General features: G+C 44.4%; 1 protein-coding gene across 2 annotated transcripts; it reads left to right on the plus strand.

The window, feature by feature from the left end:
- Window positions 1–27,575: 27,575 nt before the first annotated feature.
- On the plus strand, window positions 27,576–59,373 carry RIPK2 (receptor interacting serine/threonine kinase 2). 2 transcript variants are annotated; one of them, XM_090040278.1, is made up of 11 exons: window positions 27,576–27,821; window positions 30,954–31,107; window positions 34,268–34,423; window positions 36,717–36,874; window positions 38,512–38,561; window positions 38,900–39,061; window positions 45,677–45,762; window positions 45,930–46,025; window positions 46,663–46,768; window positions 56,262–56,447; window positions 57,215–59,373. In XM_090040278.1, the coding sequence occupies exons 1-11, from the start codon at window positions 27,643–27,645 to the stop codon at window positions 57,565–57,567; spliced, it is 1,686 nt and encodes a 561-aa protein (XP_089896404.1). In that variant the 5' UTR covers window positions 27,576–27,642; the 3' UTR covers window positions 57,568–59,373. The 2 variants fall into 2 exon arrangements, with proteins under 2 accessions (XP_089896404.1, XP_089896405.1); XM_090040279.1 differs by lacking the exon at window positions 38,900–39,061.
- Window positions 59,374–60,948: the final 1,575 nt, after the last annotated feature.

Genomic DNA, 60,948 nt, shown 5'->3' on the forward strand with positions numbered 1-60,948 from the left:
AAGCGGGGCCCGAAGCATGCTGTGAGGTAGCATTTGACAGGGTGGATCATGGGTTTCTCCTGGTCCAGGGATAGGAGGGTGAAAGACAGGCCCTCCTGGTGCACTAGCAAACCAGGACATCCTTCTCCTGGTCCTGGGGCTCAGAGAGCTCCTTAGGCACCATCTGAACCCTCCAAGTCTGCTAAGACTCTGGTTGAGATTGGGAAAGCTCTGCAGCCCCTTGGGATAGGGGGTGGAGGTAAGGGTGGGGGTGAGACATGTGCAGGGTCCCCAACAAGATCAGCCTATTTATTAGGGGACCCACGACCCACTCTGTTGCAGAACTATGGAGCAGGCTAGAGGTGAGGTTTTTCTGAGAGGGGGAGGGAAGAGACCTGTCAGGCACTGGGGTGGCTTTGGCATCTGCCTTGGGGTCCTGAGAAAGGGGACCTCCTCCCTCAGGATGCACTGGAGTGAATCCCAGGGCCTCTGTAAATCACCCAGATCATCAGGGAAGAGGCTCCACTCCTGGGCCTTCCTTTGGGTAGGCCTCAGCCTCAGCACCCATGGTTTCAGAGGGTAGACCCTGGTCAGCAGAATGAGGGGCTTCCTCCATGGGCTTCTGTTCAAACCTGTCTAGCAGCCCTGAAACCTCCTCCACAGGGATCACCCATATGATCTTTCCCAACAGTGGGGTGTCAGGCACAGCTGGGGAGGCCTCTGGAGGCTGGGCCACTCCTTCCTGCCATGTGGTAGTTTTGGGAGGGGGAAAAAGGAGTCTTCTACATTAGAGGGCTACAGCTGTGCCCAGGCCTTCTTCTTGCCTTTATGCCCAGAGGGGACCTGCACCCACTCACCCATGGGGTGGTCCTCAGGTTCTGCACAGCCTCCAGTAGGAGAAGATGAGGGTTCAGGGGTGAGTCACGGCTAGGGGCAGGGGGGCCCTGCTCCCTTTTTCCCCCCTGGTTGCTGCTGCCCTCCCTGAAACTCCACCTAACTTGATTGGGGTTGGGGTCCCTTGAGCTCATGGGGGGCTCGTAGGTGTGGCTGCAGTGCCAGGGGACTTAAGGGGGGGGCACCAGTGGTAGGGGCACCCCTCTTGCAAGTGGGACCCATGGATGCCCTTCCTGCCTGGCCCATGGGGCACTTATGATGCAAATGCCCCAGAGCACAGCACCAGAAGCACTGCAGGTCCCCCAGTGTATAGAAAATCCTCACTAGGAACTGCCAGGCACCCGTCAGCCTCTAGCTGCACTCCTACCACCAGCTGGATCATGACCTGGTAACAGAAAGAGTGCACATGGCAGAGGCCAGGGTCTTGTCCCCCCAGTAAGAGAGAGAACTCTTCCCCAAGTTTGGAGCTGGGGGAGCAGGGCCCAACTGGGGATATAGGGAGGGACCAGAAGAGCCTGGTCCCCAACTCTTCTACAGGCCCTCCACCACAAGTCACTTTCTGCGGCAGCATCCAAGGCAAGGAAAAAGACCCCCTTGCTGTGAAAGTAGGAGGCAGCCACGATCTTGGGGGGGCCCCCCCTACCTGAGCCAGGCCTGCAACCCAAGTCTCAAAGTGCAGGTTCTCCCACTTGGGCAGATGGCACTTCACCCCATGCCTACAGGTAAGTGTTAGAAAGGGGGCCCCACTGCCCACGCTGGAAAAACCAGTGGTGGAGGGTCCAGGTCCCCTGGCTTCAGGTCTCCCCACAGCTGTGGTTCCCCTGCCCCCTCACTGCGCTACAGCCCCACAGGAAAAAAAAAACAGGAGGCCTATGCTTTGAGCTTGTGGGGGAGGGGGAACACACACACACACACACACAGAGGCTGGGGAAACTCAAGCTGGCTTACTCAACCACACAACACTAGGGCAAGGGGACTGGACCACAGAACTTACCATGCAAGGGAAGAACACACAGAGAAGGCTGCTGAGGCAGATGTAAAAGATGGCTGGAGCAGTGGAGGGGCTTTGTTTGTTGAAGATGTGTCCAGAACCCCCTCAGGCATCCAGCCAGGTGCTCAGCAGCAGAACAGTAGGCAGGAAGACAAAGCAGGATCAGATGCAGTGGGGGAAGGCAGGAGCAGTCAGTCAATTAAGAAGTAATCCAGTGCAGGTGTGATGTCAGGTGGTGCAGCAGGGAATCTTCCCCTCTCCTGAGAGGGGACAGCAGCAGAAACAGCAGCAGCAACAACAGCAGCAGCAGGGATGGGGGGAGCCAGTCAGTTCAGCCACTCTGGTGAAAGTGGAGGTGAAGGTCAGGGTGGCCTACCAAGGCAGCTGGCACAGGCAAGGCATCTTTAAGCTCCAGCAGTGATGGTGGGGGAGAAGAGGCCTACAGGCAGTGCAGGTTCCCTCCCCAGGCTGTCCCCCAACCACAGCTTGGTGGCAGGCTGAGCAGCAGGCCAGAACAGGGGTGCAGCAGCTGGGGTGTGGTGCTGAAGTGTGCTGCAGTGCATTGGACCCCTCCCCACAGGGAGGCAACAACATGTAGCAGAGACCCCCCCCATTGAGGGGGGGCAGAAATAGCAGCAGCAGCCCAAGGCAGGAAGGGGTGCAGCCAATTCACTCCCAAAAGCTCCGAAACCAAGCCAGCAGCTAGCAGTAGCCAGAAGCAGAAAAGGGCCTGGCTATCTTCTCCCCAGAAGCTCCTCAGACCAAGCTTGCAGCAACCACAGCCTGGGACAGGAAGGGGTGTGGCCAACTTCTTCCCAGCTCCTCTCCCCCAGAAGCTCCTGAGAGTGAGTAGCCCTAAGCTACTTGCCAGGGTAGCTTTTTGTACTGATGGGGCCAGGACAAGGCAGCTTTTTATACTGCTGGGGACAGCACAGGTGCTATCCCTGGGCTCTAGCTCCCCCTGGCTGCAGATCCAGGAAGAGACAGGCAAGGTTATTTTGTCCCAAGTGGCACAATTTGCCCCACACCAAAGTGCATGTCTGGGCATGTGCGCTGAGGCAAAAAGCCCCAGCTCAAATTTGCACCACTTCTATTTAAGCTGCTGCAAGCGTACATGCTTGCATATGTGAACGTGCCCTACAGACTGCCTGTAGATGTGTGGGGAGGCTGCTCTGATATACTGTAATTATGATTAAGTGAGTCTGCTGGAGCTTGCTAATTAGCACGCTCCAGCAGGTTCTGCATCTTATGTATCAGCATACCCATGCTTCAAAATGGTAGCAGGGGTGCTTTAATTAAAGCTCATTTGATGAGCTTTAGTTAAAGCACCCCTGCTACCATTTTGAAGCACGTATCTACATGAGACACGGTGGGCACTCTAATTAAAGTAACCCCATCCCCAGAACTCGTGTAAAAATGCCCTAAACTCTCAGAACAACTCACAAGATTTCAGTGCCATTGAACTTAAGCCTTTGGTTTGAATAAGCCTTAGAAGTGATCAATGGATTTAGTTCTGATCCAGCCCAAAAATGGTCTTGGCACACTCTCCAGGGCGTTTTGTTGATGTTTGTATTTAGGGATGGAAGAAGGATTTATACCCTGGATTTTATTGTGTTTTGCCTTTTTACTGCTACAGTGGGGAAAAAAGGAAAACAGATTGCAGGTCTACATGTAGACTAATTCTGATTTGATATGTGTAAAGTTTAAAGCAAATGTTAAGCCTGGGATCTGACCAAACTTCCATGCTTAATATTTCAGATGCCCCTGAAGATATTTTTAGTTGAGTATTTCTGGTTTACCAAATTGATCATCAGAATACACATCATTTTACATAATGACCACAAGGTGGCATTTGACACACATAAAATAAATACCAGAAGGCTATAACAGACACCATTATGAACTTCAACTAAAAGGTAGCCAGTAACTGGAAATTAAAGACAAGCTAACATTATGTACAGATGAAAAATTAATTACATATAGGAAGGACATATCAATATGGCAAATATACCATGCTAAACAGTACATCCTTGAAACATGCTATGCCACCCTATGTGAGCTGCCTCTCAGACTGGAAACAGCATAGCAGTGTCTAGACAGCACAATGAATGGATAAATTAGGTAATTTGAATTGGCATTAACCAGCTTCCCCTCATGGTATGTGAACATGGCCACTGTTTATAATTCAGAAGGGGGCTTGAGTGGAGAAATGCAGAATGTTTGTGTTCACTGATGCCAGGCATGGCAAGTTTGTGGTGCAGCCACAGCTGAAAAAAATATTCTATGTTTATCGTTCACCCCCAAATCAGCTTGTGATGCATCAAACCCTGGTATGTTGCCAGGAATTGAAGTAAATTGATGAATGGCTTGGGGAAAAGTGCTTGTCAAAGGCACAAATGTTTGGGCAGCCCCAGAACACCCATCACCCTGGGAATCCAGAATCAAGGGTCTAGGCAGCCCCCCTCAAACACACACATTCCTGGGCACACTCAGTCAAACAGGGTACCATCATACCAGTTTTGGTAAAATGTAGGAATGATCTGTATTGAACTCAATTGCTTTTTATTGAACTCAATGTTAGTGAGAAGGGAGATCAGAAAATTGCAATTATGGGCAACTGACGTCATCTTCTTGCTCTTCCTTCACATCCAGCCCATCAGGGTGTTCCTTCCCTTCCTGGGGAACAGTGGGGAAACTAGGCACTTACCACTGAGAGGCATGCTGGGCTGGGTATTAGATACCACCCACTGGTGGCAGTTTGACAGCACTGCAGGGCCTCAAAGGTGACCGTTTTCCTTGGAACGCTTGGCAGTGTGCATGCGGACATCCCTGAACTGGGCCAACGGTGAACCAGTTCCAAATCAGTGAGATTATAACAACAGTTCAAGTGTTATGTCTGGCTGTGCACTCCTACTGAAGCCTTACCCTGTCATCATAGTTCATGCTTCATTTAGATATAGTCCATATCTGACTTTAATTTTACAACATTTAGGCCTAAGAGTTTTGTTAATTAAACTCTAGACTCTGGTGACAAAATAAATTATAAGAATGAAGAAGAAATAGTTCCTGTTTGTCTTCAGCTCCCAAAGATGATAGTGATGCATCTACATGAGATGTTGACTGCACAGCAGCCCAATACTACTGCTCAGTAGCATCACATGGCAAAAACTATGTTGCAACAGTACTGTGCAGTAGCATCACAAAAAGGGCATTTGTCAGTGCTACAGCATAGTAACTCGGGTTACTATGCATATATTTAAAACTTGTATTTAGTACTGAGAGAGCATCTACTACTACTGTGCAGTGGTTACTGCACACGTATTTAGTGCTTGTATAAACAAGTACTTGTACAAACAAGCGCAGTAACGACCACACAGTAGTGTCTCGTGTAGATGCACCCAGTATAATGTAGACCGGTATATGCCTTAATTTTAAATAATTAAGTATACATGTAAAGTGCAGAAAGTAAATGGAAATGCTTAACATTTGCATCCTATGGAATAATAGGATCATATGGCTGGAAGGGACTTTTAGGTTCATCTAGTTCAGGGCTGTCCAACTTGTAAGCAACAGGAGCTGCATGCCACAGGGCCTCATTAGTGCATAACATGAATCCAGTCCATGTGCCCGATCAGGTTTCATAGTTTCATAGTTTGTAGCATCAGAAGGGACCTGAGCAGATCATCGAGTACGACCCCTTGCTACGGCAGCAAAGATTACTGGGGTCAAATGACCCCAGCAAGGTGTTCATCTAGCGTCCTCCTAAACACCCGCAGGGTAGAAGCCAGCACCACTTCTCTTGGAAGTTGGTTCCAGATCCTAGCCGCCCTGGCAGTGAAGTAGTGCCTCCTGATGTCTAATCTGAATTTACTCTCTGCCAGCTTGTGACCATTATTTCTGGTCACTCCTGGTAGTGCTCGGGGGAACAGGGACTCCCCCAATGCCTGCTGATCCCCCCTGACTAGTTTGTAACAGGCCACTAGATCCCCCCCCAACCTTCTCTTGTGGAGGCTGAACAGGTTCAGGTCCCTGAGCCTCTCCTCATAGGGCCTGCCCTGCTTCCCCCTGATCATGTGAGTGGCCCTCCTCTGGACCCTCTCCATGCTGTCCACATCCCTCTTGAAGTGTGGCGCCCAGAACTGGCCGCAGTACTCCAGCTGCAGCTAGACCAGTGCCACATAGAGAGGGAGGATCACCTCCTTGGACCTGCTTGAGATGCATCTGTGGATGCATGACAAGTTAGGTTGGCCTTCCTGAACACATCCCCACACTGTCAGCCTATATTCATCTTGGCATCAATGATGACTCCAAGATCCTTTTCTGCTTCTGTACTGATGAGAAGGGAGTTCCCCAACCTGTAGGTATGGTGCTGGTTCTCCCTCACCAGGTGCATCACCTTGCACTTGTCAGTGTTCAATCCCATCCTATTCTCATTCACCCACCCCTGTAACCTGTCTAGGTCTGATTGCAGCCTATTCCTCCCTTCTAGCATGCCCACTTCTCCCCACATCTTACTGTCATCAGTAAATTTGAACAGGGTGCTTTTTACCCCCTCATCCAAGTCACTGATGAAGATGTTGAACAGTGTGGGCCTGAGGGCCTATTCTAACCTGTATTCTAACCCAGAGCACTTCAGAGTGCCCCTCCTCTGATTCTTTGCTATTTGACAAGGATGTGTGTTCCTCCTTAATGTAGAGCACCACACCCCCACCTTTTCTCCCTGTCCTATCCCTCCTGTACAGCCGATAGCCCTTGATATTCACTGCCCAGTCATGTGTTAGGTACCACCACGTTTCAGTGAGCCCCACTATGTCTGGGTTGGTGTCAGCTAGCAGGAAGGTAAGTTCCTCTTGCTTGTTTCCCATACTACGAGCATTTGTGTAGAGGCATTTGAGGCCTCCTGAGGATGTGCGCACTGGCCCCCTAATCTCAGCATTGCCCTGGCCCCTGTTGCTTACCTGCGTATATGTTCCGCCCATTGATCTAGGCTGGGCTGTATTTGTGGGTGTTGCTTGGTTTGGCAGTCCAAGGCTTCCTCCGCCCTCATCTTCCCCTTTCCCCAGTGAGCCTAGTTTAAAGCCTGCTGGAGGAGATCCATCAACTAGAAGAAAACACACGCTTACCTTTAGGGGAAAGGTGGAGCCCATCCCATCTGAGCATGTCTCTTGTCATGATGTGCGGGTCGTTGTCAAGGAAGCCAAAGCCCGCCTCAAGACACCATTTCCAGGTTGTACAGGGCTTGCCTGGCCTGGGTCCAATTTGGCTACGTGAGCCAGTTGGCGACCCATTTGACTGTGTGGGTGTCGACACCACAGTCCCCCAGTTTCTTGATGAGAACGGGGTGAGAGACAGTGTCAAAAGCCTTCTGGAAGTCCAGGAAGACTATGTCCACTGCCACCCCTGCATCTAATGATTTGGTGATCTGATCATAAAAGGCCACCAGGTTGGTCTGACAGGACCTGCCACTGATGAACCTGTGTTGGTTGCCCCTAAGCATGCAGTCCCCAGCTGGCCCCTCGTGGATGTGTGCCAGAATAATTTTCTCAAACAGCTTGCCTAGGATTGAGGTAACACTAACTGGCCTATAATTTCCCGGGTCCTCCTTCTTCCCCTTTTTGAAGATGGGAACCACATTGGCCCTCTTCCAGTCCTCCAGCACCACACCAGAGCACCACGAGTGCTCGTAATGCTGTGCCAGGGGTCCTGCAATGACCTCGGCCAATTCCTTTAGAACTCTAGGGTGGAGATCATCTGGACCAGCTGACTTGAATATGTCCAGTCCCTCTAGAAGTTCCCTTACTAGTTCCTCACTAACCCTTGGCCCAGGTGTGCCTCCCCTGGGGCCCGAGGGGGGCCCAGCAGGGAGGTGACTGTTCTGGTCCCTACTTAGGAAGACGGAGGCAAAGAAATTGTTAAACATGTTAGCTTTGTCATCTGGTGTGACGACCAAATTTCCCAACGTGTCCTGCAGGGGCCCCACATTACCCAGAACCTTCTTTTTACCCCCTATGTATTTAAAGAAGGACTCCCTATTGTCCTTAATCTGGGAAGCTAGCCCTAGTTCCATCTCTGCCTTGGCCCTCCTGACTGCCCCCCTACATCCCGAACAACTGCAGTATAGTCATCCCTGGTGATGTTCCCTTCTTTCCATTGGGTGTGCGCCACCCTTTTAGCAAGGAGACATTCCCAGATGCTTTTAGTGAGCCATGGAGGCTTGTGTGCCCTCCTGCTCCCTTTGATCCTCATTGGGATTACCTTCCTTTGGGCTTGGAGGATTGTCTCCTTAAGGAGCGACCACTCTCCTTGGACATCTGGCTCCCCTCCCCTCTGGGACCTCAGCGCTTCCCCAACTATCCTCCTTAGCTCGTTGAGGTTTGCCCTCCTGAAATCTAGGGCTGCTGCCTTACTGCAGGCCTTTGCCACCTTGCACTGGATGGTGAATTCCAGCAGGCGATGATCACTGTCACCCATGTGGTCAAGTACCCGCAGCCTCCTTACCAGGTCATCACCCGTGGCCAGCACTAGGTCCAACAAGGCCTCTCCCCTCGTGGGGCTGTGCACCTCCTGGGTTAGACGGAGGTCCTGCACTCTGTCTAAGAACCTACGTGAGCGGTCAGACCTGGCTGACTGCTCTTCCCAGCAGATGTCCGGGAAGTTCAGGTCCCCCATGACTACCACATGTGGTATGTGTTTCTCCCTTTTGTTCCCAAAGACCAATGCCTTGGATTTAGCCACATTGATTTCCATGGTATTTGAGACACAATATTATTTAAATGTATCTAATAACCTTTGAAGGTCTAAATGGGACTGGGAAATTAATAGCAATAATAGTAATCACCTGATTACAAATTAAAATTATAGCACAGGTTCAACATTATCTGCCCCAGATTGAAAGCTGGAGGTTCAGGGAGCATTTGGGGGATATCTCTCTAATTCTTTCCATGGACGGGAATAGAAATTGACTCAGGCTGAAAAGATGGTGGCCTTGATCTCACACCTAGTATACTGTTGGGTATCCTCTGGAAACCAGGGTAGGGTGTATGGAAGCAATGTATTCTCAGATTCCCTGGCAGCATACCTCAAGAAGGTCTATACAAAAGATGTAACAGTGTATATATTTATTATCCATTCTAAGAAATGTATTTGGATGGAGGGGATTAATTTTCATTCCCTTTCTTACCTAATCCTCCATTCCTTCCCCCATGGCCAGTCCTTGCCTTCCATCGGTTTAATGGAAATCAGATGTGTGTGCTAGTGGTGAAAGTAGTGGACTGGCATGACACAGATGCTTGAATGTCTTCCTGGGCAAAAGGGGGGGAGATCCATGTGGAAACAGTTTGGACAATAACTATTAATGAGAAAAAAACATGGGGAGGATTTTTTAACCTGTCAAAGATAGAGATACGTTATTAACTATATCATCCCATGTCATCCTGATACTGTTTTGTGCATTGTCCCACTTTAACATCATTATATGCAAAACAATATAAAGACGCAAGACTGAGAACATTATGTGACTCACACTGGCAAATATGTTATCTCCTCCCTTTTCCTACCCTCCTTCTCTTCTCACTTAGTCACTCCTGGGAAGGATCCTAGCGAGTCTAGTCTGTTTATTCACTGCTCTCTGTAGTGTATGGCATGTTGCAATAGCTGGATACATGAATTTTGGCACACAACTTCCAACATAAAATTCCTAATGTAAACACCAGCATTTCAAACCACGTAGAAGCTTAAGATAACTCCTGAATTACTTTAGATCTTGAATCATTTACCTGTTCAGCCAGTTCAGTACCAGAATAGTCTAATTTCTGCTCATTAAAGAGCTAACAAGAAGGGCAACTTTAGATCTACAGGCTAACTAGGCAGCCACCCAGCAAACCCAGTTCCACAGAGCTCCATTGCTATAGATGGCAGCAGATCTGTGTGCATGCCTTTATACTGCTGCAGCACATCCAACCAGGAGGTAAGCCACAGAGAAGTCAAACTTTCTGGCATTTTCTCCATGAAAGAAACAGAACAGGAAGCCCTTTCCCTTTGCCATTAATCAGATGATATAAGGCACAACAAAAATTTTACAGCGACTATGACAAGAGTTGTATGTTCTTTGGCACTTACATAATGTTGCAGAAAAATACTATCTGGGATAATCCATCATAAACTGTTTTAGAATTCTCTACTCTAAATATTTTTATACCACAAACAGAAAAAATCTATAAGTGATATTAGTCCAATTTATATATTTTTTTCTATTTATTTATATTTTTATAAAAGTAAAAAGCAGCACCTATATATATATTAGATTATATGCATCCCCATCATAAATGACAACAGTTAAAATGAAACCAAATGGAATAGCCAGCAGAACAAACAATTTATTTCCTTGCAACTTTCTAACTTTCATCAGGAGTCTGTGTATAAACACATGCTCCTTGCTGTGTGTCTTGCAGGTCAACATGGCTATTCTGAAACAGTATAGGGTAGAGTCAGGAGCTTGTTCCAGAGCTGACTAATGGTATGTATACATTCAGGTGATGCATAATCATTTTACAAAGTTTCTTTCTTCCATTTAACAAAGAAATTAATCATATCCCTTAATGTCTACTCAGACTTTATAAATAAACCTAGATAGCTTGTTGATATGATTATAAGCTTCTCTGTCATTGAGAACATGAGAACATCCAAGAAAGTATTCCACTGTTTACATTTCACTAAATCAGTTTGGCTATTTTATCTCATCTGAAGTTTCCACAAATCTAAAACATGCTGAAAGATGTCATCCAAGAACTCCAGTCCCCACCACTACCAGTATGCAAACTAGAGGGCATACAAGAATATACAAAGCTCCCTCTAGTCTCTCACTTTCTCTATCCCTCTAACTCTAATCTATGCAAAACAGTATCGAAGGCCTTCTTAAAGTCCAGGTAGATGACATCTGCCACAGCTCCCGTGTCAAGGCAGTGTGTTATCTGGTCGTAAAAGGCTATAAGGTTTGTCAGGCAGGATCTACCTGTGATGAACCCGTGCTGGTTTCCTTTCAGCATCATTTCCCCTGCTGGGCCTTCACAAATGTGCTCTTCAATGATTTTTTTCCAGTGTTTTCCCAAGGACAGAGGTAAGACTGACTGGCCTAAAGTTACCTGACTCATCTCTTCTCCTCTTCTTAAAAATGGGCACCATGTTGCTCAGGGACCTGGCCAGAGCACCATGAGTGCTCAAACAGCCATGCCAGCAGCTCAGCTATGACACTGGCCAATTCTTTCAGACCCGTGGATGGAGGTCATCCGGGCTTGCTGATTTGTACCCATCCAGCCACTCCAAGTGCTCCTTAACTAAGTCAGCACTAACCATTGGTGGTCTAATGCCTTCTGGACATCTATGTTCAAATTGAGAAAATTGCCTTGGCCAGTACTTAGGAACACTAAAGCAAAGAACTCATTGAAGAGCTCCGCCTTTTTCCCTGTGTTGGCTACCAACTGTCTTGATTTGTCCTGCAGGAGCCCTATGTTACTCTGCACCTTCCTTTTGCTTGCTATGCATCTGTAGAAGAACTTTTTATTGTCCTTGATTGTTGTAGCCAGCCTAAGCTCCAGTCCTGCTTTGGCCTGACTAACTGATTCCCTGCAATAGCATGCCAGAGAGGTGTATTCCTCCTTGGTGACTGCCCCCCCCCCACTTCCACTGTCCATACATCTCTTTCTTTGACCTCAGTCTTTTCTGGAGTTCCCTGTTCAACCAAGGGGGCTTTTTAGTCCCCTTGCCCCCTTTCCAGTGTAATGAAATAGCCTCCTTTTGTTCCCCAAAGATCACTCCCTTGACAAACTGCCATCCCTCCTGGACCCCCATATCCTCGATGCTCTTGAGTTCAGCCACCTCACTAACTAGCCTTCTAAGTTTACTAAAATTGGCCTTTCTGAAGTCTAACACTTTAGCATTGCTGGTTATTTTTCCCACCCTTCTTTGGATTGTAAATTTGACCAAATGATGGTCACTATCTCCCAGGCTACTGTGCACTTGCAGGTTACCCACAAGCTCATCCCCTGTGGCTAAGACCAGGTGAACAAGGTGTTACCCCCGGTGGGACTGGATGCCTCCTGGGTTAGGTGGAGGTCTTACATGCAGTTTAAAAACCTAAGTGAGCAGTTTATTTTGGCCATCTGTTCCTCCCAGCAGATGTCCAGGTAATTTAGGTCCTGTATCCTGACCCATAATGGTCACAAAAGCTTACACAGTCAGGTCACAAAAGCATTGGATGCAGGTGTCACCGTGGATGTAGTCTTTCTGGACTTCAGCAAGGCCTTCGACACCATCTTCCACCCCATCACCATTAAAAATTGGGTGATTGTGGCATTGATGCCTACACAGTCAGATGGATTGCAGATTGGCTGAAGGGTCGTACTCAGAGGTGGTGGTGGACGAGTCATATTCAACCTGGGGAGAAGTGGGCAGTGGAATCCCCCAGGGCTCAGTCCTTGGGCCCGCGCTGTTCAATTTCTTGAGAGCACAGAGGCAGAAAGGGATTTTGGAGTCATTAGTGACTCCAAGATGAACATGGGCCGACAATGCGAGGTCACGGTTGGCAGGGCTAACCGGACCTTGTCGTGCATCCACAGGTGCATCTCTAACAGGGACAAGGAGATGATCCTCCCCCTCTGTGCAACACTGGTCAGGCCACAGCTGGAGTGCTGTGTCCAGTTCTGTGCACCCCACTTCAGGAGGGATGTGGACAACATTGAGAGGGTCCAGAGGAGGGCCACCCGCATGATCCGGGGACAAAAGGGCAGACCCTACAATGAGAGACTGCGGGACCTGAATCTGTTCAGCCTTCACAAGAGAAGGCTGACGGGGGACCTGGTGACCGTCTATAAACTCACCTGGGGGGACCAGAAGGGTTTGGGAGAGACCTTGTTTCCCCTAGCGCCCCCTGGCATAAGAAGGAATAACGGCCACAAGTTGTTGGAGAGTAGATTTAGATTAGTCATCCGTAAGAACTACTTCACAGTTAGGGTGGCTAGGATCTGGAACCAACTTCCAAAGGAAGTGGTGCTGGCTCCTACCCTGGGGGTCTTTAAGAGGAGGCTTGATGCCTACCTAGCTAGGATCATTTGAGCCCAGTCTTTTCTCCTGCCCAGGCAGGACGTCGGACTTTAAGATCTACAAGGTCCCTTCCGACCCTACTTCTATGAGTCTATGATAATGCCTCAGTACTCCCCTCCTCTACCCCCACTCTGATGATGGTAGATGTGTACTGCTCCCTAACATAGAGAGCTACACCCCTGCCTTTTTCCCCCTACTCTGTCTCACCTATACAACCTGTGCCCCTCAATGCCTACCACCCAGTTGTGAGTAGAATCCCACCATGTTTCTGTTAAGCTGACCAGGTCATACTGGGTGCTAGCAAGTAAGCGTGTGAGCTCCTCCTGCTTATTCCCCATACTCCTGGCATTTGTGTAAAGACACATGAGCCCCACAATGGGTGCTCTTGGTCCCCCTTTGCCTTGATGTCTAGTGTGCCCCTTAGTGCCTCACTGGAATGTTCTGGTGCCTTGTTTATGGCTCGCTAACCCTGGGTTCTCATCGACCACCAGTTCCCCATCCCCTGTCAAACCTAGTTTAAAGCTCTACAGAGGAGATCAGCCAACCTCTGGGAGAACAGGCACTTTCCTCTAGGAGAGAGATGAAGATCATCTCATCCCAGGAAGCCTCCTCCCTGGAAGTGCTGATCACGGCTTTAGAATCCAAAGCCCTCCCAAAGACACTATCTCTGTAGCTGCTGGTTGACTACCCTGATGCCGTTATCCTGGTGCTGCTGGTTGTTCCCAACTGGAAGTATGGAAGAGAATACCACCTGTGAAAGAGGACTGTAGTTGGAACGCTCAGCAGGCTTCAGTACTGCCTTATGTGCTCCTGTAAATAGTCTTATCTAAGTGATATAGGTTAAGTTTATATAAGATTAACATTTTTATATTCCTATATTAGTCAGAAGCTGTAAATCATGATAATGGTTACTAGAGGTTAAATGCTGATATAAAGTCCTTCTTGTGATACTGAACAATATTAAGGCATAAGGCAAAATATAATCACTTTTACTTGACTGTAATGACCTTAAACCATAAACTTTCAGATTCACCTGCAAAAATATACCAGTTTAATTAACAATCTACTACTGAATGCTGAACATTAGCAAACATTTTAATTTTGTTGTGCTACCCTGCCAAAATCCAACACAAAATCCAACACTTAGAAAATCTAAATAAAAGCTGAGAGACTAATTTCATGCCCCCACATGACCTTAAGATAATTACTTAGTCTCCAAAAAACCCTAGGCCCTGCTGTAAGTGTACAGATATGGGCCCCATAGAGGAAGTGTGCATGCCATACTCTGACAGCTACATGTAATATCTAGTTCCTCTAATATCATTGAGCCAACAATATGCTGACAAGATGGACATTGAAGGAATGAATCCCACCTTATGAGTGTCATTATTTTTACATGACCTTCTTAAGTATATAGACACTCAGACTTGGTTATGAGGGGAATTCAGGGTTAGAGTTACCATACGTCCAGGTTTTCTCAGACGTCCACTTTTTTGGGTCCTTCAATCTCCATCCAAGTGGCTTTTTGAAACAGGAACAAATATCAAGGATTTTCCTGGTAGAACTGCATTTCCCAACTTGTCCTAGCAGTGTGCATGTTTACCAGGGATCTGGGTTTTCCTATGGAAAAACATGGATTTTCCTCTTCTTTTTCTTCAGAGGAAAGTGCAGGTTTTCTCTTCCAGACTGGAAGCCTTCCACCCTGCAAATTGCTGCTTGGAGTGATTGGACACCATGTGCATCTGTGCACTCACACTCATGTAGCCAGCATACAGCCAGACAGGGTGGTGGGAGCAGCCACAGCAGCTGGATGCAGGTAAGTCTATGGGGTGTAAGGGTTGGAGGGCCAGGGCTTCAGGGACTGTCCAGGGAGTTGTGTGTATGGCAGGGGTGTGTGGAGGGGATGGTGTGTGAGAGGAGGTGGGTGCCTGCCCCTCCAGTGGGGGAAGGGGGTGGGGAGCCCTTTGGGGGTAACAGGGAGCTGCGTGGCTGGGTCAGTGGCACTGAGGCTGGTGCCTGTGCTGGCAGGGTCAGGGTGCCTGGGAGATTCTGCCTGGGGTGGGCTGTGGCCAGGCCACCTGACACAGCATGGGAGCCCCAACCCAGAGCAGGGGGTGCCATAGGTCTCCCCACTCTCCTTCTCCCTCCAGCCCGTGGCAAGGCTGGACTTGCTCCACCACTGTCTGCATGAGCCAGAGCTGCTGCAGCCACTGCACTCCAGCCCAATTGGGACAGGGGCAGCTGGGCCCCACCTCTAGCAGGGCTGGGGGGAGTAGGGGCCTGCAGGTCAGGAGTGAGGGGTACCAGCATGGCTGGGGGCACTTTGGCTTAGTAGTGAAGGGCACCAGGGGTGGCAAGGGGCTGCAAGTTGGAAGTGCAGGGCACCCCCCTTGCCTCCCCCTCACCCCCTGCCAACAGATGTCCTCATTTTTGGAACTGGAAATATGGTAACCCTAGTCAGAGTGCCAAATTTAGTAGTTAAATAGCAAAGTAAGGGTCAGCAAATCTATAATGACTTACTATAGAAAAAAAACTCTTTGTATCTGCAGAACCTTTCTTTGGCACAAATGTGACAAAATATAAATGCGTCAGAAGATGCCTAGGTACACAGCATTGTAGATAACAGGAACGTGTATAATGTTGCCAGCCTTGGCAATTTTCAAGGAAACTAGGCCAAGCTGCATAAGTGTAGCTATACAGAAGGCCCCAAAGCCTTCTTCCAAGTGACTAGAACAAACCTTATGATATATGACAACCAGCTTGTTCAGCAAAGTAAAGTAAGTAAACACATGTCCAGCTACTCGAGTAATAAGATCCAATTAAGCAGAGCACAAAGCCTTAAATTCAATGATCCAAATACATTATAATGTAGTTTTAGCTTACGATAATGGTAAGTGTAACCAAATATACAGGAAACCCTAGCTATTCACAGGTTTGGGATATGCAGTTTCAAATATTTGTGAATGCCAAACCTGTGCTGTAATACACTTAAAGGAGTTCCTCGGGAGTTTTGTGCTTGCTGCCGCCAGGCTCCCGCCACTGCCACCGTGCTCCTACCATCGCCAGAGAAGCTGTGCCCCGCCCCCCGGCCACCTGGGGCACTGAGTTCATGAACGCAGATGGAGTTCACGAATGCAGTGCCTTATTCACGGGCTTCACCATTTGCAGGGGGATACGACAACATATCCCCCCCGAATGACAAGGATCTCTTGTATTGGTTTTGATAAAATATTGGTTTTGGTAGTTACACAGCAATAGTACAGTAAGACAGACCCCTGCCAAAGCAATGGAGGCATAGTTGTGGAAGCCAGGGTAGGAGCAACAAGCTGCCATTACAATGGGAGAAAAGCAGCTGTGCCAGGGCTAGCAAGGGACCTGACTGGGAGTGGTCAGGGCTTGAGCAACAAATAAGCTTGGGCCTGAGCCAAGTCAAGCAGTCTGGCTCTGGAACCTGTAGAAGGAAGAGCTCTGCAGGGAGAGAGCTGTAGCTGCAGCCCAAACAGATCCTGATGCAACTGGGAATGGGAAAGTAAGGCACTGAGGTCTAGCAGGAAACTGGGACTCAGGGTAAAAAATGATTTTTGTTATGCAGCAGAGCCGATTTAATTATAGCCAGGGTGTTTAAGGTTTCTGTGCAGCTACACTGGTGGTTTGGAAAGGGACTGAAGGGGAGGTTTAGAGGCCAGCAGTATAGTGGCTGATATTTTTGCATACCTGCCTAAAGTACCACCTGGGGCTGGTGCTTCAGTCACACTCTGCTCCCCCACAGTTATGCTACTGTTTTCTATCTGACAACTCCTACTGTAATTGTGGTAATTTAGATAGGTCCTTGAATTTATGGTGCATGTGTGTAAGGATGTCAAGAGTGACATAGAATTAAACTAAATGTTGAATCACTTTTGAGAAATTAATTTGCTGTTACAATTTTTATTGATTTTTTTTTTATATATATATAGAGGTATGCACTGCATTTTACATGTTAACATCATGATATACCAAGATTGTAATAGGTACCAGGCAGAATTTCACAAGCTTAAAGCCCCACAGGAGACTTTTGTCAGGGGGGTGCAGCTTATGGAAACCTGTGCATCCAACTTCCCCCTCCCAGGCTGTGTGCTGTCCCAGCATCCCTTTGGCCATTGCCTGCCTCTAATAGCAGCCTCAGAAATATAGGGATAGGGTTAGTTTGGCTGAAACAAAGCTGAGAGGCTGGGGCAGAGCAGAGGCAGTGGGTGGGGGTCCTTACCAAGTCATGGGGAGTGAGGGTAAGGCTAGAGGAGGTTGCCTGGGGTGGGAGATTCCAGGGGTGGAGGTACTACGGTGTCATTGCAGTCAAGTAAAGCCATGTTAAAAGTTGATGTTAAACCCCTAAATCCATTCTTTGTTATTACTGTGCAGTGTCTGACAAAGAATTATGTAAAAACATTATGTAAAAATTACATCAGTAAAAGCATGCTGTAGCATATTGGGGTCCCAGAGGCACTTATGACACCCTCTGGTGGCTCCACAACTGTGCCCCGCTCTGCCTTTCTTCTGTCTCTTCTGCCACGCTTTGATGTAATTATGGGATTCAAGGGGAAGCTGCCCATAGGCCCCAGTACAGCTAAACCCTCACTGGGGTTCCCTTGCACCCCCTGTTCTCAACTACACCCCCAGGTTTAGTAAGCCCTCTTGGCCTGACCATGCCACTGCAGAGCACTTATAGCCTCAAAGGCTAATTGCTCCCCTATGCCATGCCCCAAGCCTCACAGGTGTTGCTATACTGTCACTTTCTCCTGTCAGGGCTTTGACTTCCTCAGCCTCTTCCCCTTTCCTCTAGCTGGGCCTTCTGGCCAGGCCCACTGTATTGGACTTGACTTTGAGGCACGAGCTCTAGTCTTGCTCTTTCAGGCACTGGACCCCTAGCTCCTGTCTGCCAGACCCCTAGCCCTTATCTATTTGCACCCCTCTTGGGTGCTGGGCCCCTGGCCCCTGTCTGTTTGTGCCTTTCTCATGCACTGGGACCCTGGCCCCTGGCCCCTGTTCTGGCCTGTGCCAGGTTCAGTGCTTGCTTGAGCCTTAAGCCTACCCCTGGCAGGGCTCAAGGTGATCACATGCTCCTAGGGCACTAATGGGATATCCAAATACCACCCCTCACAGTCCCAAGCCAAACCACAAACTGCAACCGAACACTAAGCTCCCAGGCTATAACATAAACTCTCCCTTTCAGGCCCACAAACATTAAACACAAAAGGGGAAGCAGCCCTCTGCCACCTTAAAAGGGAAAACTCACCTCTAGTACCAAGACAACTTCCCAGCTCTGGGTTATATTCCTGTGATCCCTCAGAGCCTCACTGGCACAGGCAGAGGCAGAACAAATTATTTGGAGGGGGCTGAGCAGGCAAGTCTGTGGGGGAAGGGGCAGGGGAGAGGGCCATGAGGGGAGGGGGAGGGAGTGGGGCTGGGGCTGGGGCAGGCCCTGCACAACCAGGGCAGGGTGTGGGACAGAGCCATGAGTGGCTTGTTCAGGGGCCGCCCAGTGTGGGGACGGGGTGGCAGCTCCCTTAGCTGCACACATGCATGAGGGGCATGTGCTTGGGATCTGTGTGGGGCGAGGGCAGGCTGCCTCTGGAGACTGGGACTGGGCTGCATTGGGCTCTTCCCAGTGGGGGTTTGGGCCACACTGTGCTCAGGATGGGTGGCAGCAGTGCTGGGAGGGGAGTTGAGGGATCTATAGTGAATTTTGGGGTGGCTGCAGCCTCCACCCCCAGCACCACCACCACTACCACCCACACGAGCACAGCCCAGCCCAGCCCAGCCCTCCCACCAGAAAAAACCCAGCACAGCTGTGGCTCCAGCCCACCCTATCCTGCACAAATCCAGGACACTCCTCCCCCCATGCCTCCTGGGGTGCACATAGCAGCAGGAGCCTCACCGTGCAGACGAGTCACTCTCAGTTTAGTCCCACACCCTGCCCGGGCCATGTAGGGCCTGCCCAGCCCCACCCTGCCCCTCACCACTGCATGCATGCCCCTCCCCACCCCTGCTGCAGCTGCCAGAAGCTTGCTGCTGGGCTGCCTTGTGGCCCTACCACTGCCCCACATTTGGGGGGAGCTAAGCCATGTTATCCTCCCCCCTTTCCACTGCCTTTGCTCACTGGGGATCCAAGACAGCAAAGCAGCCCATCTAGTATTCCTTGGTAGCGCTCCTGGTCAGGAGCTCCTACCCCTGTGGCTTGCAGGGCTTGACTGCCTTAGTAGCTCAGTCTCTGGGCTTGTATGCCTCCCAGGCCTCTGCCTGCCTCAGTCAGGAGACTACTCTGGGCTGCCTGCAGATGACTGCTGATTGGGCTTATTGCCCAGTTACTATGGAAACCTGTAGTAGCTGTATCCTGCCTGGCCTGCAGTGCTCCCTCTCTGTGCGGCTTCTCTCTTAAAGTGACAGATAGGCCCAGGCTCTGTGTTACATGTGTGTCTGTAAAATAAATAAATAAATTAAAAATTAAAAAAAAAAAGGTTGGTCTTCAGTAAAAAAAAAATGTAGATTGTCAGTAAGAAAGTATTTATTGGGTTGATAACCTGCTGCAGACTCTAAAGTTTCTTAGAAGCTGTTTAAAACAACATGTAAGTGTTACTGGAAGGCTGAATTTTCCATTGCATCCCATATAACAATTGAAGGCAAAGGGAGAGGGCTCTGAGCTCTACCTGTCTAGCCTAGCTTTTTTTTCCTCAGGCAATCACATTAAGTTACATTGTAGCAGTGCAGAAAGCTGTTCCAATATCATATTGCAAAAACACAGAGATGGCAAACTATGGATTACATTGTTTCCATTCAAATAGTGATAGTGCCAGGAAGAGAGTTTACATTTAATCCTGTATTATCATTTAAAACAGTAACACTTGAGATATTTATCAAATCTTCTAGTTACTGTCTTTATTAGTCTAAGAGTTAATTTTCTGTATGGTATTCCTCTCCTGTACTTGAAACTGCAGAGTTTCAAATTACAGCTTAATATACTATGTTCTTCCAGCGGTGATTGTAATACATTTTACAGCTAGGCAGCTAAGCTGCTCCAACTTGATCTGGCAGCCAGTTCCAGGATCAGGGAGGGGTTATGTAGTTACTTCCTCCAATTCAGTTTCTGTGTTCAGCGCAATTTGGCCAGACAGAAGTATTAGGAACCTTGCTTGTTAAATTCAGAGCCTGTGTATGTTCTTTCATGTCAGCATTATTAAATGGAACAATAATCATGATAACCTTGCATCACACTGAAATGACAAACACAAGCTCAAACTTCCTTTGGTATTCAAATGTCTAGTATGCAGTGACTTTTAAAATCTTTTAATCAATACACCAGAAAGTTGCTTAAATGAAGCTTCCTGAAAATTTCTCTCTCTAATTTGGTATCTGAAAAAACAGGGACTTTTTAACTGAAAAAAAAATCCAGTTCCTCAATCTTATTAGCAAGATTGCAAAGGCACATGCAAGTTACCACAAACATGGGAAATTTACCTACCTGCCCCCTCTGATACACACTAGCTGTAGCAATCTTATTTATTATGCTATGCTTCTTATTAGTCATCCACCTGGGAAGCCACCACCAACACAGTCTGAGCACTGATATAAGGCATTTATATTACAAGAGAGGGAACCAAGTTTGAAAACAAAGAATTCTCTCCTGCAGTTGTACAAACAGAAACATGGAGTCTGACATGTAACAGTTGAACTAGGTGTTTCTCAGCCTTTAATATACTGAAAAAATCAGAAAGGTGGGGAAGGGGGATGGGAAATGGCAAGTTGTTACTGCTTACCACTGAATCTAGTACTGATTTCTTGCTGCAGGTAGATTTGGACCTATATCTAATGGATTCTGTTTTTAGTAAAAGCTAGAGTATCCCATCCCAGAGAATGTAAATAGAGTAAGAGACCTTTAAAACATACATGGTTTTCAAGTGTGGTTTTGTATTGAATGGTGTTAAAGGTAAAAATAATATGGGGGAAGTTTTATTAAAATACTTTATGTACTAGTTTGTTGTCTTTCAAACATTACAGCAATGAGCAGAACTGAAACTGGAACAGACAGACAACACACACCTTTGTAGATAAAATGTGGCTTGGATAACTGAGGCTTGTTGTCTGACAGACAGTCAGTATAAAGTACTGTAATATCCTGTTCTTGCTATATGCAGTTAGGTTCTTGGGCCAGGTACAGACATTACACTTTTACTGGCATAAGTGCTCAGAAACTGGTCTAAACCCATACCACTATAAAAATTTGGTGCACATAGACTGGTTTAAAAATGGTGGAACCCAGTCTAAGATAGACTAGGATCGATGTGCACTCAGTTAATCAATTTGAGTTAGACTGCCCCTCTATCGATTCATACTGGGTTGCTGTCCATTGGCATCCCAGGCACCGTTGAGGACCCGCACTAGTCCCCTTTTGCAGGGAGGTACACTGCCACTCACCTCATGCTTGGTTACTCTAGCTGAGAGCCCAGGCTCTCACAGAGCCAAGTCAGTACAGCAGCTGACAATGATGAGGGGGGATGGGGGTAAAGGGTGCTTGGCCATGCCCCATCAGGCTCCCTAGGGCTGTGCCCACTCATGGGGTTGCAGTCCCTGGGTGAGTGTTTAGGAGCCCAACCAGGCATCCCTATGCCCTCTGTGAGTGGGTACAGGCCCAGGGAGCACAACCAGACTGTAGGGGACAGGCAATCTGCCTGTAATTCAGGGGTGAGCAAAATCTGGCCCATGGGCCAGATGTGGCCTGCCAGGCTATTCTATCCAGCCCGTGGGGCCCCTAAAAAATTTAGAAAGTTAATATTTATCTGCCCCTGGCTGCCTGTCATGTGGCCCTCAATGCCTTGGCAAAACAGCCATCTGCCTGAAATAATTGCCTGCCCCACAGTAACTGATAGATGTCTGAGGCTGAAAAAGATGGGAGGGAAGGGGGCAGGTGTGCTCACCCATGCCCTACAGCCAATCAAGGATGACCCAGCAGCTCAGCTGCACTCAGGTACACTTCAGCACCCCAGGGAGCTTGCTGGCAGGCATGCCACCCTGTTGGCCAAGACCAGCGCAGGCAGCCTGAGCACCCAGCAAAACCAAAAGGTAAATGTGTGTTCTAGTCATTCCCAAACTAACCTTTGCCACTTACAGAAACCTAAGTAAGCATGATCAATTTCACCTTGTGCCTTTTGAACATCTGGACTTAACCTTGGTATATAGAGGGAGACATGGATGTGTATATAATGCAGGGACTTGATGTGGCCTTTTTTACCATTTGTTAGATAAGTAATCTCAGAAAACATAATGTCAAATAAAACATATTTGGTGTATTGAATTGCAGCACTTACAAACGTAACCTTTTAATTATCCTTTCGACTATTAGATTCCTCCCAGAGAAATATTCTGCATCTGCTAATGAACTGTCAAGAAATAGATTTCAGCATCAATGATGTCTTAAAATGAAAGCTTCTAAAATTCCAGTTTGCAACTTTCTGCCATAGTGAAAAAACAAAACCAATTATTTCTTTGCTAACCTCAATTTATGCCCCACAAATTTAAATTTAACATAATACAAAACCCGAAGCAGCCTATGCTGAATTAGTTGGCAGAATGCCATATAAAAGACCAAAGGAAACATGGGATTTTCCAAAAGCCATTTCGGATTTCTTCTAAATTCTCCCTTTGCAGCCAGACACTATACTCTCATGCTCTGGGAATTCCCCTTAGGTTACCAGGCTCTCTTTTTTGTTTTTCCTGAACACTGAAGTATGAGTTGAACGGTGGCCTTTAGTATATTAAATACAAAATATGCAGCTCTATAAATCAATTTATCTGCTACCAGAAAATTTGTATCAAACTTATCAAAAAACTCTTTCCTTTGTCATCTTATTTTAACAAAGGAAAGTCCTAGCCAATCAAAAACTCACTTATTCCACAAAAAAAAAAAAGGTTTTAGCACCAGGAAAGACTACAGCAGCCAGTCGCATTCATTTTCTATTTATTGCAGAGAAAGTGGGACAGATCCTGTCCACCAGATAGAAATTAACCCAATGTCATAAAACTGCTTTGTTGTAGTGTCCAACTCAAAGCCCAAATCAATAGTTAGGCTCTCACTGAAACTAATAGACTTTGTATGCAACTCTGGGAGTAATTTGACATAGTCCTGAAGTGAAATCATGGCCCAGTCATTGAGAGTTTTATGGCTAACTTCAGTCACTGATGATTAATAGATTGTCAAAGGTGTGCTAGCTATAATCATGCATTATTGTGATCATAATCTATAATATTAACAGACTTTAATTTAAAGTGATATTATTCAGTAAGTGATAAAGCACTGAGAAGAAAAGATATTGTTATATTGCTATTCTTCTGTACTATTTTTTGTAAAAATGAAATGAACTTTGGCAGTTTAGTTAGGGCTTTCCTGCATTTTTGATCACTATTGTTTTCTTGCTCTTTTATTAAGCGTTCTTAAATGTTGTATAAAATACAAAATATAAAACAAATGAATACCAAGATTCATAATTTTTGTTTTATGTGATATCTGTAAATCTTCATTGTAGGGATGAATGTCCATAGACTGTCCCTATTAAAACTGTATCTTTTACCATTCTCTGTTAAATGTATTTATTACAGTTATAAGCTGCCCTTCCCAAAAAAAAAGATTCAGGGAAGCTTACAATAAAAGACAAATAACCTAAACACAGAATAAAATATTTAAAAATATAGTATAACAAACTGCCCACAAAATGCCCTCAAATTCATAATTATGGTAACCAAACCTCCCACCCACTGACTGCAGTTCCCCCCAAGAAGGCAGCCTCCCCTCTCTGGCCCAACCCAACTTTGCATCCTATCTCTGTAACTGAAAACAAACATACTTTCTTCCTAGGTTCCCTCTCATTTCTACCCACTCCATCTCCCTGCCTCACACCCATGATGTCCCCTTCCCTAAAAACTCACCAACCCATACTTCCTACTCTCAAAGACTATTCCCAAAATCCCACCCCTACCCTTCCCCCAAAAGAAACACGTTATTTAATTTAAACAGTTATAATGAGAAATACAATTAAACCCCCTGTTCCCACTGAAGGGGAGTACTAAAGCATCACAGCATTTGAGGTAGTTCTCTTTCTAAATGTAATGAATACAAAAATTAAGATGAATACCCTGGTGTATTTTTTATATATATAGATAGATAGATATATCTATCTATATATATATGTATATATATATATAATGAGAACATTTTACATATCAAAGCACAAGCAAAAAGACATGATGCAATATTACTTGTATATAAGTAGAAATCTATACATGCACATTCAGGAATTTATTAAAAATGAAAGATGAAAAATGAACTCCTGGGACTTCCCTTATTTCTTTTTCACATTGCTAAGCAATATCATATTGATATATGGGATATGAACTCTCCAAAATCCAAAAACAAAGAGGAAGGAGGTGGCATAGTCTGGCATATGCAGCAAATAAACACATATCTAGATAATAAAACATCAAAGCAGATTGACACACATACTGTTGTGTCTGTACGTGATATAATTGTATTGCACTTGATTGTCTCCATACCCATGACATTCTTCTCTTCACACCTCTGCTGGGAGCTACCTTAAAGGAATATGTCTATATTAACTCTTCTCTACCCTGGAGTATTCATACATATAGAGGGCTAGACATGTCCGTTATTCACTCTGCCCAGCACTCTATTCCATTAATTTATCGCTGTGAGTCCATCATTTCTGTTAAAGTACTATATATGTTTTTAACTTTAATAAAAAGGTGAATTAGGAGAACTATAGTATATTTGCTAAACATGCAAATACAGGCCCTGATACCTGTACTAGTAAAGAGAAGCATATGAATAAAGTGAATAAGGAAAATAAATCTTTGCAGTAGTAGGGCAACTGCAGATTAACTAAGAATTTCAATTTATCTTTTAAAATTGCAGCATACAGAACATTTCTATAGAAAATAAATCCATATTAAAAAATGAGGTCTTGTTGCAAGTGCCTTAGGACTGTCCCTGTGATGTGCTGGTATTTGCAAGTGGATATTTCTGCAGCAAAGCTGAAACCAGCTGGAAGTGAAAAGAAGGGAGATTTCACACTCATGACTGCTGGGGCTGTTTCCAAACCACATCCGGTCCAGCTCAAATGAGTACCATGGGTGTCACCACTTACCCAATTTCTAGTGTTTTGTCCAGTGGTAAGGGTTGAGGGTGGGGAAAAGCAGAGGGAATCTGTCAAGCAAAAGTGGCAAATTGCAAAGGATTCCATATGGAACTGTGGCACATCCTCACATTGGCGGCCCATGTTCATTTTAGAATCAACAATGACTCCAAGATCTCTTTCTGCCATTGTGCTTTCGAGACGGGAGTTCCCCAGCCTATAGATGTGCTGCTGGTTATTTCTGCCCAAGTGCAGTACCCTGCACTTGTCAGTATTGAATCCCATCCTATTCACATTTGCCCACCCCTGTAACCTGTCCAGGTCCAGTTGTATCCTGTCCCTTCTTTCTACTGTGCCCACCTCGCCCCAAATCTTGGTGTCATCAGCAAATGTGAACAGGGTGCTTTTCACGCCCTCGTCCAAGTCGCTAATAAAGAAATTGAACAGTATGGGCCCAAGGACTGAGCCCTGGGGGACTCCACAACCCACATCTCTACAGGTGGAATATGACCCAGCCGCCACCACTCTCTGGGTGCAGCCCCTCAGCCAATTTACAACCCATCTGACTGTGTAGGCATCAATGCCACACTCGCCTAGCTTTTTAATGAGAATGGGGTGGGAGACAGTGTCAAAGTCCCTCCTGAAGTCTAGAAAGACTACATCTACCGCAACACCTGCGTCCAATGATTTTGTGACCAGATTGTAGTAGGTAATCAGGTTGATCTGACAGGACCTGCTCCTAATGAACCCATGCTGGTTGCCCTTGAGCATCATTCCCCCTGCTGGTCCCTCACAGATGTGCTCCTGGATAATTTTCTCAAAAAGCTTCCCCAGGATCAAAATAAGATTAATGGCCCTGTAGTTACCTGGGTCCTCCCTCCTCCTTTTTTTTTAAAATGGGGACCACTTTGGCCTTCTTCCAGTCTTCTGGCACCTGGCCAAAGCACCATGAGTGCTCGTAAAGTCATGTCAGGGGCCCCGTGATGACCCCTGCCAATTCCCTCAGCACCCAGGCATGGAGAGCATCTGGACCTGCAGATTTGAACACATCCAGCCGCTCCAGAAGTTCCCTAACTCAGTCCTCCCTGACCCTAGCCTGGTGGAGTCTCTCCAGAGTCTGTCCTGAATCCTGGTGGGGGAGATGTCCCAGTCCCTGCTAAGAAAAAGGGAGGGAAAGAATTTGTTAAAAAGGTCTGCTTTTACATCTGGTGCAACTACCAGATTGCCAAGCGTATCCTTCTCCAGTATTTACACATGATCAAAGTCTAGAATCATAGAAAAACAGGGCTGGAAGGGACCTCTCAAGGTCATCTAGTCTGCCCCTCCCTTCCCCCCTCCCCCCAGGATCATCCCTAACCAACCAGCCTGTACAAATCCAAATCTAACATGCTAGAGGGAGGCAGAACCCCCTACAGTCTGTACCAATCTAACCCTGGGCTAAAATTCCTCCTTACCCCCAGGTTGGTGACTGGGCTGACCTCAACCAGAAGTGCAAGACCCTCTAGCCAGACCTATCTGAAGCACAAAAAGATCCTGGGCTTGTGCCCACACAAGAACAGTTAGCCTTACCTGTTGTTAGGGGAGAGCACCAGGTGTGTGCTAACTTTGTTCTTGGGACAACTTAAAAGAATAACAGATGGGAGTGAGGGGCAAAGATTGATAAGTACTCCAAGAGGGACGCTGAGCAGAGTACACTGCTAGCACCCACCGGAACAAGCCCAAGGAGCCGGTGGATACTGCCCAGCAAAACTCTGCCCCGAGATGGGACCAGATGAGAGGCCCCGCAGTGTCTGGGGGCATGAACACCTCATGCCTCCTGAGGCTGGAGGGGCCCGCGGTAGGTGACCGCCCCCAGGTGCCGCCAGCAGCGTCACTGGCAAGGGAGGGTTGTGATGAGCAGCAACTGCCCCAGCACTGTCAGTGGCTGCCAGACTCGGGGGGTGCATATGCACCCCCTATGTGTCACCAGTGGCTGGGGGTCCTCTGGACCAGGGCCTCCTTCCTGGTTAGGTAGCTGGAAGGAGGAGGTTGACCAGGAGGTCCCAGGACTTGGTAGAGCCACGGCTGGGGAGGCCATCAACAAAAAGACGCAGGGAGTCGCCTCAGCAGGCGCTTGTGGCGAAGGTGTTGAAGGGGACACAGCCTAACGCACTCCAGGCGGGCGTGCGCCAGGGGCAGATGTGGGGGCACCCACGAACCGCGCCAGACACACGCTGCTGATGGCTCCGTGGGAGAGCGGCGGGCCCAGGTCCCCCGCGCTAGTGGGATATGGGGGGTACGGGCTCCCCTGAGGGTGCCGGGACACGTGGCGCAGGGGCAGGCCTGAGAGCCCACAGCTGCTGGTGCGACAAAACCCTATAGCTCCGGCCCCGCCCCCGCGGCCCCGGGACAAGAGCAGCTAGGGCGGGGCGGGGCTGGGGGCTAGCGGAAGCCGGAAGTCGGTGCTGCCCCCCCACCCCCCCACCCCCGCGCGGGCGCGGGCGGGCGGCCTGGCCGGGCGCGAGGATGAGCGGTGGGGATGCGCCCGTCGCCATCAGCTGCGCGCTGCCCGCCGTGTCCTCCACCAAACTGCCCGACTTGTGTTTCCTCGGTCGCGGCGCCTACGGCACCGTGTCCGCGGCCCGCCACGCCGACTGGCGCATCCAGGTGGCCGTCAAGTGCCTGCAGGGGCCGCTGCTCGACAGGTACCGCCGGGGCCGGGGCCGGGGCCGGGGCCGGGGCGTGGGGCCGGGATGTGCTGCGTGTCCGGCTCGCGGCGGGTGGCAGCGCTGAGCGGTCGCGGCCTCTTCCCGGTCCACCGCAGCAGGGCCTAGCCCGTGGCTCCCGCCCGGGCGTCCCCTTCCCCTGTTCCGTCTGCTGCTCTGCTCCGCCGCAGCCTGCACGAGGCAGCCCTAGGCCACACGCAGCTTGGGCGCCTGTGCCTGCGAGGAAGGGTGACAGCCCTGAAGGTGGCCCCCTGCCTTCTTTCCACCTGAAGCTGCTCAGAGGAGTGGTCCTTTCAGATCACTTTGCTTGGCCCCCCAACGTCCAGCGGTTCAGGGGGTGTAGGTTGTAACCACGCTGGGGCAGGCAAGATTGTTTGGGTCAATCAGATATCTTTTATTAGACTAAAATAGTTGGAAAAGTTTATCTTAGCAAGCTTGGCTCTCCTGGAGGAGAAGGGCTGGCCAGGACCTGCAGGGGCCACCTAGTCTAACCCTCCCTCCTGGGGCTTCTTATACTCTTTTAATTGAATTGCCAGACATTGGGTGGTTGAGTTTTGGCTTTTAGTTTTGGCTGCCTGGGGTACAGTTAGTGGCTCAGTGTTGATGTGCCTGCTACTGTCTCTAGATAGGCTGCAGCGCAAGTGCTGCCCTGTCAAGTGCCTTTTAAATCACCAGCACAACTTCCCTTTGAGCAGATCCAGGCGCTCTCAGACTGTGGCTATGACTGGTTATAAATCGTCCACCCTACCCCTCCTTGCCCACAGAGATGCTTTTGCAGGGGTAGCAGCAACCCTTTTGACCTGCTGAGTTTCCATTTAGGCCAATTGATGCACATAGGTTTTGGGCAAGGCTTACAAAGAAAGTCTTAGCTCTCCCCTGTTGTGGTTAGGGATCACTAACCATGCATACATGGACTGCAGTGTACAACAGAGGGGAAAATGAGTGGGGTTTAGGTTGGTAGTTAATAACAAGTGCTCCAGCTGAGCAGAGCTCACCAGCCCCTGCCCACTGCTCTCAAATGAATCTGAGGAGCCGGTAGACATTGCTCAGTGAAACTGCCTGGAGACATGACCGGCTGAGGGACAGGAAGACGGTCATCAGGGGTCCTGCTAACCAGAAACTCCTTCCTGGTCAGATAAATGGCCAGCTGTTTAGCTGGGGCCAGGAGGAGGTTGACCAGACCTTCTCAGGACTTGGTGGGGCCATGGGTGCAGAATGTGGAGTTTTCCTTCTGGCTTGTTTGATGTGCCAAAAAAGCTTATGGACTGTAACGCATTATGAAATGTATACATGTCTCATTAAGAAGAGAGGCCACTGAGGACACATCAACTAGATGTCGAGGACAACAAAAAAGAAGCCAGGAACAGAAATGAGGTTATAGGTTAATAACTAGGGCTACAGAAGTGAACGCCAAACAGAGCGCACTGGCCAGCACCCACTGCCCCCTGAAGGAGTCAGGGGAGTCTGTAGACACTGACCAGTGAAACTCCATCCAGAATGGTGAGCAGAGGAGTGCCAGGAAAGCAGCCCCACACTCACCAGGTTTCCTCCCAGCCAGAGCCTCTTTCCTGGCTTGACAGATGGCCAGCTTGGCCAGAGCCAGGACAAGGCTGACCAGGAGGTCCTGGGACTTGGTGGGGCCATGGGTGGGGCATGCAGAGTTTTCCTTTAGGAGCCTGTACATAGTAATAGTATGTGGTGACCCAGAAGCAGCTTCTCTAAAACAAAGTGTGATTGGCTATGCTGAAAAGCACACAGTACTTATAAATGGTACTGAAAATTAGAGTCCTATATGTTTTACCTGCTTTTAGCTTTTGCATCATTCCCCTAGATTAGCAGTTGATCCTTGCCCTAGGTAGAAAAGAAATAACTTGGTGTTTGTGTCCTCTGTTACAGCATGCTTGCTAACACTTTCCATGTCACCTGAAGAAATCTGTCTTTTAAGAAAATCGTTGTCTTCAGATCTTCTTCTCACTCTTGCCTTAACAGCTTTGTGCCCTGATTGTGGCTAAGTCCCTCCTGATAGCTATAAACTCAGGCACTTTGTATTCAGGAGATGGTTATTCTGGCACCTTCTCTGCCTGGCGTTTTTAACAACCTCTTTAAATTTAGTGCAGTGCATTTAAGCAGGATAAGTCATACAGGTGCATTGAGAACAGGATGATATTTCTTCAGTTCACACTGTCTGAAAGCACGTGGAAACTATTTAAAAAGTTTGGAAACTATTTAAAAAGTTAGGAAATTACTCTGTTGAGATCAGACAAAAGTTATCAAAGCAAGGAACTCCCAATCATGATATAATATGCTAAATATTAGCAACTAAGGACAAGTTACTGAGCATTTCATCATCCAAACTCTTGCCTCTACCCTTTCACGTATGTAAACATACTTGGCTTTTACCTTTGAAAGCTTGCCACAGTAATGCTTGACCAGAGTTCAGTCAGACTCATCCCTTTTTACCCTCACTATGGTAAATTTGCTTCTTAATGTTTCTAAATGCCATGTCATCCAAAGCAAGGTGACTCACCCCTTCAACTTAAAAAAAAATTAAACATATTATGAGTGGAAATAATATCTACACTGGTTTCCTGTGAAATATGAATATGAATTTTCATTTCTGCCCAGGAGAAATTTTACAACCTTTGTACTATCCTATACCTGAAGAAGGGCATGTGTGACTGACAGCTTGCAAATACAGATTTTTTTTTTTTGCAAATATGTGATTGGTGTAAAAAAATATCACCTCTACCGAGAGTTCTGATTCTTTTTGCCTGTAGGTCAACACGGTTACAATCTATATCCCTCTCTCAGATCCAGTAATTTGTTGTTTCAGATGATTTTTCTTTTACAGGTTGATATTTGTGTCAGTCTTTTTGCAGTAATTTGTATTAAAATGATGTAGCGGAAAATAAGAGTACCATCAATTTTAACGTTCTATAAGAATGTAAGTTTTGCAAAGTACATTCAGTGAACTTTAGCTCTGTCTGTTAAACTTATTTGGCATTTTCTTTTCTTAGATACTTTATTGTGTTTAGTTATAAGGGGCTGGATCAAAATAATATGTTTCTGAGTATGGCTGCAGTAATTTAATTTTTTTTTTCTAATCTACAGTGAAAGAAACAACCTTTTAAAAGAAGCAGAGATTTTACACAAAGCCAGATTCAGTTACATTCTACCAATTCTTGGAATATGCAATGAACCTGAATTTCTGGGAATAGTGACAGAATACATGACAAATGGATCATTAAACGAACTTTTAAATGAGGTAAGTTTACAGTGTTTTTCTAAAGCCATATGCATGTAGCTTCTAGTTTATTTTAAATAAGTTGTGCTTTTATGTTTGGCAGAAGTAATGTAGTAAACATTTAAAAGAAAATGAAAGCATTGAGTCCTGGCCTACAATTTACTATGATCAGTCAGCCCCTGGCATTGATAAAGAGCCTCACTGAAGTCAGTGGAGCTCTGCTTAGGTGCAGGAGTACACCACATTATGCTAAACCTAGTATCGGGATTTTAAAGGAAAAATACAGGAAAATGAGTGATGAATGTAAAAATAATTGCAAGATCTCAGTATTTACTAGTAAGTAGAAGATGGAGTGCGAGCTCTAATACCTGAACTTATTTCTGTCCTCCAGAATTATTGGCCTCATGTAAATATGCATTAATTTTCTCTTTACTCCAGCCAGTTTTTAGACTAAAGATAATGAGTTTATCTACTTTAGAAATCTTTCTGCCAGCCCAGAGCAGCCACCGTGGTAAACACTTAAGAGCACAGGGCACAGTTGCCGTGTCAGCAAAACACTCAGTGTACTGTGGGAGGCACCAGCTTTTAAAGTACCCAGCAAAAAGTACAGCACATCTACATGAACTTTGTGTTAACTTCTGGGTGGGGATAGAAACGTTCTGTTACTCACAGAGGTGTTACTCTGCTAGCAGAAAGGGGCTCTGCTGCCACTAGGGAGCTGTGAGCCTGGATACAAAACTTTAAAGTAGGCCTATGACTCAGTGATACAAGTCAGAAGTTGTGCATCTAAAAGAAATTTACAATGCGTCTCTGCAGTCGCAGCAGGGTAGATTAGCCTGTGCCAAACTCCATGCTGCTATAACCAGTCAGCTGCTGGTATCCTAAGTAGCTTAAGATCCATGTATTCCTACATGCAAGTCTCTTCTGTTGCAGTAATGTAGGAATACCCTAGGTCTTAAGGCACTCAGTTTTTCATTTTTCATAATGGCATGAGTGAATGATGTAGAGTTAATGTGTTAATGACCATTTTGAATTTCCTGGCTCTTGAGTGTTTCATAGCCATTACATTTTAACAAGAGGGCAGTGGTGCCCAATGTCTCTTTGCCCACAGGTCAGGTGGGTGGTGCCAGATGCCTCTGCAGGCCAGATGTGGGCAGTAGATCTGATCTGGTGTGTAGGGCAGATGTGAGGGCTGATCCAGCCATACAGTGGGGGGCTGATCTGGCATGTGGGATGAGCAGAGCCAGGGCCTGATATGGCTATATGGTAGGGGGGTTGATGCAGTACATGGGGCAGGGTGTAACCAGAGCCTGAGCTGGCTGTGCAGCAGCAGTCTGACTAGACATGGATCTGGTCAGATAGCAGTGGCCTGGGCCCAACCTTGGCTGATCCAGCCACACAGCAGTGGCCCAGCCCTGCCCTGTGCAGCTTGGAAATTGTGGCAATTAATGCTGCCATTGCTTCCTGCTGCCCATCTCTCCTACCACCAGATTTTTCAACCCATAGAGAGTCCCACAAGCCAGATGCCATGGCTCCATGAATCAGATTTGGCCCATGGGCTGGGGGTTGAGTATCGCTGGTGTAGGCTGAGTTTTTGCTTCCACCACTGGCCTGTGGCTGATCTAAGAAATGTCAGTTCTCTTCTTTGTTCTTCTCTTTTCCCATCTGTTACAGAGAAATAAGTTATTTGTCTTTCTTTTGTTTAATTTAATGCTTTGGTTCTATGTATAAAAAGTTCTGTATTTGAGTTGCATGTACTCATAATCACTAAGTCACCTAGTAAATATATTGGCAATACAGCCGGCTTGTTCAATGATCTTGAATCAATAGAGTATAACTGCAAAAGAATGGAAGCACAGTAATAAGTGATTATATTGAGACTAATTTATACCGTATTTACTCAAATATAAAACATGGATTTTCTCACCATTCAGCACTGCGGGGGAGGGCAGGGGGGAGGAACCTGCATGTCTTGCATTTGAGTACGGGCCAGGTAAGCAGCTGCTGCAGCTCCAGAGGGTGCCATGGTGGCTCATGTGGCAGGTAGTGGGGGTGTGGGAAATCATGGGGGAGGGGTGCTTGGTGTGGGAGGACCTTGGCGGGGAAAAAGTAGAATGGAGATTGCAGGGGAAAGGATGAGCAGAAAGAGAGGAGGTTATGGAGGGGGTGCAGGAAAATGACTTGGAAGGGGACATGTGGAGGATCCTTTCCTCATACCCTTTCCCTTCACTCCTGTCACACCACATGTCCCTTCACCTGTGCTGTACTTATTCCATGTGCCCCTTCCCCTTGTTCCCCCCACACCACTTGCCCTTTCCCTTGTGCAGAGAAGGGGCACGTGGTGTAGGAGGGAGCATGAAGAAAGGGGTGTACATGAGGGGAGCATGGGGAAGGGGCACGCAGTGCTGTGGGGAGCATAGAGGAAGGGGCTCATTGTGCTGGAAGGAGCACAGGCAAAGGGTGGCTGGGAGAACATGGATGAAGGGACATGTGGCGCAAGGGGAGTGTAGGGGAAGGGACATGGAAAAGGAATGTGCAGAACAAGAGGAGCACATGGAAGGGGCATGTGGTACAGAGGGAGCACCAGGAAGGAGACAGAGCAGGGGGTGTGCAGAGAAGGGCCAAGCAGAATGGCAGGGGAGCTGCTGTGGCTCCAGCCTTGACCCCAGCTGGGACTGGAGGGTGAAGCCAGAGCCACTGCTACTGTTTGACCTGATCGGATGTTCCATGACAAGTGGTAGGAGGGGGAGCAGAGGGGCAGATACAGGAGCCAAGTGGCAAGGGATGGGGGGAGGATGACAAGAGGCATGGGGCAGACTGCCTGCCCCACAGCTGCTGCCTTCCCTGCTACTACTTTCCCTGTAGCAGTAGTGGGATGGATTAATTTAAGATGACCCTCCAATAACTAGATTATAGACATGAAAATTAAAAGAAACTTACAGTTTTTCATATCTACAATCCAATAAGCAGGGGTTTGTCTTAAATTCAGGGTTCTCTTAGTTTTGAGTAAATACAATAAATAAGACCAGTCAGTCTTGTTGCTTTAATGTTGAGTGAATAAATCAAGCCTTTAAAAAGATCTTCTGTTATTGAAGTAATTTTTCTGTTTTAATAAAATCTTTGTATGATGATGGAAGATTTAAATGGTAGATCATAATTTGCTGTTTTCTGTCTATGGTAGAAAAATGTATATCCTGACATCCCGTGGTCACTGAGATTCCGTATGCTGTATGAAATTGCTTTGGGAGTGAATTATCTGCACAACATGAATCCTCCATTGCTGCACCATGACTTGAAAACCCAGAATATTTTACTGGATAATGAGTTTCATGTGAAGGTGAACTTATTTTAGCCTCTGTGTTCCTCTTCAGTATGCATAAAAGAACTGCAGTACCTCTTAATATTGCAAAAAAAGTGGGAAGAGACTGAGTTGTGCAGAAAGACTCCAATATTGCAGTTATATCTTTATAGACTGAGTCCATTGACTACAGTGAAACTTGGGGTTGACCCAATCAGACTTCAGCTTTCTGGCTTTAGTAGTGGCCTGACTTTCCATAACGGGGACCTTTGTGACATGATGTACAGAGGGGAAAAAATGTAGTTAGTGGATGATTAATTCAATTTTTGAGAAATCGTGGATATCTGAAGGAAGGTACTAAAGGAAAATAACCGCATTTTCATCAAATTAGCTCAGAATCAGAAGTGTTTTCATAGGTACATTTGCATAAACATTCAGGGTGCTACTATAATACAAGTGTAAGATATGCAAATGTTTGTAAATGATTTGGAGCACAATGGAGAGGAATTAGTGCTATAATGAATTAATGCAAGAAATAAAACTGGTCTAATAGGAGTGGTAACAGTTTCACAGGATTGAAATCACTTACAGGGAGCTGCTTCTTCCAGTTTCTTAGGCCCATTCCTAGAAGTAGCATTATGTGATATAATGTCCTGGCTCCACAGACTAGACACAGGAGTGCTTAATAACATTAAACTGTAGCTCCCTAACACATTCTTGGCTTCCAGAAGCATAGGAACTCAGAACAGAAGCTTTCATCTTTTGTTTATCTTTATATTTTTCCCTGAACACAAAGGAAAACACAAAATGATTTGAGAAAGTCTCTTAACTTTAAGGGTTTATGCCATTAGAGTTTTTGGAAATTATAATGCAAAGATAAAGACATTACAGTACTGGTGGTGAAAAATCCACTTTTTATCATTTGAATAGACAAATAAAACTATTGCAATTTTTTTATTGTTTTATTGTTGGACATTTGAAATGAAGGATCTAAAAAAAATACAGCTTTACAGTAACCAGTTTATTTAAATAGTTAATATGTAACTATAATATTATATAAATTAGTGCAGTTACATCTTTCTGCAGATTGTTTGAAAATCTATTGCTGCTTTGCTATTAGAAAGCACTACTATTTTGCTCTACCTGTGTGTGAAATAAAACAGTCTAAGATTTTACCTTCTAGTGGGGGATGGGGGTTGGGGGGAGGGAGAGAAGCAGTGATACTAGACAGATCTATCTGATACATGTTAGAAAAAAAGAGAGATGCATCTAAAATATGTATCTGTCATGCACTGTCTCTCCATCAGATATTCTAAATGAATAAGATTTCTGAGGGCATGCTCTGAGTTTACATGTGAAGTCTGGCCCATGGAAGTACAGCACAGAAAATCACTTTAAAGACTGTTCCTCTCCCCCAGAGACGTCAAAAGCTAATTAATTGCAAATTCCCTTATTTTATGGGAGAATCTGTTTACTTTCATAAATATAATTTTTCTTATCGCCTGCCCCACACAGTCTGAGGCCCAGAGAGAAATGAGCTCCATGAAAATAATGATTGACTAATCCTATTTTAGTAATGATTGCTTTTTACTCTGTGTGGTGTTTTGTGTTTTCGCAGCATATTCTCATGTGAAAATCACGTTCGTATATCTCAGCTCTTGCAGTGTTGTCCAGTAGTGGTGTTCAGAGTCACTTTCCTCTTGTGTGTGTGTCAGGAAAGTGGAAAGCTTGTCGAGTGTTCAGCTGTTCTGTTGGGTCTACCTTTCTGGTTCCCACTTCTTCATGGCCAAAACCTGAGGTCCTGTCTCTTGCTCCCTGACACTCTGGTGCCCAGCTCCATGAAAAATTACAGGGCACGTCCATTGTATGCTAATTAACTCTGCTGCCTAGGAAAGGTTAGGGAGCCAGAGGCAGTTTCAGCAGGGAGCACCTGTTTGCAGGAAAATGGTGCATTTTGCAGCAAAAATAATAGAAGAGTGTCTGAGAGGATTTAAATTACCCCATTCTGCAAACTAAGATGAACAGTGCTGCATCTTCTTATACTCATACTTTCAAGATTTTCTTCCTTATCATCAGGGCTGGGTAGAGGGTGGGTAAATGCAAGCTAAGATTCTGAAGAACAGTTTTTCAGCAAGCAGAGAATGCCATGGCACCAGAATACACATGGGATAACTCTAATACTCTGGAGTAGCACAAGCCCTGGATCAGGGCTGATGTTTCATGTTGCTAGTAAGACATACATACCCTTTCATGATAACTTTAACAGCATCTTAACTGATGAGGTCTGTTTTCTCTCTCTGTCTCCCAGTGACTGACTTTTGTCCTTTTCCAGATTGCAGATTTTGGCTTATCAAAATGGCGCATAGTGTCCATGTCACAATCACGAGGTGACAAATCTCTGCCAGAGGGAGGGACTATTATTTACATGCCTCCTGAAGACTATGATCCCAATCAGAAAACCCGTGCAAGTGTAAAGCACGATGTATACAGGTACTGTCTGTTATCCTAAAATCAGCTTAGCAATTTGAAAAGTAAAATTTGTTAAAGGATCTTGACCATAGTGAACTAGAATAAATTACTTCTAAGAGTCTAAATGCGTATGATATGACTTCTTAAAATCTGTTTTCCTGGTAAACTTTAGAGCAAGTATAATATGTAGCTCTAGAGATTAACCACACAATGTAGACACAGTGGAATGATTGACAGATGACCAGAAGGGTGCACTGTATCCAGAAGCTTGTCACACTTCTCTCCTGGCTATATAGCAGATCCAATAAAAGATATTGCATGAAAAACCTTGCCTCTACCAGTTGACATTTTTGAGACTTCTATCTGGAAGGGGACGGGGTGCAATAGTAAGCTTTCTTGAGTAAGATCTGGTTTCAGTTTGCTAAGTCAAAGCTTTGACTTCCTGCAAAAGAAAACATTATTTCTCATTATTAGCTCCTCCCTTTAAGGTACAGAGGAAGTCTTGGCATTTCTGGAATCCCCAGAGGGAGAGAACATTGCTGCCATGCTCAGCTTTTGAGAGGTGTGGCAAGATGAGGCGACAGAAGAGACTCACTGGGAAAGCAGGAAAGGGAGCTATTATTGTAATATCGTAGAAACCTTCTGCTACTTGTTCTTATTATACGTATGCACTGTTTGATATTTTAATGTGATTTAAAATGAAACATGAACTTATGACAAACTGTTCAGAGCTAAACAGTCTATAAAAATTTTTATTTAAATTGACCCATTTTTAAATAGATGGATTTAATTTAACAAAATTTGATTTAAATAAAAAAAAATCTATTTGTTTTGATATTTTAAAATATTGACTTGGATATTTGGATGGTGGAGTTCTTTTAAGACCAAACCTGTTCCTTCTTCCATTGAAGTGAGTAGGTAAAAATGCCATAAATTGTAAGTAAGCAGGCTTAGATTAGGATGATGTCCTTTTATAGCAAGTATTGTATGAAAAATGACACAGTATCATATGGCTATCATCATTCTGGATATACTGAGAGTCTTGGATACATGCACAAATCCAAAAGCTTGTGTTGAAAAACTTTTCACGCATGAGAGGTCTTCATAACAGCTGTGGAAGAGGAATCTGCTTTCTATTCTTACATGTCCATAATCAGTAAAATTAACTGAATTCTGATTGTGGGACTGTTTCCCCCTCATTGCCCTTTGCATCCCTTTAAAGGTTTTTAATATGTATAAAACATAGTAGCACAAGTGTAGCAGATCATGGCCTGTTGAATTGTTAGTACTGAGAACTAAATCCTCTTAAACTTAGAAGTCCCTGATGTGTTAGAAGAGCTAGAAGTCCATTTCAAGCAGAAACGTTTTCATGACATTTTGATATGCAGTCAGCAACTAAAAAGTAGGCCCAGTTCTTTAATTTTCCAGAAATCTATGTGGCCATCAAACACAAAATAAGCACATGGCACATTGCTTTTTACTCACCTAGAAATATTCCTGTTGGTTTTCTTGAAATATATGAAAGTGGGGGGGCATTGTTGTAATCAGCTGTTTAAATGACTGTTGGGCTAGTTTATTTTCTGGTATATTATACAGAGCTTAACATATTAGCAGTTCTTAACGTTGTTCTAAAATGACAACATTTATACTTGAAACAGCTATGCCATTATTGTGTGGGAAATGATGTCAAGAAAACAGCCCTTTGAAGGTAAGAATGTATTCTATAGTATTTGTTTATTTTCTGTTCTTATTAACATATAGCTAGAGCTGATATGTAGTAATTGCAAAGCTCCATAAGGATTAATTTGTGATAAACTGTTTTTTTAAACTGTCAAAGATACGTAGCTGTTTTTCAAACTTTTCAAACTTCAAACAGTTAACAGAACCAGTATTTTCTATGTACTATACAAACATACTCTTGAATTAATGTTATAAACAACTAAACGCCTAAATACAATAAATGCAATTTTGTTATGCTCCTATAGTAAACTAGAACTCTTTATAGTACAAATATTTCTAATAAATGCATGATATCTGTTTTGACAGAAGTTATAAACCCCTTGCAGATTATGTTTAGTGTGTCACAAGGAAGGCGACCAGACACAAGTGAAGACAGTCTACCAGTGGACATTCCTCACCGAACTTTCGTGCTAAACTTAATGGCAAGTGGATGGGCACAAAACCCAGATGAAAGACCTTCTTTTTCAAGTTAGTTTACTTGCTTCCAATTGACAGGGGAGAAGGGAGTGCTACAAAAAACAGTAATATATAAACCTGCATGACTACTGCAGACAGGTTAACATTGTTTCAGGACTCTTAATGTCTGTGGTTCTCCCTTTGTGTGATTCAGTGGGGATCACCTTTTTGGCAGGCATGCCACAAATTAAGCCCTATGCCCCCTCCCTTGCCCTCAAGTACCACTCCATTCTCCTTCCCCTGTCTGACTTGCTGCTCTGATTTCTGCTCCCTGCCCTGTGCTCTGTTTTGATTTCCCTTCCTGATGCTGCTATCCTGCCTGGCCCCATTCAGTCTGCTGCATGCCACACACAGGCTTCCCATGCCACTTGTGACACTTATTTCACAGGTTGGCCATTCCTGTAATTAACTGTGTATTGGCAGAAGGCAGGGAAGTGATGCATGTTACAGACTGACTGAATCAGAGATACATAAGAGTTCATGAGCAAGAGCTCACTTAATTAGATGCTGTTAAAGGACATGTCTACACAAGATGCATAAGATCACAAAAACATATGCATCTCTGATTCATTTATTGGCAATCACAGAGAATCATAGAAAATTAGGACCAGAAAGGACCTCCAGAAATCATCTAGTCCAACTTGCAGCCTGAAGCAGGATCATTCCTAGCCAAACAATCCTAACCTAAACCCTACATAAGACTAATGAAACCCTGACACAACATAGACCTAACACCCTGTCCTGCCACAGGTAAAGCAGGGGAACTAGGGCAGCCAATGTCCAGTTTCTATGAATTGTTGTCTATATATGCTTGAAATTACAGGTAGAGGGCCAGCCCCCTGCTACTGAGGAAGGCAAAACCCCCCACAACCCATACCAGTCTAGCCATAGGGTAAAATCCCTTCCTGACCCCAGATATGGCAGTCAGTTTGACCCTGAGCAGAGAAGCAAGACCCTCTAGCCAGGAACCTCTGGCTTTGCCTCCAGCAGGAGCACTGGCACACCCCAGTCAAAGTCCCCAGCCTTGGCTGTGGCCAGAACCCAGTGCCTCTGAGGGAGGCTTAAAAACATACTGACACATGTAGCAGAAAAAGAGAGAGGTGGGGACAACCAACAAAGCCCAAAAGCATGGGAAATACCCATAGAACAGAGGCATAGCTATACCTAAATCATCCCTAACCCATAGCTATTCAGCCTCTTGAGCGCCTTTGGTGACGGAGAGTCCACAACTTCCCTACGCAGTGATTTCCACTGCCTTGCTGTTCTAACTGTGAAGAAGTTTTTCTAGATATCCAATCTAAACTTACTTTGGTGCAACTTCAAGCCATTGGTCTGGGTCCTCCTCTGTGCAGCAGGAGAGAAAAGGTGCTTTCCCTCTTCTTTATGGCAGCCCTTCAAGTATTTGAAGACTTCTGTTACTTTCCCTCTTAAGCGCCTTTTCTGTAAGCTGAATATGCCTCGTTCAGCCTCTCCTCATATGACTTGCTTTCCAAGTTATCATCTTTGTTGCCTGCCCCTGGGTCATATAAAGGTCCATCTCTACCCTGACTTGTGCCTGACTTCAGACTCTCACTGCTAACTAGCTCTCCTCTAACATTATGTAATAGAGGTGCACCAATACATTGGTCCCATATCATATTGGCACTGATAAAAGGAAAATTGATGTTATCGGCAATTAGCTTCTTTTTATTGATGTGGCCTATAATGTTGCCGATTAATGCCACATGCAGCCACAGCGCAGCACACAGACAGGCAAGAGCACAGCCTGGCAGCATGGAGAGCAGAGTCTGAGAGTCTAACTAGTAAGTCTGTTGTGGGAGAAGGGGTGTGGGGAAAGGGATGGGCATGGGGGGCAGATTGAGGCCTCAGGAATGGGGAAGCTCTTTGAGAAAATTATCCAGGAGCACATCTGTGAGGGACCAGCAGGGGGAATGATGCTCAAGGGCAACCAGCATGGGTTCATTAGGAGCAGGTCCTGTCAGACCAACCTGATTGCCTTCTACGATCAAGTCACAAAATCATTGGACGTAAGTGTTGCAGTAGATATAGTCTTTCTAGACTTCAGGAGGGACTTTGACACTGTCTCCCACCCCATTCTCATTAAAAAGCTAGGCGAGTGTGGCACTGATGCCTACACAGTCAGATGGGTTGTAAATTGGCTGAGGGGCTGCACTCAGAGAGTGGTGGTGGCTGGGTCATATTCCACCTGTAGAGATGTGGGCTGTGGAGTCCCCCAAGGCTCAGTCCTTGGGCCCGTACTGTTCAATTTCTTTATTAGCGACTTGGATGAGGGCGTGAAAAGCACCCTGTTCACATTTGCTGATGACACCAAGATTTGGGGCGAAGTGGGCCCAGTAGAAAGAAGGGACAGGATACAACTGGACCTGGACAGGTTACAGGGGTGGGCAAATGTGAATAGGATGGGATTCAATACCGACAAGTGCAAGGTACTGCCCCTGGGGAGGAAGAACCAGCAGCATACCTACAGGCTGGGGAACTCCCTTCTCATCAGGGCAGAGGCAGAAAAGGATCTTGGAGTCATCATTGATTCCAAGGTGAACATGGGCCGCCAATGTGAGGATGTAGTCAGTAAGGCTAACCTCACCTTGTCATGCATCCACAGATACATCATGAGCAGGTCCAAGGAGGTGATCCTCCCCCTCTTTGCGACATTGGTCAGGCCGGAGTTGGAGTACTGCATCCAGTTCTGGGCGCTGCACTTCAGGAGGGATGTGGATAGCATTGAGAGGTCCAAAGGAGGGCCACTTGCATGGTCGGGGGCAGCAGGGCATACCCTACGAGGAGAGGCTAAGGGACCTGAACCTGTTCAGCCTTCACAAGGGAAGGCTAAGAAGGGAATCTAAACTGAATATTTTTTGCTAGTTTAATGTAGAGATATAGTTTACTATAATACAAATTGTTTGGCACTCTGCTGTATTGGTCTCTGTTACCAACTGCAATAGTAATTGGAAGCTAATTGTTTTTTAAAAATAAATAGCATATAGTGAAATAGTTGTCCTTATGAGTTGTAATATAAAAACAAGGTTGCACTCCAATTAATAAATCTCTCTACTTTTATCCCTTCGTGACTTCTCAATTTTTTCTATGAAATCATGACTTGATGCTTTTTATAACATGGAAGACTGAGCTCAGAATGGAGACATGACATAAGACACCTTTATAGATTAGAGAAGGAAAAATGAGGAGGAGGAATTTTGGTATTGGTTTTTATAAAATGTATTCGTCAAGTTGCATCTTTGTCAAAAGAGTGGCTTATAACTGGTTTCACTTTGCACTATGGTTTTCTTCCATCCTCCAAACTTAGCTCTTCATGGGGTTTTTAGCTCCAACTTTAGCAGCTCTTGAATGTTGTTTACATTCTGAGTAGCAGAATTTAAAGACTGAATTTTCATAACCTTGCTGTGAGTCTGAAAAGTCGGCTCCTCCAGCGAACGTTTACTTGTGAATATTATGCATTTGAATAACACAGGCCAAGTGTTATGACCTGTATTGTACACCAACCCATCCAGTTTGTGCATGTGAAATTTGTGGCTGAAGCTCCCACCTTTGAAAACTGTGATCCAGGATGTCAGATTATCTTGTTGAAGAAAAAAGTATTAAGCTTAAAATGTACAATATTAAAAAATTGTTTTTTCTTTTCCCCCTTTCACTTGACACTGATAAGGCTAGGACTGCAGAGTGATGCTGGGGTAAAAAAATCTGTGTTTTACAGGTGTTAGCACAGTGATTGGGTCAAAAGTTGATCCTCTTTTTCTGTACAAAGCACTAACCCTTCACCTTCCAAATTGAGTGTTTCAACCATCTGAACATTTCTATTTCAAGTTGGGTGAACAGTTCCTTAATTTTATTCATAGCGCTATTCTTTTTAGCTAAAAACTGAAAACTTATGGGGCATGCTTGTGTCTGCAGTCCAAACAAACATTGTCCTGGTGAATAGCAGTAAGGGATGATTTAATCTAGTTTGTGAGATTCACTAGTCCTCGTAATTAGATTGGTGAATTTTATGTTTTTAACATTACGGAACATTTTGATAAATACCATAAATCATAGGGTCCAATTTCAGGTCAGTTTCTTTTAACCCAATGAAGTAATATTTCATATCTGAGTTGTTTCTAAAATCAGGGGAGATATTTATGTACTATTGTTCTTTGTGGGACCTCTTGCCTTCTTGCATTATGCTAAAAAGACATGGTATATTTTGGCTAATGTTGTCTAACAATAAAAAGACTAGAATTATCAGATTGTTATGGTTTTGTTTTAACTGTATTTATTTGTATTATAAAATCAATAAAATAAGTGCCTTAATGTAACAGCAATGCAATGCAATAAGTAAATTTCCCCACCCTCCTCCCGCCTCCTTTTTCCTTAATTTTTTTTTTCCTGTTTACAGTGTAAATCCTGCAGGATTTTTTTTCCTGTTTGCAATGTGTTTATTTTTACTGCCATCTTACAGTAAAGTGGAATTTCCCATCCAGTGGACTTTTTACTTCCTTGATTTTGCAATGCTTATTACAAGCATTAACAAGTTTAGTTTATTGATTCCTCTTTCTATTTAATAGTAAACTTGGGGAAATAGCGAGGTACCTCTTCAAAGAACATTAGTTATATTGCCTCTTAATTTACATGATGTTGTAAAACAAGCAAAAATCTAAATCAACTTTTAGTTTGAAAGTAAGACCAATTAAAAATATTTTGTTCGTAATTGCTTGGTATTACCAAGCAATGGATTTTTCTTTAGTTAACTGTGTTTTCCTGTCAGGACTTCTTTGTACAGCTCATTATGATTCTAGGGATTATACATAGATGTGAAAAATATATCCCTTTGGATTTCTACTGATTCCTGCCTTAAAACACAATTTGATCTACAATGCACGTTATTAAATAGCTTCCTAGTTTTCTAATTTATCTTTAAATGGTTCTACAGATCATTTTGCTAACTTTCTATAAAGTATTTTTTCAGTGATGATTTGGCATTATATGGAATCTCGATACGTAGTTTGCTGTAAAAATGACTGTTACCAGTACAGTTGTTATATCATAAATTGCACAATTTAAGCTTAGAATTTGAGCCACATTGAAGATTTTTTGTGGGAATTCTATTTGCTGTAAATACAAAGATTTCACACTACTGTTGCAAAGTAGGTGTCTGTTTTTGTTTTTTTAAACCAGCTGTTGTTTCACTATGTTGGATGTATGCTAAAGGAACATTTTTATGGACTTTTTTCTGGTGACTGTACAGCAGCACTCCACAGCTGCTTTTCCACTTTTGTGGAAGACACAGTTACTCAAATAAGAAAATGCTTTTTCTTTTTAGAAATGTATACTGGCTATACTGGAAATGCTAGTGAGAGAGTCAGTGTTAGGAAAAAAAATACTTGAAAGGGAAAAATAGTTGTAAAGTTCACAGGAATACTACTGAATAAATTAGAAGAGATACAGGGCCATATTTAATTAATTAATCAGTGGTATGTTGCAGTCACATTTCTTACAGACCTGGTCCAGAAAGTTCCCTTTTAACAAAAGCATACAGTATAATCTACAAAGGTAGTGGAAGCTGTAGGGTTACACAGAACTTAGTTTGCTCAAATATAACTTGTCTTGGTGATGAGCTCAGTTTAAAAACTCTTTGACTAGTGTGGTGGTCATTAAATCGACACAAATAGGTTTGGGTGTGGCACTTTCTGCTTCCCAATTATTAAAATGCCATGTGCATCTTTAGATAAGTAAGTGACATCAGTCCTCCAGCTATGCCCATCTGCCACCTTCCAAAAGCATGATAAAAATAGCATTTGGATTTATTGGATATGGTAGGACATTACATTCACTACCACTACCTTGGCCTAGCTTCACAGCCACGAATCTCTGGATGAGGAAAGTAAAGTTCAGAGGGGAGTGGAGGAATGAGTAATTTTGCTTTGATGACTTGGCAGTTCCTATCAGCTTCTCTTTTAAGAATCTGATCTTTGTCTCTTTCTTTTTGCATCTTGCCCAACCTGTAGAGTAGCCCACACAAACCCCCCAGGAAGCTCCAGATCTTCATTTTAGATTCTTTTGGATCATTGCTGTGCTGTTTTTCCAGTGTTCTAAGAAAGCCGGCATTTCTCTCCAAAGCTAGTGATGCTTCATGGTCCAACTATAAGTTATGCTTGTATGTTCAGTTCCTACCCTGGAATTAAACAGTTTGCATTCCTCATCTGATGGAGGCCATGCTCTCAGAGCTAAGCAGAGAGCTCCCTTGCTATTATATTGAGGGTTGAAATGGCCTTTAGGTGAGATTGTAAGTCTGGCATCCCAGGGGTGTGTTTTGAAATGGTGAATGCAGGAAATATTTGCTTAACTGCTTATGTGTTCTGACATCTATTAATAGAGGAAATATTTTTATAAATGAGAATTAATATTCCTTATTGGGTGGGGAAAACAAAAAAGCTTGTAGAGCAGTTGACAAATTTTGCAATATTGAAGGGACAAGAAAAAAAGGGCTTATTTTAATTTGTTACTGCAAAACCAGTTATTTTATGAGAGAAAAGACTTCAAGCAACCTGAAACTTGCAGTTACTTTTATTAGAAGGTGTTGTTAAACTGAAAGTTTTTTTTTTTTTTTTTTAGAATGTTTAATAGATCTTGAACCAGTATTGAGAACATTTGATGAAATATCTATGCTTGAAGCGGTGCTTCTGTTGAAGAGAGCTAAGGTAACTAGTTTTTTATTTACAATCTTTTATGAAAAGTCTTTGAAACAGCAGCCTGTGCTTATCCAAAGAAACTTAATCACAGTGTAACATGCTGATGTGAATTTATGCAGTCGTGTCCTATAGCTTTCTAATGCACGATTAATAAAAAATATAAATGTCTCTTTCAGTTGCATTATGAGTCGGCATGTATTCGCTTATGCCAAAAGAAAAACAACGTGGAGCTGACATCTCTAAACATACCTCTGAATCTTAGTCCACAAGAGGTAAATCTTTAGTGTTTAGAGTTCAATCTGTTTCCCAGCACATTGTAAAAATATGCTGAAAGAGTTGTAGTTCAGTAAGAAGGAATCTGTTCTTCCATTCTCTTCTGCAGTTTGCTTTCCTACTCGGCCACGGAATCATACAATGCAGGGGAACTAGCAGGGTCAGGAGAGCATGCAGTAGGGGGGAAGTCTGTAACCTCTGCACATTGCAGAGCAGATCTTTTCACCATTTGTATATGGAAATAGTTGCAGATGGCCCAAAGAAGCTGGGAGATCCAGCCAGTTATAAACTTTGTGACTGAGGAACACATCTACCTTTAAAGGGAGTGTAGTGGTTTGCCTCACTGAGGGAGTGCTCTGTGTACCAGCAAATAGGAGTCTATCCCACACCTTGTGTGAAATGGCTTATACAAGGTACTGTGCCTGTTTTTAAATTCTTGTTTTTCTTTTGCTCATACTTATTATGGACATAAAGGGTTGGGTTAGATGGTGGGAAAATATGATAAAACTTCAAATGATTTGAGGTATTTTAATCGTCAGTGACTTGGCCACCTTGATAGGACAGAAAAAGAGGGAAATGATCAGGATCTCTATTTTTGTTTAAATTTTTACTTGTATATAATGGCATTTATTTCAGGAAACGTGTGTTCCCTCCATGCAAAATGATGCACTTCCTCTCCGAAGTTTCTTACCTGAAATTCCAAGACGTGGGAGTTTGCCTGAATATAATATCCTCTCATCAGGTATGCAACCTTGCTGAATCAGACTGATTCATAATATTTTATTAAAGTTGACTTTCGATGCAAGTTGTGCCACACAATGGTAGATAACTTGATTACCTAATGACGTGAAAATAGAGGTGCATTTTTCATGGCTGAGCTTATGGCTGTGAACCATGTATTCATGTTTAATAGAAAGTTGGCAAAATTCTCAGATGAAACTAAGTTGTGAGAGATTGCAGATACCACCTAAGTCAGCAAAACGCAGTGAGATCTAGAGGGAGTAGCAAGTGACTTGCATCTGAAATTGAGATTCAGCTTAGAAAAAGAAAGATTTGTGTGCTTATTAGGAGGAAGAGTCTGGAAACCAGTAAAGTTCACAGAGTAGTTGACATTACGTTGCCCTTTAATACTGCAGTGTCAGGGCGTAATGTAATGATGCTGCAAACCGGAGTCGTCCTATCACAAGGAAGTGTTAGGAAATAGTTTCTCTTTTTCTGCAGCTCTAATACAGAAACATGTGGTGGGGCCCAGTTATGGAGAAATTTGATTCCATTCTTGAGTAAAGACTAAAAATGTGTTGATGTCCAGAATTCGGGGGGAAAATGAAGATCACTACAGGCTTTGGGGAACTGAGTTACGAGAGATTTAAAAAATTAAATATGAAGCATGATTAACTATCAGAAAAAAGGTCTATGGAGAAACTTGATTATGAAAGTTTCTTCACAGTGTCTGAAGATAAAGTGCGTATGATGATTGTTTTGACCCTTTTAACTCTATTTGACACAGTCAGCTGGAAGATATTATTGACACATCCATGACATTTTTCAAGTGGCTTTGGTTCTTTCATTATAAGAGGTGACAGGAGAGCGTTTTATACAATTATTATTTACTTTGGTAGTATTCTAAGTCTAAGTCATTGATTTGTATCGTACCCCAAGTGTGCCACAGAAGCACCTTACAAGTGTAGAGGTCTGCCTTAAAGTGTAGACAATCTGCCATAAAATCAGGCAGGCTTAGAAGACGAGGCCCTTATACTCATGGCAAGGAACAGAGTCGAAACTAATTATAATTTGTAAGCCATTTCATAGACATTAGGGCTGGAAGGGACCTCAAAGATCATGGACTCCAGCCCCCTACCCCAGAGGCAGGAAGTCAGCTGGGGTCATAGGATTCCAGCAAGAAAAATACCCAGGTTTCTCTTGAAGGGATTCAGAGTAGGTGCTTGAACCACCTCCGATGGCAGGCCATTCCAGACCTTGGAGGCTCGGACAGTAAAGAAGTTCTTCCTTATGTCCATCCTGAAATGGTCTTGCAGGAGTTTATAACCATTTGACCTTGTCATCCCTTGGGGCGCTCTGGTGAACAAATTCCCCCAGATCCTTGTGAACACCCTTTATAAACTTATAGGTGGCCATCAAGCTGCCCCTGAGCCTGAGCTTTTCCAGGCTGAAAAGTCCCATGGCTCTCAGCCTGTTGTCGTAAGGTCTATTTTCCTGACCTCTGATCATGCGTGTGGCTCTCCTCTGCACTTTCTCAAGCATCTCCACATCTTTTTTGAATTGCGGAGCCCAAAACTGGATGCAGTACTCCAGCTGCGGCCTCACCAAGACCAAGTATGATGGGAGAGTAACATGCCGGGATTTGTTTGAGAAGCATCTATGGATGCAAGCCAGCATTTTGCTTGCTTTACTAGCTGCAGCATCACATCAAAGGCTCATATTCATCTTGTGGTCAATCCTGACCTCCAAGTCACTCTCATCTGTAGTGCTAGCCAGCATAGCACTGCTGAGCCTGCAGACATGCTGCAGGTTTTTCCTCCCAAGGTGGAGAACCTTGCATTTTTCGGTGTTAAAATACTGTCAGGTTCTCATTCACCCATTTCTTGAGCCTGTCACAGTCAGCCTGGATTACTGCCCTGTCCTCAGGTGTGGATGCTTTACCCCAAAGTTTGGTATCATTATTGAACTTGGCCAGTCTGCTTTTGACTCCAGTAATCCACATTATTAATGAAAAGGTTGAACAAAATAGGTCCAAGGACAGAGCCTTGAGGGACCCCACTGGTCACAGGGCACCATGATGATTGACTTCAGTCAGCCACCACCCTCTAGGTCCAACCCCGGAGCTGATTCCCCAGCCAGCGGATCGTGGAGGGCCCAAGGCTGGAGTTGGCGAGTTTTGCCAAAAGGTGGTCATGGGATACCAGATAGAAGGCTTTTTTAAAGTCAAGATATATGACATCAATCTCTTCCCCCTTGTCCAGGTGATGGGTCACCTGGTTGTAAATCGAAATGAGATTGGTCAAATGTGACCTACCTGCAGCAAACTCATGCTGGCTGTCCCTCAGGGTGTTGCCATCAGCCAGTCTGTTAAGGATGGCCTCCCTGATTTTTTCTAAGACCTTCCCCAGGATAGAGGTCAGGCTGATGGGCCTGTAGTTTGCCAGATCCACTTTCCTCCCTTTCTTGAAGATAGGCACCACATTGGCCTTCTTCCAATCATTGGGCACTTCACCAGAGTGCCAGGAGCTCTCGAAGCTCAGCCCCTGGCATGGATCTATGATATTAGCCAGCTTCTTGAGTACTCTGGGGTGTAAACCGTCAGGGCCAGCTGACTTGAAGGTATCCAGCCTCTCAAGCTGTTCCTTCACAAGGTCAGCATTGATGGAGGGCAAGGAACCACCCTCGCTTAGGCATCCCTGTCCTGTAATGGGCAGGGGCATCCCATGGGACTTGTGAAAGACTGACACAAAGTACCCATTTAGCAAGTTGGCTTTTTCCTGGGCGGCGGTTGTCAGTTCTCCCTTTTGGTTTAGCAGGGGTCCAGTGTTGCCCTGGCTTTTCCTCTGGCTCCCCACATAGCTCAAAAAGGACTTTTCATTGTCCTTGATATTTGTGACCAGTTGGAGTTCCGTTGCAGCCTTGGCTTTCCTGGTTTGCTCCCTCTAGGTCTGGACCAGTGCAGAGTATTCCTTCTTGAGGGCAGATCCCATCCTCTATCCTTTGTAGGCCTTTCTTTTTAGCTGCAGGAGGACCACCAGTTCCCTGGAGAGCCGAGGGGGCTGCTGTGCCCTCTTGCTGCCTTTTCTCCAAGATGGAATAGCCTTAGCTCGTGCATCTAGGATCGCTCCCTTGAGGAGTGACCGCTCTTCCTGGACTCCCCTCCCTTTGGGGTCATGGTCCCTTAGGGCCTCACCAGCAAGTCTCCTGAGCTTGTCAAAGTCACCCCTTGAGAAGTCAAGGACCTCTGTACTCCTGACTGACTTGACAGCTTTTTGGCAGGTGGTGAAGGTGATCAGCTCATGGTCGCTGTCACCCAGATTCCCTTTGATGGTTGCTGATTAGGTTGTCTCTGGTTTCCAGGTCAAGTAACACTTTGCCTCTTGTTGACTCGTAGACTTCTTGAGTCAGATAGAGCTCATCGTCGCACGTGAGAGAGCTTTGTGACCATTCGGATTTGGCCAAGCACTCTTCCCACAAGATATCCGGGTAGTTGAAGTCCCCCATGACAACCATGGACTGGCATTGTGCAGCCTCAGCCAATTCCCTGGCAAACTGCTGGTCAATCTCTTGATTCTGGAAGGGAGGTCTGTTGTAGACTCCCACCATTGTATTTCCTGTGCTGTGTTCCCCACGGATTTTAACCCAGAGGGCCTCTAGTTGTCCCCCCTGGGTGCCAATGTCAGCTTGTAGGGATGCGTAGCTCTCCTTGACAGAGAGCTACACCTCCGTCCTTTTCGTCCACTCGATCTCTCCTGTACAGGGTATAGCTGTCTGTATCCGTGGGTCAGTCATGGGTGGAGTCCCACCAGGTCTCCATTATCCCTATGACATCGTAATTATTTGTGTTGAACAGGAGGACAGGTTCCTCCTGTTTCTTCCCCAAGCTCCTGGCATTGGTGTACAGGCATGCAAGTGTCCCCTTGGGGGCCCTTGCCTTGCCCACAGCTTACTCTAGGGCTGGGGCAGGGGTGGGCTCCCTTAAGTGCCTTGGCCTGCTGGCTTTGGCTTTGCAAGGGTTACACAGTGGGCCAGGAGTGGTGGTAGTCCATCCGTCCATCCATCCCCCCCACCCCTCCCTCCTCTGTCCCCCGGCAGGCTTAGTTTTAAAGCCCAGTGGAGCAAGTCAGCCAGTCTGGCTGAGAAGAGCCTCCTCCCCAGCAGAGAGAAGTGGAGGCCGTCCCTTCCCAGCAGCTCGCTGCCTCTCACCAAAGAGCAGACTGTGGTCATGGAAGCCGAAACCTTCCCAATGACAGCAGCCTTTGGTTCACTACCTGTATCCTCCTCTCCCTCCTCAGCCCGTAGCCCAAAACCTGAAGGATTGAGGAAAACACCACCTGCACCCCCAACCACTTAAGCCCTGCTCCCAAATCCCGTAGCGCCTCATGACCTGGCTGAGAGGGTTCCAAGCTGTCATTGGTGCCCGCATGGATGAGGGTAGTGGGCTGAAAGAGTTTAGGGATCTTGAAATGATTAAAATTTACTGCCATGAGTTGCTTTTTCCTTTACTATGTATGGTTAATTTGTTTTAAGTCACACGATTGAAGGATGCTAACAGCCCTTTGCTCTCATGAGGAAGTAATTCATCCCAATGTATTTTTTAAAAAACTGCACATAACAATAAAACATTGATTATTTTCCCTCTGTTTTGAATAATCCTCACAGGCTGAATACGTTTCCATCTTTGTAATCAGTTTCAGCTCTAAGTTTTCATGCCATTGCAAAATGTTACCTACCATTTGGAAGTTACAAATATTGCAAGGAATGTTTTCTTATAAAGTAATCCTTTGGAATGCTTTTTTTCTTAAGAAAATGGAACCATGTCCCTTTTCCTTGAATTTTCCCAAACTTGCATTGAAACAAATTATTTCCTTTTGAAATGTTCCTGTGAAATGATGTACCATTTTTATGCCTACACCAGTTAATATGACCCTATAAATTTTAGGGTTTTATTGTCCTTTGTGATGCTGCATCAGGGTAAAACTGTTACCATGCTTATTACTGCAGCTTCTTCTCAATTTCGGTTGCTTTCTATAGTCACTCAGTTCTGTAGTTTAATTGAATGTTTCATCCAGCATTCAATTTGGTCAAAGTCAGTATTCAAGTTTCTGTTTTCCCATGAATTATAGCGAAAGACATATAACTGAAAAACTTCCAAAGGCATGGAGGTCAGTCCTCTGCTGTTGTTGGCAAGCATGTCAAGTAATCGCATTCATAAATTAATCAACCCACATTTTTAAACTAACTATGTTTAAACTGTATCCTATTAGATGCCAGATTTTAAGGCAGATTGTAACTACCTCTGATGGTTAGAAACTTCTTGTTTCCAGCCTAAACTTATTCATGCCCAGTCAATACTCACTTGTTTTTATGTCAACATTGTTCTGGGCTTTAAAAAATTTCTTCTCTCTCCCTCGGTCCTTCTTCAACCCTTATTTTGTGAAGCCAAACAAGCCAAGATCTTTTAGTCTCCTCTCCTGTGACAGGCTTTCCATCCCTATGATCATACTCATAGTCCTTCTCTGTATGTATTTTATTTTCATCTTTACTGGTTGTGGATGACCATACTTGTACATAGTAGTGTTAGAGTGATGATGTAGCCATACACTGCATTCCAGATATCAACAGAGCCTTATGTACTAGCATTAACTTTTTTGTATCTTTATAGAGGATACCTCAACTGATGCATCCTAGGATTACATTTACATTTTTCTTAGCTGTACTACATTCATGGATAGTCATAGGCATTCTGTGATTTACTAGTGCAACCAGATCTTTCTCCTTTCTGTTATTTCCAACTAAGATCCAGTTTATGGCAAAAACTCTTCTTGTAGTTCTGTAATGCTTGACCCTATGATTTCTACTACTCGGTTTCATCCCTTTTGTTACTACAGTGTCAAAGCCATGCAGTTCTTCCTTAGTAATATATTTAGATACCTTCCAACTTTGGCATATAATATATTCAGATGCCTCCTTCATGTTGCTGATGTGTCCCAATCTTGCGTCATCAGGAAATGTAATCAACTTGTCTGTGCTTTTTGTGCCAAGACCATTAATGAAAATATATTAAATAAAATCAGTCCCAAAGACTGATTCTTGAACTTCCCTAAAGCTGGCTCATTCAAAGTGGCCCATTCCCATTTTCTCTTACGCCAGTTTAAATTATGTTTCTTACAATTTCTTTTTCAACTCTCATCTTCTAATAATTTATCACATGGCAGTATCACAGATCTTTTACTGATGTCCAGATATATTAATCTTCCACATGTCCCATCTTTAATGATATCTTCTGGTTCCAGAAGGGGATTGTACATCTGCCCATATCTGAAACACTCCATTTTTGAAGCACTTCAACGTACTGCAACATTTGAAGTACATTAAGTGTTATGTCTAGCCATACTCTCAAATTTTACCCTTATGAAATCAGAATCTCTTGCTATACCTGGTTAGTGCTTATCCTTTTAGAATTAGGATTCAGAATGATCCTGATTAGGTTGAAATAAGAGGATGAAGTTTAACAAGGAGAAGTGCAAAGTCCTACACTTAAAAAAAAAAAAAAAAAAATCACAAGAAGTTAGTCTTACTGAGGCTATAGTTGGAGTACCATGTTCATTTTTGGTACAGCACTTCCAAAAAGATGTGGACAAAGGAGAGCAACAGAAATGAATTGGATGTTTTGAAAACATGACAGCTGAGGAAAAGTTGGAAGAATTGGGGTTATTTAGACTAGAGAAGGAAATATTGACTGGTAGAGGATTTGTGCATGGTAACTTATCCTTCTTTGAATCCACAGGAGAACAAGTAATGGGCTTAAATTGTAGCCAGAGAGATTTAGGTTATATATTAGGATAAACTTTCTAAATGGTTAAGCACTGAAACAGATTATCTGAAAAGGTTGTGGAATCTGTCACTGAAAGTTTAAGCACAAGTTAGATAAATATTTGTCTTGAATATTTTATATACAAGTGATCCTACGTTGAGCAGTAGGGTGTTAAAGTAGATAAATCTTGCGGTCCATTCCAGCCTAGTATTTCTTTTATTTCTATGATTAATTTAAAATGAATCAATTTATGACCATTCAGTTCAAGGATCTCTACAGTGATCAGCTCTTCTATAATATCCTTGCCATTGCCAAAACCAAGTCTAAACTCAGCATTAAATCTCTTGTTAGTTCAGTGATTTCTTCAGGAAAGAAAGGTTGGCTATTGTATCCAGAAATTATTGGGCCCAGTCATTGGTAGCATTTGTTCCTCTATCTGCATCTGGAAAGTTGGTCTCCCATGACATAATTCCTAACAATACTTATCTTTCTACTAATATTATTGGGGATCTTTGAATAGTCAAATCCCAACCATAGTGATCTGAGCCCATAACTAGGGTGACCATATATCATGTTTTCACGAGGACAGTCCTCTTTTAAACCCCTGGTCCAGGCATTTCCTTATTGTGTTCAAATAAATGCTTTTGTCCCATTTTCAGCAGGATGTCCCGGACAGGTGTTTAAAACAGCACTATTCCCAACAAAACCTAGACTGCTCCTCTGTTCCCCCCCCCCCCCACTCTCCATTGTTCTGTAACCTCACCTTTTGATGCCTGTTCAGCTGGGACCACAATTCATGTTTGTACTGTGTCACTCTACACCCACCCCCTCAGCCATGATTGCAGCTTCTACTTTTGCTCACTGACACTTTATGTGCTCCACTCCCTTGCTCGCTCAGCTGAGACTGGAACTTGGGGACAGCTGAGCATGCCAGAGAGCAGGGGGCAAACCAACAGTGTAGCATTGTATGACCACAGAAATATGGTCACCCAACCCCAGTAAAACTTCTTTTATAATCCTTCCCTAAAGTGACTATGACCATTGCTATCACTTTTTATTTAATGGTAGTATTAAAGTGATGTCATAGCTGTGAGGGTCCAAAAATTATGCCAGAGGCAGGATTTCTTAAGGTGGTATCTTTTATTGGTCCAACTGCATTGTTGGAATAGAGTTAGACAAGCTTCTGAATGCAAGACATTCTTCAGGTCTTAGCAGTAAATGCCAGCACAGCACAGCTTCTTTTCTTCTGCTAATTGTCTGCTGTCTCTGGGAATCTCTTTCCACACTTCCTAAAGCTATTATTGCTCAGACCTGATGAAGAATATCCTGTATTCAAAAAGTTGTCTAATTCCATTCCAACTATAAAGTGGTTCAATTTTAAAAAATACCACCCTAAGAAATCTCTTATTATTTCATTGCAATTTATTGCATCATAGATGCACACTGCTATCTTTCCACATTTGCCTTTATCTCTATCTTTCCCTAACAGTGCATAGCCTTCAATGTCTGTATTCCAGTCGTGAATGCTATTCTACCCTGTTACTATTCTCTTTTACAGTATCAAGTCTCAGGTCTAGCACTGGTAGGTCTAGTTCATTTTATCTGTTGCCCAGCTCTTTGAATTAGTGTAAACAGGGGTGTCACACTCATTTTGTCCCTCAGGCTGGATCTGGGTTGCAGGGCTCTTTGTGAGCTGAATACAAAGCCACCTCCAGTGGCAGAGCAAGCTGCCTCAGCTGGTAACTGAGGCAGGATGCAACTCAGGAACCTGTGGACCTTAATGCCACAGCTGCTCACTCTACCCCTGAATTCCTGACCCCCGTAGGAGCCTTGCAGGCCAGATGACACAGCTCCACAGCTGGATATTTGATGCCCTTGGTGTAAAAGCATCCCACTTTTTTCTGACCTCACTTCATTTCTCAGCCAAATTACATACGGTTCTTGTATCAGATTTTGTTCCCATGAATATTAGTACTTCCCAAGCCTGAAGTAATCGTCTTTGATTAGTTCTTGTAGAACTCTAACAGCCTCAGTTATTCAGATGTGAAAGACTTTTTATATCCGCATCTCAACCTTATTTCTTGCAGCGTTGTGCACTCTTTCTTTCTAGTACATGTTGAAGTGAAAGGATGAGAATCCCCCAACTCTCCTAAACTTTCTCTTACAGATTCTCCTGTTGACCTTGCTAGATTTCATATGATTTTCTTGTGAAAACACACTGTACATCTTGACAAGCTAATAGAAGGTAGAAAAAATTCAACTTTTCCCTGGGCGGTGAGAGAGGGCTTAGGCCTTTCAAGTTGTTAGCATTCCATTTAAGCCTTACTTACCAGGATAATCCTTCCTCAAAAGCCTCCAAAGTTAATATTGTAAGGGAAATAAGTAGACACTATGAAAGTTGTTGATATGGCCTCTGGTAAAAACTCAGCTTGTTCCAGCTACTTATGGGTATATTCTGTTGCTTATGATTTTTTTGAAGTTGAACATGCATGAAATGGTTTTCTCAACATTTTTTTTTAAAGCTTCCAACTCTAAGAAGAGAAGAAAAGTGGTGTAAACCTCAGCTTCATGATTTTTTTGAATTTTGTTTAGAGAAAAATTATGTGTTTTATAAAATAATTTCTAATGTGTCTTTTGAGGGGGTTGGGTTATCTTTTTATCTGAACACAAACTATGTGATTCTATTCTGTTATTTAAGATAAAGATGCCAATTCTGGAGGACCACTTTCCTTTCTTGATCATAGTATGGATGAAAATATCTCTGCAGCCCAAAGTGCTAAATTTTGTGTGTCCAGCCATCGCTACCCACCCACTTCCAGCACAGAAATTTCAGATGCATCAAATCCTGTGCACCGCCTGATGCGGTCATCAGTGATCACTTCAGGTACAGCACATATTAATGACATTTTAAGTTCCAGTAACACTGAGGGAGGAAAAAGGGGCAAATGACTAATCCTGGGTGGCACATGGTCCCCTTCCTCCTGCTGTGCAGGCATTGCTGGTAACATACAACCTCTCCATCCCTCCCCCACCTGGGACTCCTGTAGCCACTGCACAGCAGTGGAGAGAGGTGGCTGTAGATACTTGAGGATCACCACCTGAACAGCTCTGCCTGAACCCAAGATTCTCTACCAAATTTAGCACTTCTGATTTTTAAGTAAAACCATCCCTGACTCTCTGAAACACGAAAAAGGGTAAGCGTGGTGAGATAATATGTGAGAAATTTATGTATATACTGTATTTTAAAAAGTTACTGATCCCTGTGATTCATTCCCATAGCCAGTTAGCTATTTGTGGGGGATGTGAGGTTTTTATTTGTTTAAGGATGAGGATGGTTGATAGGATGGAATTAATGGGGCATATGATGAAACTGGTTGTTTTTTTATAGCTTTTACTTCTAGAAATAAAGATTGAAGGTTCAAATAGCTGATAGAGAAATATTTTAATCAGCCTATAAAACAATAACTACTATCGTGTTTTTAATGTGGAATAAAACAGTGAAACTTTGGCAGAGTATCACAAATCTGTCACTTATTTTTTACCAGAAATGTGTATTTTTTCCCAACTCACTGTTTATTTTACAAAACTGTAAATTTTAATTTAAATAGCTGTTTCATGAGTTTGACTTCTTTTCTTTTTTCTAAACTTCAGATTTTGCTCTAGAACCTATGCACCAGGATGTGGCCCACCACTGGATCCTAAGTAAAAGAGAAGAGATAGTTAACCAAATGACTGAAGCCTGTCTGAATCAGTCCCTGGATGCCCTCTTATCAAGGGATTTAATCATGAAAGAAGACTATGAACTTATCAGCACAAAACCTACAAGGACGTCAAAAGTCCGGCAACTGCTTGATACCACTGACAGCCAAGGAGAGGAATCTGCCAAAATTATAATTCAGAAGTTGAAAGACAATAAGCAGATGGGCCTTCAGCCTTACCCAGACGTGTCATCTACATCCAAGACTTCATCTTTAAGTGTTTTTTGTCGGTATAAAGCCACGTAAATGGTTTTTTACAGATAGTGTTCCTGTTTCTAATCATTACTTTGTCTGTATTACTTTGGTCTTTATTGCACTTTCATCAAGTTTGGTACATGAAAGTATTAGAAGCATAATTGAGGTTATATTTTGAAGTAAAAAAACTAATCAGTTTCAGAGCAACTGGGAGGCAAAATGCTTGCCACTTCCTCATCTAAGATACATAAGTAGTTTGTTATACGTAAGAAGAGAGAATACCCCTCATTCCCTATTCTAAATAATTCTTCTGTTTATAAATATCCTCTCTTTTAAGTAGAAACTCTCTAAACTTACAGGAATGCTGCTCGCTCACTGTAGTGATAGGATTAATATAAAGGAAAAACTGTAGAACTGTACAAATACTCATTTTAGTGTAACTTATTTTCACATTAACCTCATGGGTAGTTCTATTCCTCATCCAAAATACACAAAGGCTGCAAAAACCGTATGTGCCCATGTCACAGGCTGGCTGGCTGTCTCTTTATGGGGACTTGTGCCTGACCTCACCAGAGCGAGATCAGCAGCTGAGAATTAGGTGTCCTTGTTTGATTTTTTTTGACTCACCTGTGAAAGAGTTAAAGGGAGAGGAAGACAGGCAGAGTTCTTCTAGCCTTAACCTTTATATAACTGAAGGTTCTGTCAGACTTGGGGAAAATGTAAAAGGAACTTAATCCATTAGGAGAAAGGAGGCCCTGGTGTCAGGTGGATCAGAGTTCTCTGTTAAAGGGAAATGCCAGATATAAACTAGGGCCTAGGCAGATGGAAAATAATGGGAAGCCTATAGGAATAGAGTTATTTTTTGCAGAGGGACCTTGAAAGATTTCAGAGACTGGCATTTTTGTAGAAGTGGTAAGAACTGGGAAAAACCCAGAATGGGCAATGAAGCTTAAGTCCAGGGAGGGCAGTGGGAGGGAGATTTGTTTGTATTTTTGTCTGTGTTTTAGTGTTTGATATGCTTAGAGCATCACCAGCTAACTCTTCTCTTCTTCTTACCTCAGCAGCATGACATAAATAAATCTATAATACTGGGTCTGATCCATCAACCTTTTAATTCCATTAATTTTTTTTATTATCTAAAAGTTATTGCATAAAGGTCAAACACACTGTCTGGTGGGGTAACAGTACACAGTAATCACCGTGATCTCCCTTGGGTAGCAAGCACAGGTGCTACAGAGCCAATACACTGACCTCCTTGGGAGTAGGTGTGGGGGGAGGTATTATTCACACTCATGTAGTGACCTCCTTTGGGGAGTATAAACATCAGCATGGAAATACCTGTGTTCACTCTTCCTTGTCTTTAAGAGAGAAGCCTTATACAGTGAAAAGCAGCTGACTTTTTTTTTTCTTAATCTGCTTTAGAAAATTAAATACAGTGTAAGTAATTTCAGAAAATATATATTCTGGAACAAAGTATGTCTAAAGTGACATTTTACAGAAAGAACTTGTTTCTTAGGTTGTGTATGGAATGCTTTTAGCACTAAATATAATTTTGCATTGGAAAATCCCAGCCCAAAAGGATCAGAATCATCCTAAGAAATTACTATATTTGTCATAAGTCAAGTGAAGGGTCCAAATGACTGGGATTTGAAAGTCTGGAAGGAGTTTGTTTACTTTGAATTTTTAAAAGTGCAAATGGGTTGCTTACGTATTTGAACATAGTTTTTAGTTTTTGTCTTAACTTATTTTTATGGACTCAATCACCAGAATATGTTTAACTTGTGTGCAAAGTTTTTACAGACTACTATATAAATTTCAAACACATTTTTGCAGTAAATCAGATGTTTTGCATTTCAACCTTGTCTCTGTGTTTTCTATCTCTGTTCAGAATGTTTATAGTTGTATAGTATATGGTGCAGTTGTGCAGTATGTGGTGCTGCAAACATGTTTGTAGCGCCACATATCACACAATCTGGTGTTCGCTGCACTGCAAGGGCACACTGCCTGAGCATGCACTGCTCCTCTCCCCTCCTCCCCCCACAGGCTTGTTTTTACCCCTGGATATCCAGGAGTCAAAAAACAAACAAACAAAAAACCTGCAGGGGAAAAAAATGAAGCAGCATATGCTTGGGTAGCATGCACTGCTGAAAAGTGGAGCTGGGCTGTCTGGAACTGTGCTGCAGCTGCCAGCCATGCTCAGCCACAGTGATCCTGCTAGGCGGCTGCCCCAGGAGGCCCCCAGGACAGTGCTGGCCCCAGCCTCCCCTGCCACACCCAAGGTAACTTGTCATGCGCCAAAGCACATGTGGCATGGGTGTTCCCCAGGGATAAGTAGCTGTGGCATAAGGTGTACTGCTGCTACTTGTCCCCAGGGAACCAAATGTCCACACATGACTGGACACATCCCACAAATTTAACCTGGGACCAGGCAACACAGAAAAGACAAAAAGTGTGTAGAAACAGCAGTGGCCAAAGCCCAGCTACAGGCAAGGGGAGTGTGGCAACCAGGAAAGCAGTGGCTTTTATTCTTGCATTCCCCCTAAATTGGTGCCTGGGGCTGGTGCCTTGGTTGCCCTCGTCTAGTTACGCTGCAGCTAGTGTGCTCTAATGTGTGTGCTTTTTATAGTATAGATTTGAAGATGACTAGGAGGGGGCACTGCCAATCTCATTAGTAGGAGTTTGATTCCAAATCTAGATATTGTCTACATGGTATGCAGTTTTGTTTCATTTTATGCAAGAAAACTTACAGTTTACCCTCACTGTTTTCATAGATTTCATATACAGTAGGGGTTGGAAGGGATCTCATGAGATCAAGTCCAGCCCCCCTGCCATAGGCAGGAACTTTTTTTTCTAGTACCTATGTTTCATAAGGGGTTGCTTCAGATACATTGGAGCAACACATATCTAGAAAACCTTGTTTGACTGTGTAAGACAAACAATGTTGCTTTTGCTTTCCAATTCCTAATTACTTCCTCTTTTTTTAACAGTTATATCTCAAGTTGCCAATCCTGCCTTCTCAAATGATACCAGATTTTTTCAATGTGTTTAGTAAATAGCATGAATGGGCATTGTTAAATGTATCTGAAATATTATCTAAAGGTGCCATAGCATCTGATCCCTGATTCCAAAAGTTGCATCTCCTGCCATGTCACACGTGCATGACAAAAGTAGTTTCAGATCCCAGTTGTGCTCTTTCTACTTGCTAGTGCAGGGGGAGCTCAGGGTCATGATGATATGTAGAACTTTTACATATTAAGTTGTATGCGATTTTATGGTGTCTTAAATTGGGTGCATGTGTAGCACCCTTGCCATCTATGCTGTAATTAACATATGAATTGTGGCATGAATGTAACTTGTAGAGAGGGGTCAAAGAAACAGTGTCTGCTAATGGGAATAGATTCTCATGGGAGGCTGTTATAGCAGAACCTTAAT

The sequence above is a fragment of the Crocodylus siamensis genome, chromosome 3 (genome assembly GCF_052110815.1).
Source record: "Crocodylus siamensis isolate JL-2025a chromosome 3, ASM5211081v1, whole genome shotgun sequence".
Taxonomy (NCBI): domain Eukaryota; kingdom Metazoa; phylum Chordata; order Crocodylia; family Crocodylidae; genus Crocodylus; species Crocodylus siamensis.

Bases quoted from the DNA above. Each gene is read 5' to 3' on its own strand.
- RIPK2 (XM_090040278.1), top strand. From the start codon at position 27,643: ATGAGCGGTGGGGATGCGCCCGTCGCCATCAGCTGCGCGCTGCCCGCC. The intron at 39,062-45,676 runs GTTAGTTTACTT...TTTTTTTTTTAG, and splicing joins TGAAAGACCTTCTTTTTCAA to AATGTTTAATAGATCTTGAA. The intron at 46,026-46,662 runs GTAAATCTTTAG...CATTTATTTCAG, and splicing joins TGAATCTTAGTCCACAAGAG to GAAACGTGTGTTCCCTCCAT.